Source organism: Lepus europaeus, chromosome 5 (assembly GCF_033115175.1).
Source record: "Lepus europaeus isolate LE1 chromosome 5, mLepTim1.pri, whole genome shotgun sequence".
Taxonomy (NCBI): domain Eukaryota; kingdom Metazoa; phylum Chordata; class Mammalia; order Lagomorpha; family Leporidae; genus Lepus; species Lepus europaeus.
Genome location: NC_084831.1, coordinates 133,676,064 through 133,747,884, shown reverse-complemented (window position 1 = coordinate 133,747,884; position 71,821 = coordinate 133,676,064). Strand labels below are relative to the sequence as shown.

The 71,821-nt window shown below is 46.5% G+C and overlaps 1 protein-coding gene across 1 annotated transcript; it reads right to left on the bottom strand.

Moving 5' to 3' along the window:
- Positions 1-21,470: 21,470 nt before the first annotated feature.
- On the bottom strand, positions 21,471-57,711 carry TBX19 (T-box transcription factor 19). Its single transcript, XM_062193769.1, has 8 exons — positions 57,515-57,711; positions 43,849-44,113; positions 41,600-41,734; positions 37,563-37,624; positions 35,437-35,498; positions 30,483-30,671; positions 25,420-25,555; positions 21,471-21,765 (listed from the first exon to the last, which is right to left on the bottom strand). The coding sequence occupies exons 1-8, from the start codon at positions 57,709-57,711 to the stop codon at positions 21,471-21,473; spliced, it is 1,341 nt and encodes a 446-aa protein (XP_062049753.1).
- Positions 57,712-71,821: the final 14,110 nt, after the last annotated feature.

The following is a 71,821-nucleotide window of genomic DNA, read 5'->3' as shown; positions in this document are numbered from 1 at the left end:
CAAGGATAGTCATTGCACCACTACTTTTATTAGAAAATAAGTGAAAATACCTGTTCTAGGAAGGGAAATGATAAACATAAGGTTTATTCATAAAATGGAAACTATTTGTTAAATTGTTCTAGGACAATTAAAATGAATTAACTATGTGATCTTTATGTGTAAATATCAATATAGTTTTTAAGCATTTGTTGAACTGACAAATAAATCTCAAGGTGGGTGTTTGGTTCAGTAGTTAGGATGCCACTTGAGATGTTCATATTGAAGTACCCAGTTTGAGTACTAGCTCCTCCACTTCTAATCCAGCTTCCTCCTAATGTGCACCCTGGGAGACATCAGGTGATGACTCAAGTACTTGGGTTCCTGACACACGTGGCAGACCTGGAGTGGATTCTGGGCTTTTGGCTTCTGCCTGACCCCGCTCTCATTATAGCAACCATTTTGGGAGTAAACCAACAGATGGAGGACACCTCTCTCCTTCCCTCTCTCTCTCTCTCACTCAAATAGAAAATGACAATAAATATTTCTAAACTTTTTAAAGGACAAAAATGTCTCAATATACCATGTAGAGGCTGATATCATTTACTATGATTTAAGACACATAAACCAATTATGTATATTTGTCATGAATTCATACACACTAGGATATTTATAAAAGGATGATATACATCATTGGATTAAGATGGCAGAGTAGGGAAGGAGCTTGCTGCTGGAATCTAGGAGAATTTAGTTTTTAAAAAAGTGGAAAGAGTGTAGTCTCAGGGAACAGTTACAAAGAAAACAGCAGAAGGAACTCTACACAAATTGACAAATTGGAGGAACACAGTGGACCTACATGAAGGGTGAGGACATGCACAATTTAGGACCCCAACAGCTGAGACTGTTCACCCCAGTGTTGGAGAACAAGATGAGACCAGACAGCAGCCGTCCAAGCCACTGGCAAAAAAGCTGCATGAAGAGTCAAGAGGAATCCAGCTTGGAGCCCCATGGGGGATAGTGTACCTGCCAGACTAGAGGAGAAAAAACAAAGCAGGGGGCACATTTTCTTTCTTCCTGATCATCCTGCAAAGGCACCCTTGTAACAAGCTGACAGAGAGCAGGTGCCATTTTGGACATACATAACAGCTGTACCAGCTCGAGTCAGCACCCAACAACGAGTCAAGTGGAGACTCCTGAGTCTGGTGGGGAGGCTGGGTGCTCATGACTGTGGGAGGCTTGTGTGCCAAGGCTGTGAAAACACTGAGGCTGTGTGGGAGGACTCCGTATGGATGGGACGTTGGGCAGTCACTGTGGGAGGCTCCACACAATCAGGGCACTCTGGTTACCTGGTGAGGACATTGCTGGGGAATCTGAACTTACACTGAGGACTGCACAGAACCTTTGTGTGATCCTTGCGTCAGAAAGGACAAATGAAATACTCACTGGAGCTTGCACCCATGACATGGTCTTCTTCGAGGTAAGGAGCTCAGCTGAGTCTATGCCAACAGACAAGAAGAAAGGTCCCCTCTGATAGAAAGAAGGAAAGAAGGAAGGAAGAAAGGAGAAAGGAGGGAGGGAGGAAGGGAGGGAGGGAGGGAGGGAGGAAGGAAAGAAGGAAGGAAGGAAGGAAGGAAGGAAGGAAGGAAGGAAGGAAGGAAGGGAGATTTACCATGACAAACCTGGGTATGTGACCTCAGACATGCCCTCCACCCTAGAGCACTGAACAGAGCTCCCTGGCCACACCCACCACATGCCTTTAGATATTCCCTGAAAACAGACACTCTACTAATCCACTCAGACATAGTTCAAAGGTAAAAACCACCACAGAGAAAAAACGAAGAAGAAACCAACGTGTATCTCCCCAAAAGCCAAATAACAAATGCATCAATTCAAGAAACAAAAATACGAAAGACAACATAACAACCCCAAAAGAACACAAAACTTCAATATTAGATTGTTTAGATGATGAGATTGAAGAAATGCCAGAAATGGATTCAAAATATTGATTATGGGATTAGTTAGAACTAATCAGAAGCAAATGCATGAATTAATAAAATTCATACATGACATGAAAGAAAATTTCTCCCACAAAATTGAGATCTTAAAGAGAAATCAAAATGAAATATTGGAAATGAAGAATTCAATAGAACAAATAAAATATATAGTGGAAAGCCTTAAACAACAGAATCAGTGAAGCAGAAGAAAGAATATCTGACTTAGAAGACAAAGCACAGGAAATTATATGTCAGAGCAAACACAAGAAGAAACTGGACACCTGAAATCTAAAACTAAAATGTTGGGAATCTACAGGGTACTATCAAACTACCCAACATATGGGTTCTAGAAGCTCCTGAAGGCATGGAAAAAGAGAAAGGATTAGAAGACCTTTTTAGTGAAATAATAATAGAAAATTTCCCCAATTTGGAAAAAGAAAGGAACATCCAAGTACAGGAAGCACATAGATCTCCCAATAGACATGACCAGAAAAGATCTTCACCACAACACATCATAGTCAAACTCTCCACAGTAAAACACAAAGAAGATTCTAAAATGTGCATGAGAAAAATGCCAGATTACTTTCAGAGGATCTGCAATTAGACTCGCAGCTGTCTTCTTATCAGAAACCTTACAGGCTAAGAGAGAAAGGCAAGATATAGTCCAAGTTTTAAGAGAAAAAAAAACTGTCAAACCAGAATACCATGCCCTGCAAAGCTCTCATTTACAAATGAAGGTGAAATAAAGACCTTCCATGACAAACAGAAAATGAAAGAATTTGTTACCAACCATCCAGCCCTGCAGAAGATGTTTAAGGATGTGCTGCACACAGAAACACAAAAACATGGTCATCATTATGGAAGAAGGTAAAGGAAGAAAATCAATCAATGTGATACATCACATTAACAAACTGAAGAACAAAAACCATATGATTATCTCAATAGATGCAGAGAAACCATTTGATAAAATAGAACACCCTTTCATGATGAAAACTCTAAGCAAGTTGAGTATAGAAGAAACATTCCTCAACACAGTCAAGGCAGTTTATGACAAACCCATGGCCAGCATCATATTGAATGGGGAAAAGTTGGAAGCATTCCCACTGAGATCCAGTACCAGACAGGGATGCACACTCTCACCATTGTTCTTCAATATACTCCTGTAAGTTTGAGCCAGAGCCATTAGGCAAGAAAAAGAAATCAAAGGGATTCAAATTGGGAAAGAGGAAGTCAAACTATCTCTATTTGCAGGTGATATGATTTTATTTATTGGGGATCCAAAAGACTCCACCAAGAGACTATTGGAACTCATAAAAGAGTTTGGTAAAGTAGCAGGATATAAAATCAATACACATAAATCAACAGCCTTTGTATACACAATGCCAAGGCTGAGATTGAGCTTCTAAGATCAATCCCATTTGCAATAGCTACAAAAACAATCAGATACCTTGGAATAAATTTAACCAAAGATATCGAAGATCTCTATGATGAGAATTACAAAACATTAAAGAAAGAAATAGAAAAAGATACAAAAAGATGGAAAAACTTCCATGTTCATGGATTGTAAGAATCAGTATCATCAAAATGTCCACTCTTCCAAAAACAATTTACAGATTCAATGTTATACCAATCAAAATACCAAAGACATTCTTCTCAGATCTAGAAAAATGATGCTGAAATTCATATGGAAAAACAAGAGACCTTGAATAGCTAAAGCAATCTTATACAACAAAAACAAAGCCAGAGGCATCACAATATCCAATTTCAAGACCTACTACAAAGCAGTTATAATCAGAACAGCCTGGTTATGGTACAAAAACAGATGGATAGACCAATGGAACAGAATAGAAACGCCAAATATCAATCCAAGTATCTACAACTAACCTGTATTTGACCAAGGAGCTAAAACTAAATCCTGGAGCAAGGACAGTCTCTTAAACAAATGGTGCTGGGAAAACTGTATTTCCACATGCAGAAGTATGAAGTAGGACCCCTACTTTATACCTTATACAAAAATCCAGTAAGCATGGACTAGAGATCTAAATCTATGACCTGACACCATCAAATCATTAGAGAACATTGGAGAAACCCTGCAAGACATTGGCATAGGCAGAGTTCTTGGAAAAGACCCCCAGAGGAACAGGCAATCAAAGCCAAAATTAACAACTCAGATTACATCAAATTGAGAGGTTTCTGTACTGCAAACGAAACATTCAGGAAAGTGGAGAGACAACTGACAGAATGGGAGAAATTATTTGCAAACAATGCAACTGATAAAGGATTAATAACCAGAATAGATAAAGAGATCAAGAAACTCCACAACAAATCAAACAACCCAATGAAGAAATGGGCAAAGGACTTTAAAAAGACATTTTTCAAAAGAGGAAAACCAAATGGGGGCCAATGCTATGGTGTAGCCAGTAAAGCCGCTGTCTGCAGTGCTGGCATCCCATATGGGTGCCAGTTCAAGTCCCAGCTGCTCCACTTCTGATCCAGTTCTCTGCTATGGCTTGGAAAAGCAGTAGAAGATGGCCCAAGTCCTTGGACCCCTGCACCCACGTGGGAGACTTGGAAGAATCTCCTGGCTCCTGGCTTCGGATTGGCACAACTCCAGCCAATGCAGCTAATTGGAGAGCAAACCAGTGGATAGAAGACACCTCTCTCTCTCTCTCTCTCTCTCTCCCTCCTCCTCTTCCTCTCCCCCTCTCCCTCTCCCTCTCCCTCTCCCTCTCCCTCTCCCTCTCCCTCTCCCTTTCCCTCTCTTTGTCCCTCTCCCTCTCCCTCTCCCTCTCCCTCCCTCCCTCTCTCTCTCTCTGCTTCTTCTCTCTCAGTGTAACTCTTTCAAATAAATAAATAAATCTTTTTTTAAGAAAAGAAATCCAAGTGGCCAACAGACACATGAAAAAAATGTTCAAGATCATTAGCTGTCAGGAAAATGCAAATCAAAACCACAATGAGGTTCCACCTCATCCCGGTTAGAATGGCTCACATTCAGAAATCAACAAACAACAAACGCTGGTGAAGATGTGGGGGAAAGGTACACTAATCTACTGTTGGTGGGAATGTAAACTTGTAAAACCACTATGGAAGTCAATTTGGAGATACCTCAGAAATCTGAATATAGACCTACCATATGACCCAGCCATCCCATTCCTGGGAATTTACCCAAGGGAAATGAAATCGGCAAATAAAAGAGTTATCTGTACCCCCATGTTCATTGCAGCTCAATTCACAATAGCTAAGACATGGAATCAACCTAAATGCCCATTAACTGAAGATTGGATAAAAAAATTATGGGAGGGCCTGGTGCTGTGGCGTAGCGGGTAAAGCCGCTGCCTGCAGTGCCAACATCCCAACTGAGCACTGGTTCGAGTCCCAGCTGCTCCAATTCCAATCCAGCTCTCTGCTATGGCCTGGAAAGGCAGTAGAAAATGGCCTAAGCCTTTGTGGCCTCTGCACCCGCATTGGAGACCCAGAAGAAGCTCTTGGCTCCTGGCTTTGGATCAGCCCAGCTCCAGCCATTGAGACCTTCTGGGGAGTGAATCAATGGATAAAAGACCTCTCTCTCTCTCTCTCTCTCTCTCTCTCTCTCTCTCTCTCTCTCTCCCTCTGCTCTCTGTAACTCTGCCTTTCAAATAAATAAATAAATCAAAGAACAAACAAACAAACGAATGAATAAGAGGAAAGGAAGGGAAGGGAAGGGGAGGGGAGGGGAGGGGAGGGAAGGGAAGGGAAGGGAAGGGAAGGGAAGGGAAGGGAAGGGAAGGGAAAGAAGGAGGAAACATACTGGAATGTGAAGCTTAAGCTGTATTTGGAATGTCGTGTGGGGGATGATGAGGGGTGAATCAATTTATATGAAATGCAGATAGGGAAAGAAAGAGAGAGACCATCTATATTGTTCACTCCCCTAATGCTCACAACAGCCTGATGGGCCAAGCTGGAGCCAGGAATCAAGAACTCTGTCTGGATCACCTACACAGGTTGCAGGGGCCCAAGCACCTGCAACATCTTCTGTTGCCTTCCCAGGAGTATGAGCAGGAAGCTGGATAAGAAGCAGAACAAACAGCACTTTCATATGGGATAGTATGGGATGCTGACATCACAAGCAGTGGCAACCCACTGTGCTGGTCCCAGAAAACATTTTTAAAAAGACTTAAATTAGGTATGGCAAAGCCTTACCATCTATTTCATATGTGTGGCAGGGATATATATGTCTGCTATGTTATTAACCAAACTCCTCTTGATGTGGGCAATGAATATATTAATTTCCAATCCAGGTCCTTGCTTCTCACAGAGCTAAACACACTAAGCAGAGTCTAGTATTGTGTGCAAATAGGAACAGATTTTATTTAACAGTGAAGAAATAAACATACATTCACACACAAGTGTGAACAGCCCCACACCAAAAAATACCCAAAATGAGTGAATCAAAGAGTTGCCTATAAAAAAGAGAGTGAGAAAAACTGAAAATGGTACCTCTCAAGTGTTAGTGAGATCCGTCAGAGACTGGTCCATGATAGAGAGAGAGAGAAAATAAGAGTGTTATGTCCCACTACCTTCCACAGTGCGAAAAGCTCTTTTCTGCCTTCTGCCTCTCTCCTTTTATAAGGAAGGGAATGGTACCCCAATCAGATAGACAACAAGGGTGGGGTCTGAACATGCGCCCTGGTCCCAGAAGCGACAGGTGCGTCTTGGGGAGGTGGATATATCAAGTCAACAGTTAAAGAGAGCATTACTTTGCAGCAATACAAGTGTTTCCAGCTCACCTAAACTTTAACTGCCCAGCTACACCACATCATTCTGAACACTTTAAATATTCAACAATTTTAAACATTCCTTAAAAGAAAATTGAAAACTTTTAAATATAAAATTAAGTGGAGCCAGCTGTTTTCTTAGTGCTATTGACTCTAATTTTGACCTCCTCTTTTTTTAAACTTTTATTTAATGAATATAAATTTCCAAAGTACAGCTTATGGATTATAGTGGCTTCCCCCCCAATAACTTCCCTCCCATCCACAACCCTCCCCTCTTCCGCTCCCTCTCCCCTTCCATTCACATCAAGATTCATTTTCAACTTTCTTTATAAACAGAAGATCAATTTAGTATATATTAAGTAAAGATTTCAACAGTTTGCACCCACACAGAAACACAAGGTGAAAAATACTGTTTGAGTACTAGTTATAGCATTAAATCACAATGTACAGCACATTAAGGACAGAGATTCTACATGAGGAGTAAGTGCACAGTGACTCCTGTTGTTGACTTAACAAATTGACACTCTTGTTTATGGCATCAGTAATCACCCTAGGCTCTTGTTATGAGTTGCCAAGGCTATGGAAGCCTTTTGAGTTCGCCGACTCTGATCATATTTAGACAAGGTCATAGTCAAAGTGGAAGTTCTCTCCTCCCTTCAGAGTAAGGTACCTCCTTATTTGATGACCTGTTCTTTCCACTGGGATCTCACTCACAGAGATCTTTCACTTAGGTTTTTTTTTTTTTTTTTTTTTTTTTTTTTTTGCCAGAGTGTCTTGGCTTTCCATGCCTGAAATACTCTCATGGGCTTTTCAGCCGGATCCAAATGCCTTAAGGGCTGTCGATCTCCTCTTACCCAGGTCCTTACACAGTGGCATTTCTAGAAACTTCTGTCCTTTTTCCAATGAATCCTCCATTCTAAGTGCCCCTTTTTTGGCCCCAAGACTCACAAAGGAGCCTACAGATGGCCTTTGGATACCCAAAAGATCTGCCTATATTTCAAAAGAAATTCTGATTCAGTTTTCCTTGGAAGAACAGGCAGCTGTGAGATATTTTCTCAGATGAGCATAAGGCTTATTGTTTTCATTTCAGGCTAAATGAGGATAATGGCAGTTGGGGTTGACAGAAGGAGGTGGTGGGGTTGAATCTGAAGTAGCATAGACCAGGGTTATTGGCTAACCAGATGTGGCAGATGAAGAAAGAAAATCTGTGAAAATTCTCAGGTTTCTGATGATGGTAACTGTGTAAATAGTGATGTCATTATCCACATGGGGAATACAGAAAGAGAAGCCAGAGGGATCAGGATGGCTGAACAGAGAGGCTCTGCACCCACCTCAGCCAGGAAGGTTTCAGAACAACAAGGGAAGAGCCATAGTTCCAGAAGATTCCATGCGGAAAGCCTGAGTAAGAAGTGACAGGAACTACAGGCAGCACGGAGACTGAAAAGAGTCAAGAGAGAGGAGGGAGGGGCGGGGGGCTGGGGAGGGAGAGAGAGAGCGAGAGAGAGCACGCACATACTGCTGCTGTCACTGCTCCCTCCATTCCCACTCCAGTGCCCTGGGCAGGGGAAGCCATCTTGCCAGGAGAAGTGTTCTATACATCGAATGTTAGAACTGAGAGGATGGCCTGAAGGAGCACCTCGGTGAAGAGGTGATGAGATCCACAAACAGCACACAGACTCTGCAGACCATCCGAGAGAAGGCACGGAGCAGCCACTGCTCCCTCCCCAGCTCCCCTGCTGGGTGGCACCAGCTTGCTGGGAAGACGTGAGCAGAAAGCACTGTGACCCCACCCACAGGAGAATCCCCCAGTCCTGGCTGACTTTTACTCAAGTCTAGAGGACTGACTGGGGTCTAAGCAATCATTATGGGAATATTTTCTGGCAATTTTATCCCAGGTTCTTACCCCCACATGAGATAAGCACTCAGAGCCAGGAAATAAGTACAATCATGGGAGAAAAGGGGCCAGCACTATGGCATAGTAGATTAAAGCCTCCACCTACAGCACCAGTTTCCCATATGGGTGCCAGTTCGAGTCCCAGCTGCTCCACTTCCAATCCAGCTCTCTGCTAATAGCCTGGGAAAGCAGTGGGAGATGGCCCAAGTGCTTAGGTTCTTGCACCCACGTGGGAGGACTGGAAGAAGCTCCTAGATCCTGGCTTTGGATTGGCCCAGCTCCAGCCATTGCAACCATTGAAGAATGAACCAGAAGATGCAAGAACTTCCTCTCTGTTTCTCCCTCTCTCTCTCTCTGTAACTCTACTTTCTCAAATAAATAAATACATTTTTTAAAAAATGGGAGCACGATTTATTTAGAGAATACACATTCAGAAGTAAGTTTGGGCAGCAATGCTAGCTATGAGAGGGCCAAAGAAAGAGAGAGAGGGAGAGCTGCATGGCACCTCTGAGGACAGGCAGCTGCCCAAGAGGAGAGAGAGTCCCTCAGTTTAGTGGACCCTTTATGGAGTACTAGGTGGTCCCTTAATTGAATATACAAACAGGGTGGAGTTTGGTTGGAGCTCAGTGTGCATGTTGTCATCTGGGAAAGTTCCATGGTGTCTCCACATGTAACTCAGTGTACCCATGTTCATGGTGTCTTCATTGCAAAAGAGACTCAGATGCACTATGGGACAGCAGGTGTGCTGGACTGGCATGCAATGGGCAAGAGTTAAGGTATAGGATTGGATGTGTGTGTGTGTGTGTGTAGAACAATGAAGTCATATCCCCATCTATCATCATAAATAAAAATCAACTCAAGATGGATCAAATACCTAAACGTCAGATCAGAAACTTTGAAATTGCTGGGAGAAAAATGTAGGGCAAGCACTGCAATACATTGATGCAGGTGATGACCTGGATAAGACCCAAAAAAGTAAAGGCATCCAAGGCAAAACCACACAAATCGGATTATACCAACTCAAAAGCTTCTACACAGCAAAGGCAATAATCAATTGCATAAAGAGACATCTGACAGAATGGGAGAAAATGTTTGCAAGCTATTTATGTGACAAAGGATTAGTATCTAGAATATATCAGCAACTCAAACAACATAAAAGACAACCAATGAAGTTAATAAATGGGCAAAGGACATGGATAGTTCTCAAAAGAGAGAATACAAATAGTCAACAGGTGTATGAAAAAGAGCTCAATATCACTAGCCATCAGTGAAACGCAAATCAAGACCACAATGTGGCATCATCTCATCCCTGTTAGAATGGCCATCATATATTGTTATACCTTTATACACTGTTATTGGCAATATAAAATTAGTGCAGGCACTGTAGATATTGCACACACACAATGAAGTTTCACAATTTTTTTAAGATCCATGCATATGTTTGAATGGCAGAGTTACCAAGATAGAGAGAGGCAGAGGCAGAGAGATCTTCCATCCACTAGTTCACTCCCCAAATGGCTGTGGCTGCAATGGCCAGGGTTGGGCCAGGCCAAACCAGGACCCAGGAGCCTCATCTGAATCTCCCACATGAGTGCAGGACCCAAACACTTGGCCCAACTTCCATTGCTTTTCCAGGAGCATCAGCAGGGAGCCAGATCAGAAGTGGAGCAACCTGAACTTGAACCAGCGCCCATATGGGATTCAGGTGCTACAAGTGGCAACTTAACACTGCATCACAGTGCCAGCCCTGAGTTTTACAATTTAAAAGAAGAAAAATTTTAAGATCATATTCATTCCCTGTGTGGTGCAAACAGCAGGCTATGAGACTCCCTCTGGTCACAGTATGAGTATGTGTCCCAGCGTGGCTGCGCAACACATCCTGGGAAAATCCAGGCTGCCCTGGATGTTTGTTTTGGTTTGTTTTTAATTATTTATTTATTAATTTTCACTTTACTTGAAAGGCAGAGACACCCAAGAGAATCTTCTATCTGCTGGTTCCTCCCCAAAGGCTCACAACAGCTGGAGTCGGGCCAAGTTAAAACCTGGTTAAAAACAAGAGCCTGGGGCTGGTGCTGTGGAGTAGGTTAAGCTGCCACCTGCAGTGCCGGCATCCTATATGGGCTCCAGTTCGTACCCCAGCTGCCCCACTTCCAATCCAGCTCTCTGATAATGGCCTGGGAAAGCAGTGGAAAATGGGTCCAAGTGCTTGGGTCCCTTGCCAGCCCTGGGATTTCTGAATACTTCGGCACACGTTTGTTCAAGTATCAACAAGCTCATTTTCTTAAATCAACCCTAAAATGAATCACCAAAGAAATTTGCCAGACTTCAGGGTGGCGCTGTGGAGTAGTGGGTAAAGCTGCTGCCTGCAGCGCCGTCATCCCACATGGGTGCTGGTTCGAGTCCTGGCTGCTCCACTCCCAATCCAGCTCTCTGCTATGGCCTGGGAAAGCAGTAGAAGATGGCCAAGTGTTTGGGCCCCTGCACCCGTGTGGGAGACCTGGAAGAAGCTCCTGGCTTCAGATTGGCGCAGCTCCGGCCATTTGGGGAGTGAACCGGCAGATGGAAGATCACTCTTTCTCTTTGCCTTTGCCTCTGCCTCTGGCTCTCTGGCTCTCTGTAACTCTTTCAAATAAATAAACAAATCCTTAAAAAAAATTGCCAGACTTCACTGGTCTTTAGATCACATTCCTATTAATAATCCAAATTATAATGGACTCCTGCACATTCTACTACTCCAGAGAATTCACTTTTTACCGGAATCTATACCGGGGATGTTTCTGAGAACCCCCTGGAGTGGCTTCCCTGCCACCCAGGCCTTCTTGGAAGCCCAGCCATCTGCCACCAGGCCCCTGGGAGTAGCTGGCCCCTGCGGCTCTGCTCGCACCACAGTCTCCCAGCCTCACACTCCCTTGCTCCCTCCTGCCAACCTCCTCTCAAGCACAGTCCCTGCCCTAATTACCACTGTGGTCCTGGAGAGCTGGAGTAAGTGTGACAATAAACCACGGGCGTGCACCAACGGACAAACCCTGCCACCCTGCCTGGGTCCTCTCTCAGTCCCGGAGCAGCACTGGGTTGTGGGTAGGGGCATGGTCTTTGCCAACAGGCACGTCTGAGTTCTGCCTCCTAGAAGCTGGGTGACACTTAAAAAAAAAAAAAATCCAGCTCCCCAAGCCTATTTCCTCATTTGTAAAATGGGGATAGTGTATCAGGGCAAGGGGAGGGGATAAAAGATGGGGGGGAGGTGTGGCATTATAGTGAGAGCCGGTTAAAGTCCTGGCTGCTCCACTTCCAATGCAGCTCCCTGCTAATGCACGTGAGAAAGCAGCAGAAGAGGACCCAAGTGCTAGGGCCAGCCATTTTGGGACTGAACCAGAGGATGGTAGCTCTCTCTCTCTGTAAGCCTACCTTTCAAATAAATTAATATTTTTTTAAAAAGTGGGGATAGTTTCTCACACAAAAAGTTGCATACAGATGGTCAAAGAATACAAACAATTCAAATGTCTGTCAACCAATGAACTGGTCAAAAAAAAAGCATATGCAAAGGAACATTCACTGGCAACAAAAAAGGAATGAAGTACTGATACAGGCTACATCAAAAACAATCCGCCGGGTGAAGAAGCCGTCATGGAAGATGATGCATTACACGATTCCATGTAAATGAAATGGCAAAAATGGCAGCCTATCCAGAAAGAGGGCAGATTAGCTGTTGCCTCAGGCTGGGGGTGGAGGAGAGCAGGAAAGAAATGGGGCTGGGGGTGTCCCTGCAATGCATGTAAAGTCTCTCTGCAGGATCATGAAGGGATGACAGTGATGGCTGCACGACTCTGTAGTATGATTGAACCACCAATGGATCGTGCACTTTACATCAATGAAGCCACTAGAGTAACGAATACCTACCTCCTCTGGGTATGGTAAGAATTAAATTAGTTGTTGTCAGACCCTCGCCAGCAAGGGTCCAATGCAATCACGACACGGTCACTGTTTCTCGGTTCTCAAGGAACTTTTACTTGTGGGGGCAGAAGGAAAGTGGGGGGGGGGGGGGGGGGAGAAAAGAGAAGGAGGAGCTCCAAGCCCAATTCCCAATGTCCCTTTATACCCCAAGTCCCGTGGAGCATCCGCTCCACAGCCAATAGCGGCTCTCTTCACGTGCAGTTCACGCTGCTATCGTCCAATCAGATGAAAGAGCGCGTATAGCCTCAGGTCGAAAGTTCATCTGTTTCACCTGGTTCTTCCTAGTTGTTTATGCAGAGTCCGTCCTGCCTCAACTTCATCTGTTTCACCTGTTCTTCCTAGTTGTTTATGCAGAGTCCATTCTGTTTCATCTGTTTCACCTGGCTGTTTTCGTGGGCCTTGTGGTCGACCGATTGCTGCAAGCTATGCAGATGAGGAGGTTCCCACAGGTGGCCAGCCTGCGGTTCCCCACAGTTGTTGCATGTAAAGTGCCTAGCACAGCATCCAGCACTTAACAGGTGCTCAATAAATTTCAGTGACTGTGTTTAGCACCTACAAGTCCAAACACAAGATACTCCAGTGTGTCATTATTTACTAGCACCAAGTGCAGACAAACATCATGTAGGCTGAATTGCAAATAGCTTATCTGGGTGGTTTGGTTTTGTTGTCACCATCCACCTCTCCCCCCAGGTAAGACAAAGGTACTAGCTTTACAAGGAACTGTCCTCATACTGCGTGAGGTGCTCTCTTCAGCACTTACAAATGACTCTAAAAAGAAAGAGAGAGGGAGAAAGGAAGGAATGGCAGAGAAGGAGAAAAGAAAGAGGTTAAGTTGGAAAGAAAGAAGGAAAGAAAAAGGATCTCTAGGGACACATGATGTAATTCCATGAGAGTAAGATCTAAGACTAGACAGGCAAAAAGAATTTCTCCCAAAGAAATGTGATCTTACAAGAACACAACCTTGACAAAAAAAAAAAATGCACACAAAACTTAATGAATCCACTATGCTGCTTCCATATGTAAAATTTCCATGCACTGCTAAGGATTATTTCTACCAAGTCTGGATTAATGGCTATGGAGCACCTACTGTGTACAGGCATAGGGCAAGGTGTTGGAAATACAGCAATGGGTAGGTAATCTTCCTCCTCAAATAGAACCAAGACATTCCTCCACCCTGCAACAGCAAAACAAGTCATTTCTCTAATGTGGATATCTAACCACAGTGGCTATTAACACCCCTTGCTCAAGTTGGTAGAATCCAGAGAGCTTCCTCCCTCCCCACTCCCACCCTTGGCCAACTGCTATTCTGGCCCTGCGTACTCCTTTATCAAGTCTCCCACTCAGCAGTTTCAGCACAGGCCCCAAGTAGCAAAGTTCTTTTTTTAAGATTGTATTTATTTATTTGAGAGGTAGAGTTATAGACAGAAAGAGGGAGAGAAATGGAGAGAGAGAGAGAGAGAGAGAGAGAGAGAGAGAGAGAGAGAGAAAGAGAGAAAGAGGTCTTCTATCTGCTAGGTTCACTCCCCAAATGGCCACAACGGCCAGAGCTGGGCCAGACTGAAGCCAGGAGCCAGGAGCTTCCTCCGGGTCTCCCATGTGGGTACAGGGGCCCAAGCAGTTGGCCCATCTTCCAGTGCTTTCCCAGACCATCAACAGACAGATAGATAAGAAAAGGAGCAGCCAGGACTCGAACTGGCACCCATATGGGATGCTGGCACCACAAGCGGAGGCTTAGCCTACTGCTCCACAGCACCGGCCCCAGTGGCAAAGCTCTTAAGCATCAAGTCTTTCAACTCATCTGGCATCCCCATGTCCTGGAGGTTGCAAATATTCACACTGGACCCCAGGGTGTCTCTGACCTCTGGTCACTCTTGTGTGGACCAGATGGTCCAAACTCCCCTTCCCATTTTGTTGAATTTCGTCTTAGAGGTAATATACTTTTCCCATTCTTCAACCTTGGCTATGTGATCTACTTTTCTAAAATGTGAGCCATAAAGTGAAAATGTCAAGATCTTAATCCCTTTTCTTCTAACAGATCACTAACTGAATTTGTCTAATCCCTCTTAGCCACCTTCAAGCCCCAAGCCCCCTCTCAGCTCATAGGTATGTGGGCAGAACACCATAGCTCCGCCCTCCAGAGCCAGGCCTGGTCACCCAAAGCTCCCCATCACCTCTTCCCCACAACCCACCCTCCAGAAAATGCTCTTGCACAATGAACTAGGTCTGCTCCAAAGTCACAGCTTCCCCAGGGACAGGAACGTCCTCAATAAATAATTACACTCATGCACACACATGCACATAAACACGCATGTGAGATCTCCTGCAAGGCACACCCAGAGTGATCAGGCCCAGAAAAAGTGAATTTCCAACTTTTCCATGCTGAAAATGAGAATTTGACTGACGCCTCACCCCCGTCCTGGTTTAACTCTATCGAACATGGGTCTGACGAAGTCCTGGGACACCCGGGGTCCCAGCCTCCCACGTCCTGTGGCTCCAGCACTGCTCTTCCTTTCCTCGAGGGCCTGGGAGGACAGTGGAGAGGCTGGGGCCTCTGGGACGGAGCTCCTTTCCCTCTCTGATGACTCTGGGGCTGACTCCTAACAGCGCTGGTGTGTTTGGCTGCAATGCTTGGTTGGTGCCACATAAATGGTGCCCCCAGCAATGTTGCCTACACTCTGCACTGTTGCCAGGGCAGGGAAAAACTAAGTTTGGGTACTGGTAATCGTTAGGTTCATGTGTCAGCTTGGCTAGGCTGAAGGCTTGGGTGGCTGTTTGACCTCTACTCTCAATTGCCTTTAAATAAAAGAGATTATCCTCAATCATGTGGGCGAGCCTCGTGCAGTCAGCTGCAGTCCTTAAAGCAAAGCTGAAGTTTCCCTGCAGAAGAAGAAACGGCACCTGCAGTCTGTCGTGTCAGCTCCTGTGAGCTGGTCCTGCAGATTTCCATGTCGCCTGGCCAACACCACAACTGCAAAGGCAGTTTCTTACAGTTGTCTTCTTGTTCTGTCTCTCCACAGCACCCTGGATCACATAGATGCCGTCCCATTCCTTATGAAAGCTGCCACTATAGAACTGTTCAAGAGATGAGGAAACTAGAGCCCAACAGGAGGAGCGAATGTGCTCTTTGCCGGTGGCGGAGCTGAAATGCAAGTGCGGATGTCTCACTCTGTACTCATTATTCTCAAGGCTCTTTCCTCTGCAGTATTTGGGTCACTATTCACAAAATATTGCTGACCTTCAAGATAGTCACCACAGAAGACCCTTACTTTTTATACAAGTGAACCTCAAAAAGTTTGTGGGGAAATGGAATGGTTTATTATCGGGGCCAGCACTGCGGTGCAGCGGCTTAAAGTCCCAGCCTGCAGTGCCAGCATCCCATGTGGTCACCAATTCAACTCCCGGCTGCTCCACTTCCGATCCAGCTCCCTACTAATGTGCCTGGGAAAGCAGTGGAGGATGGCCCAAGTGCTTGGGCCCCTGCACCTGTGTGGGAAACCCAGCGGAGGCTCCTGGCTCCTTTGCTCTTGGCTCAGCTTCAGCCACTGTGGCCATTTAGGGAGTGAACCAGCAGATGGAAGACCTCTCTCTCTCTGTCTCTATCTCTCTAATTCTGTTTTTCAAATAAATAAATCTTTTTTTAAGTTTATTTTGATTCAAAAAATGGAAAGCCAAGAATCATTTCTTCATAATAAACATTTTCCATGAAATTTTCTTTTAAGTTACTTGAAAGAGCTAGAAAGGGAAAGAGAAAGGGTAGAGAGAGAGAGAGAGAGAGATCTCCCATCCAGCCATTCACTACTCAAATGTTCATAATATCTGGGGCAGGGCCAGGCTGTAGCCAGGATCTGAGAACTCAATCCCAGTTCTCCCACATGAACCTCAGGAGCCATCACCTGTCTGCCACCCAGGGTGCATGGTAGCAGGAAGCTGGAAGCAGAGCAGAGTCAGAACTAGAACCCAAGCACTCTGAAATAGGATGCAGGCATCCCGAGTGGCATTTTAAATACTGGCCACACGTCCATTCCCTTCCACGAACTTTATGAAGCACCCTCATAGCAGTAAACTTAGCAACTGTGGGGACTGGCTGGGTGGATCCAAAACCTGTAGGACAAGCTCAAGCAAGAGCAGACATTGCAGCCCACAGGTGCAAACACTACCTGTTAATGGCAAAGCCCTACTGAGATTGAGCAACAAAATGGCAACTCTATGGCCCCAATCCATTTCCAGATTCCTAGCGGGTCCTCACACAGGGATTTAAACACCAGGTGCTGACTGCTGCTCGTTTACTTTTGTCCCTGCTCTTCTCTGCCACCAGCACCAGCTGCGGACAGGTGGGAACAAGTGATTGCTGTAAAATGTCGTCCACACCTGCTGATAGTTCTTCCTCTGCCCTGCACATTCACCCTAGGCTGTCTTCTTCCTGTTGGCTGCCAAACACCAGTAAAGTTTTATGCAATCGTTGATTCTTTCCTTACTTCAGCACAACTTATCTGTCCAACATCCCTCTCTGAGCAACTCCCTTCATTGCTAGTGAAATAATATGAAGACTTGTATCAGCTGTGGTGTGATGGATGATAATAAACTGACTAGATATTCTTCACAGGTAGCATTTACAAAAGCAAAGATGTTTTCTTGACTCACCCCAAAAGAAACACAAATGGAGAGCAAGAAAGAGAGTGAGAGACAGTTGGTCAGGAACCAGGAGCCTGAGACTCAGGCCATCCTTTGTCAAAGGCTTTCCCACCCTATCACAAGTGCTATGACCTTCTCCCTTCCTGGGCAAGGTTAGAACAATGTTTCCTCCTCCTCCGTGAGCTGAACACACTGCTGCAAGTGTTTGCCACAGTCTTTGTGAGGGAACATGCTTCAGCGATCAGCACTTACAGAGAATTGACAGGTGAACGTGCAGTGCCGTATTCTGGCCTGATTGTCATGTCAGGGCGTAGAGAGAGGGAGGATCTACAAAATGGAAGTGATGCTCCCTCTGCCAGGCACCAAGAGAGCAGACACGAGACCTCACAAGAGAAATCCAGCAGCAAGATTTTTGGCATAGTATTTAAGACTGGGGATAGTGATTAAGAGGCCATTGAGACGCCCACATCCCATATCTGAGTACCTGGATTTCAGTCCTAGCTCTGCTCCTCATTCCAGCTCCCTGTTAATGTACACCCTGTAGAGGGTGGGGGCAGGGGCAGTAGAGGAAACAGATAATTGCTCAAGTACTTGGGTCCCTGCCACTCACGGGGAGAACTGGATTAAGTCCCTGGCTCCTGGCTTTGGCCTGGCTCAGTCCTGGCCATTGTGGCACTGCGGGAGTCAATCAGCAGATAGACGATCTCTGCCAATTTCTCTCTCCCTTTCTCTGCCTCTCAAATAATTAAAAGTTAAAACTGTTTTAAACTATTTTTGTATATAATAAGTTTTAAGTTTCAGCTCCACGTCCTCCATTTTTGAGGCATTTTTAGTGGGAGGAGGTGGTAGGTGGGCTAACACTACCTGTGTCATAGTGAAACTTGGAATTCATGAGCTGAATGTGTTTGCCTGAGCATTTGCTCTTCCTGTAGTAGATGGGACTCTTTGGGACAAGTGACAAGAACCCTTAAATAAGCCAACTATGCTGAGAGGGGCAGGATCAAGTACAAGCTTTGTAGTCCCCAAACCAGACATATAGATACGCAAAAGAGGAGGCTGTTCTCCTAAGAGAATTTGGGGCTTGGGACAGCCTATTCTCAGAAGAAGTTTGCTTTGATAGATGGACAGTATCATAGATATCTCTACAAGGATGATGGTGATGGGAAAGTTCTGTTATCTCAGACCACAGGTGCTATTCCCTATGTCTTTTTTATGGCACCACAGAACCCTACCATAATCTCTGTTCCAAAATCTCCATCCTGTCTTTTTACCAGTTTTGCCAAGAGCCAACAAGAGGCTCAGTGAGATGGGAATGAGTAGAGAAAAGGGAGGGAGGGAGGGAGTTGAAAGAAACATCCTTGAATCCCAGTTGCCAATGTGGGCTGACCCATAGTTCCTTAACAGAATTCATGTTCTTCATGACTGTGATATTTGAACTTCTGTTAAATAAAGTTGTATGCTTAAGAATCATCATAGGGGCTGGCATGGTGGTACAGTGGGTTAAACCACCACTTGCAAATGCTAGCACCCCATATGGGTACCAATTCAAGTCCTGGCTGCTCCACTTCTGATCCAGCTCCCCACTGGTGGCCTGGGAAGGCAACAGAGGAAGGCCCAACTGCTTGGACCCTTTCACCTACATAGGAGACCCAGAAGAAGCTCCTGGCTCCTGGCTTCAGTCTGGCCCAGCCCTGGCCACTGTGGCAATTTGGAAAGTCAACCAGCTGATGAAAGATCTCTCTGTATCTCCCTCTCTCTCTGTGACTCTGCATTTCAAATAAAATAAAATAAATCTTTTTTTAAAAATCATCACAAATTCCAAGTGAGCATCTTATAAATGATGAGACACAATCACGCCAAACTCGGTCAGAACTCACTTACTGCTCTACAGAGGACGGAAGTCACCTCAGCAACGTAAGAGAAAAAGGAATGAAGGCTGTTGCCTTCTTTCTGTTCTGTGTCTCTGGGCCACGTCTTCTCTCTTCTCCAGGTTGGAGGGGGCGGGGGAGCAGGGCGAGGCTAAACATGGGTTTTCACAGAGCTACGTGCACTCGCTAAGCACCGCGTGTACAAGGAACTGCTGCAATGGCAGATGAAGGGGCCTCTGCCAAGGCGACTGGAGGCCACGATAGCTCAAAGTTGCAACAGAATGTGAAATGGACACGTTTTAAAACTTACCAAGATACCATCTTGCAGAGATGCTACGGTATTAATATCTTAATGGCTTGTAATGCTGCCATAGAGGGATTAGGGGATGCCTTGTGGGCGTGCTGATCAGGCAGCTTTTCAGAGAACAGTTATATGAGTACACTGTGTCTTGATCACTCACACACTAATCAGCCACCCAGCACTCAGACCAGGCAGCCACCCGCAGGGTAAGGTGGCTTCCCAGGACACGATATAGATGGAATGGCATTTTTCCAGAGATCTGAATCGGAAATATGGAACAGTACCTAACCACAGCTTGCTAAAGGACTCTCCATCGTCGAAAGAGCCAGCACTCAGCAGTGCGTGGTTGGATGAAGTCTTGGAGAGGGGTGGGTTTGTCCAGGCTCAGTGTGGAAGAGTGCTGGGAGCAGCTGAGCTACTTGCAGACTCCTGGGGGACACAGACTAGCTCGGTGATAACTCCTAGAAGAGCTGCTCAGTCAGCGCATCCTAATGGCCACACTTGGAAGACAGCTCACCACTCCACCTTGAAACTCCCATGTTCAGTAACACAAGTGGGTAGAAAAGGAAAAGGAAGACTAAAGAAACCGCGATTTTGCTCATTGCTCATAGAAATCACCTTGACTGGGGCAGAGGTAGAAATTCCTCTGAAATAAGGATCCTGGAGTAGTTACCATTCTTTTTCTCTGTTCTAGGCAGTGCTTTCCAACCTAGCTCTGTGAACACTGCCTGGAACCCTTTAACATGGAAATTCCAGATTGCAGCCCCAAAGATTCTGACACAATGGCTGTGAGGTGTGCAAAGTGTGCCTGGGAACTTGTGTTTCTCTCTCAATTTTTCCAGACAGTCCCAGTACAGGGGGATCCAAGGACCAGCATTTAGGAATTACCACCCTGGCTCACCCTCTCCATATACCGTCATCAATCACGGAGACTTGGTTGCGCCTCCTATGAGGAGCTGGCATAACGGCTGCATGTTCTTCAGCTCCCATGTCTTGCTGTCACGTCACAGGACACGGGCTGCTGAGCTCTGCCTCCCAGCCAGCTCCACGCTGCCCCGCGAGCACACACACACTTCACACCAATTCAATTCAGCAAATGTTTATTGGGCACCTACAAGAGGCAAGGCACGGTGTCAGGTGTTGTGAGGGTGTAAAGACAAGAATGGCGGGCCTCACCCCCCAGAGGCTGACCGTCTAGAGGGGGAGAGAGGGACACGCTCACAGGTAGCAGAAACACAAAGCAGGAGGGGGTGAGCTTGATGACAGAGGCCAAAACAGTGGGAAAGCAGGGAGCAGGGGAGAATAAGATATGCGCCTCAGAGTCAGCAAGCGTTTAGTGCAGGGAGTGGCATCTCAGCGGGCCCCTGGGAGGCGGGCTGGCTTTGCACAGGTGGAACAGAGAGAAACGCACTTGAGGCGCAAGGGGACACGCGGAGGAGGGCCAGGGTAGCGAACGTTCAGGGGGCAGAGCACTGCCTGCCTTGCTAACAGAGGCGCTGAAGCCAGAGGAGTGGCTTGGGGGCACAGGGTGAAGGACCCCCCCAGAGTAAGGAGATCTGATGTCACTTTTCCATGGGCAACAGTGAGCAAGGAAATGGCGTGACCTCATCTCCCCAGTGCCAGGCCCACTGCCGGGAGGGTGCAGGATTCGCTTGATCATTTGTATTTCCTCTGCTCTGGGCACTCACACCCTCCCGCGGTCTCAGAGCCAAAGCCAGCCTGGGCCCTGCGGCCATACCTTCTTTCTAGGCTGCACAAAGCTAGGAAGCAGCGGCCTTAGCAAAGTGAACTATGTGAGCTCACTTGACAGCTCTGCACCCCCTCCACAGAGAAGGAAGTGGGGCTTTCCAGAACACAAGGGAGGTGCTCAGTGACGTTCTGTAGCCCAAGCCCGGCAAGGATAAGCTGCAGAGAAAATGGGGACACTAAAGAAAATAGAGAGAGATACTAGGGAGTCATCGGCATCACCCAAACTAAAGCATCTCCCAGGAGAGCATTGGTAAAACCCACCCAGCCCTCCAGCCCCCTCGCTGGCTGACTCACTGCAATTAGCAGGTGGGTTTCTAAGCACTCTACACACAGAAGGCTCTGGCATCCTCTCTAACTGTCCAAGGAGGAGGGAGAATGGCGCCCACCCCCACCTGGGCTACCCCAGCCCGGGAAGGGATGCGAGGCCACGGCTGTCCAGGTGGACACTGCGATGCTGGTCAGCGAGGGCTCCCCCAGAACCTCCACGCCGGCTGATGTGGGTGCTTGCGTGGGGAGCACCGAGGGAGGTGAAGTCACGGCTGTGTTACTGAGAAGAAATGCCCCCGGAGCGCCGGCGTGCACCTCTGGGCCCGCCCCAGCAGGGCCCCCACCGCCATTGCTGATGGTCCACAGGCACGGATAGGGGCTGCAGAGACACAGGGAGAAAGGGGAGAGTGGATGACACACGGAGGAGTCTGTCAAAGTCAGTTCTCTTACCTGGGTGATGACATGTGGCCCCAAGTGGCTTCTGTATGTTTGAACTGCAGCCTAGCAGGCAGGGCAAACAGATTAGACCCAGGCCAAGAGTTCACCCTTGTAACCAAGCTACTGAGCCTCAGCCAATCAGAGCAGATGAGCCCTCAGACAGGCTGAAGACTGTCAAATTATAACCAAAGAAGGCGATTGGCTGAACAGGGCCAATCAGGTCATCCTTGTATGGTCATTTCCTGATATAAAAATAGCTCACTACAGTTGGGAGGCGGGGTTGGGAGGCGGGAGGGAGAGGTTGGTATTGTGAAGCATCTTTGGTCCAGGATGGTGCCTTGTTCTGGAAACTTTCTCTTGCTCAAGTAAACTTTAATTGTACTGGGCTCAGTTTTGCTATTAACATGCATAAGAAGCAAGTAGCCAGTGCTGAGACCAGCACCGATTGGGAGAGGGCTCCTGGCCGTGGCTATGTTTCTAGCTGTGATACGGGCTGACTCTGCTTCTGCGGAGAGACCCGGAGAAGCAGCAAGGTGTGGTCGGACGAGGATCAGGTGAGTCGTCCTGAGATCTGCACCCGGCGTTGGCTTGATTCTGAACACACCACTTCATTTCTCTGGGCCTCCCTTGCAGCCCATGGAAAACGGGCAGGGAGTGAGAAGAAGCTACAGGAAGTGTGAGGCCTGTGAGTGTGAACTATCCTGGGCCAAGAGAGGCAACGCGGCATGATAACCGGGACATACTGTTGTCAGGAGGCCGGGGATGGGTCCCGGCTCCCCCACCTACTAGCTCTGTGACCTTGGCCAAGCTGTTTACTATCTCTGACCCTCGGTTTCCTCATCTTCATTTTTCTCCTTCCTTTATCATCCTCAGTTTTAAAATGATAATTTCACAAGCCTCACAGAGACGGTTATGAGGACTACACAAAAAGAAGAGTGTCCAGTGCCTAGCGCATGGTGGATGTTGGGATCAGTCCATCCATTCCCGGCTTCCACCTTTCAGCTCCGGTCCCTGGCAAAAAGCCTTGGGGAACTGGACCACTTTCTTTGCCTTCTTTACTTCTAAGAGCCCAGCACTGATTCACAAACTTGGTTGCACATTGGAATCACAAAACAAGTATTACAAAAAAAAAAAAAAAAAAGCTGATTCCTGGGCCGACCCTAAAAGAGTCCTGCCTGCTGGCAGGCAGCCTGAGTGTCGGGGCTTTAGAAAGCGTCCTAGCTGGTTATAACTGCAACAAAATTTTATATTAGTGTAGCGCTCAGATGTGTCTGACTGCAGTTGGAACAGGTAGAATTGCTGCAATCTTTGGAGTCTTTAGTCAGCAATACATCCTGACATTTCGGAGTTTCTGCATTGACTGATCTTGCCTGGCTTGATAATTGGTTGGTTAGCCAGTGGTGGTAATGAATACATTCGTTTTTTTCTCTGACAAAATCGCTATGGAGGCAGGGATAAGTTAAACACAACAACAAGGAAACCAGAGGAAGAGGCGCCAACCTCCAGCTGGGCCATTTGTCAATTACTGTAAACATTCTTGGACCATACAGACCGCAGAAGCCCACCCTCTGAGCTCCCAGCCAGCTCAGCCCACTGGGGTTCTGACCGGACCTCCAGAAGAGGCTCTGACATCCCTTTGACACTTTCTGATGCCTCCTTGGGCTGGTGGGAAAACCAAGGGCTTTGAAGTACACAGCTGACTGTGGAACCAGAAGTTCCTTGTCCTCTACACTTCCACTTCTTCAGCAGTAAGACAGGAATCGTAAAACCGGCTTAGTACCTGTCTCAAGTCCTGCAGATGACTTATATAAATTCTCTAGTGCAAAACTTAGCACATGACTCCTTGAGAACTTCAGCTCCTCTTTGTTCTCTTTCTCACTTCTTATCATTGCCCAAATCAATATTTTCTTCACGGACCCTCCAGACCCACTGCCCAAAAGAAACAAAATGCAAGCCACAAATGCCAGCCACAAATGTAAGTTTAAATTTTCTAGTATTCACATTTAGAATAAGAAAAAATAAATAAACTTATTGTTAATATTTCATGTAAGTGAAAATATTCCAAATATCATTTCAACATGCATTTGATGTAAAAAAAATAGTACTGAGATTTTTATTTTTTGTTTTATACTAAATCTTTAAAACCCTGGGTGTATATTACACTTATAACACCTCTCAGTCTGAACCAGCTGCATTTCAAGTGTTCCATAGCCACTATACCGCAGACTGGGATTTGCTGTGAGAAGCAGCGGGCAGCTGTTGCATGGGACAGTACAGCTCTAGACACTAGTGAGCCACAGCCACAGCTGAGCAGGAGCTCAGGCCCCAGCCCAGACCTACTCATCAGATCCTGCATTTTACAACATCCCTGGGTGATTCTGAGGCACATAAAGGTGTGTTAGGGGGTCCAGCACTGTGGCATGGTGGGTGAAGCCGCCACCTGCAGTGCCAGCACCCCATGTGGGCGCCAGTCAGAGTCCTGGATGCTCCACTTCCAATCCAGCTCTCTGCTGTGACCTGGGAAGGCAGAGGAAGTCCTTGGGCCCCTGCACCCACATGGGAGACCCAGAGGAAGCTCCTGGCTCCTGGCTTCGAAGTGGTGCAGCTCCGGCCATTGAGACCATTTGGGGAGTGAACCAGCAGATGGAAGACCTCTCTCTCCCTCTGCCTCTCCTTACCTCTCTGTGTAACTCAAGTTTCAAATAAATAAATAAATCTTTTTTTAAAAAAGTGTGTTAGGTACTGCTCTAGACAACTGTCTCTGGACCTACAAATCACAAGTCATCTGACATCTCTCTGAGTCCCATCTTCTGGTTTTGAATCCCTATGGACTATCTCAAAATTGTGTATATCCACACTGAATGCGAAAGCTGACCTTTACAGACACTGTTACTTGCTTAGAAAGCATGTGAATGTATTTTCTCATTTTGCTCCTCAGCCATCTGTAATCTACACAGATTTATTTCCCCATGACAAATAAGAAAGCTAAAGCTCAATAAAGTGAAGAAAATTGTCCAAAGTCAAAAAGTCAATGAGGGGTAGAACTGAGACTCAAACCCACATCTGTCAAATGCTACAGGGCCTTCTCGCTCCACTCTACCACCCTGATTTCCAGAAGTCAGACTAAGTGGTCTCTGGTGTTATACTTACAGCAGGGGAGACCCAGCATGCTACTCTTAGCCATGTACCAGGGTCGTGAGCCAGGCACCCACTGCCTGTCCCTCTTTTAACCTGGGTGGACCATCAGAGGTCTTGCTATTCTCAGTGTGTATTTACTGTTTTCCCCATCAGTTCCTCCTCTAGTCTATACTCATTTGCTATCAGCACAGCCTAAAGTCTTCCTGATTAGTTCAAGACAAAGGATCCCAGTGTCTTTTTCCTTTAAAATGCTGAAAAAGGCAGCATGACCTATTGAGAGCTTTCCTACCACGCTTCCTCCAGGTACAGCAAGTCCATCTTATTGCCACCTTCATTTCCTAAGGGCTCAGCAGACAGACAATAGCTTAGACCAAAGAATGGAGAAAGGACGAACCTTAGTAACCATTGCTAAGACCCCCAAGACCGGTACTGAGCAGGTTGCTGGCGTCGCTCTTACCTAGGCCCTGGGTTGATTGGTCCGTTGGTGTGGGGTACAGAGAGGATGCTGGCATGGGGCGTGGAGGATAAAGAAGTCCAGCTGTCAGGTCCCGAGAAAACTTGCAGATTATTGCTTGAGCTTTCTATCAAATTCACTTTGGGGAAATAAAAACAGTTCAATCACTGGAACACATAGAACATAAAAGATGATGAGCAATGACACCCTCCTGGGGTAAAATAGTAACCATGGCTACAGGGACCAAGTCTGTTAGCACATAAAAGATGATGAGCAATGACACCCTCCTGGGGTAAAATAGTAACCATGGCTTGGCTGCAGGGACCAAGTCTGTTAGCACATAAAAGATGATGAGCAATGACACCCTCCTGGGGTAAAATAGTAACCATGGCCTGGCTGCAGGGACCAAGTCTGTTAGCACATAAAAGATGATGAGCAATGACACCCTCCGAGGGTAAAATAGTAACCATGGCTTGGCTGCAGGGACCAAGTCTGTTAGCACATAAAAGATGATGAGCAATGACACCCTCCTGGGGTAAAATAGTAACCATGGCCTGGCTGCAGGGACCAAGTCTGTTAGCACATAAAAGATGATGAGCAATGACACCCTCCGAGGGTAAAATAGTAACCATGGCCTGGCTGCAGGGACCAAGTCTGTTAGCACTTTCTGACGGAAACAAAAAAGCTGAAGGCACTGAAGTTGATTAAATATCAACCATATGCCACGTGCTGCTCATACCCGATTCTTCACAGCAACGATTTCCCATCTCCGTTTCATACACGAGGCTCAGAGAGGTGGGACTTGCTCTTTGTAACACATTTCACATTGATTCCCCTTTTTGGATAGGCCATAGAGTCATCCCCTCAAGCCATGTCTAAGGGCCACCAGAGCCCAGGTGAGATTTCTGAGGTCCAGGACCTTATTCTTCTCAACAGTGCCCAAGTAGATGTCAACATCTAAAGAGCAGTGTCTTCTCCCTGAAACAAAAGACTGGTCCCACATACTGACAGTGGACTCTTAGAAAGTCAAAGTCATAGAAGCATAGGGTAGAACACTGGTCTCCAGGGGTGGGGGGTGGGGGAAATGAGATACAAAGGATGCAAAGTTGCACTTATATAGGATGAAATGCCTACAGGTCTGATGCACAGCAGGAGCACCATGGCTAATAGTGGCTGTATTGCAGTACAAATATAGAAATGTGCTGTAAAAACAGACTTTAGGTGCTCTCACCACAACGAAAAAGAGGTAGCTACATGAGGACATGCATATGTTCATCTGCTTAACTGTCAGTTCCATACACACACATCAAGTTGAACACCTTAAATGTATACAATTTGATGGGGAGAAATAGTATCTTACATTTCTCTGAATCTCCGCTTGCATAAATAGTATCAATATAAGAGAGAAGAAGACAAGGAAGGGAGGAAGGAAGGGAAGAGTTCCAAAGTCCACCCTTGGTGCTGTGGTTTGATTGGGTCCCCCAAAGTTCATGGGTTGGAGACTTAATCCCGGTGCAGCAGTGCTGAGAGGTGAGGGCTCTGCTGTCATGATTGGATTCATCATGACAATGGGTTCATTATCTCAGAAGTGGACTCCTCATAAAACGGTGAGTTCAGCCGCCTTCCCTGTCTCTCACCTACGAGATGCCTTCCACCACTTTGGTGCTGCACGGAGGCCCTCACCAGAGGCTGACACCTTGATCTTAGACTTGCCAGCATCCAGAACAGGGAGAAAATAAATTTCTGTTCTTTATAAATTACCCAGTCTGAGGTCCTGTGTTATAGCAGCACAAAACGGAGAGACACCCAGCCGTGTTGCACCTGCACGTGACCTGGCATGTGCAGCCTCTTCAGCCTTAGCCCTGGTGTCTCCCACGGGTCCCGCTCCCTCTACACACTGCTGCACACAGGCTCCCCAGCCAGCCCAGGCACCTTCTCCCTCCTGGGTCTCGGCTCATATCATTCTCTCTACCTGGAATGCCCTGCACCCCTGCCTGAGTCACATGTCAGCCCTGCCCACCTCTGTGCTTTTCTATTCAAGGCTCAATTTAAACTTTTTAAAAGATGTATTTATTTATGTATTTTAAAGGCAAAGTGACAACGAGAGAAGGAAGGCCAGAGAGACAGAGAATCCTTCCATCTGCTGATTCACTCCCCAAAGGCCTACTACAGCCAGGTCTGGACCGGGCTAACGGCAGGAGCTAGGAACTCCATCCTGGTCTCCCACACGGGTGACAGGGGCCCAGGCAGCAGGGCCATCCCCTGCTGCTTTCCTAGGCACATTAGCAGGGAGCTGGTTCAGAAGCAGAGCTGCTGGGTCTCTGATATAGGGTGCTGATGTCTAAAGTGGCAGCTTAACCCACAGCACCACAACGCTGGCCCCTCAATTTAAATTTTAACCCCTCTGGGCAGCCTTCACTGCCTCACCAAACTGTTCTTTTCGTTTTTTTTCCTAGATTCCCATGGCACCTTGGCTTGTGTGTTTTATAGGCTGCCTCTCCAATAATGCACAAATGACTCATCAGGGGATCTTTTTAAGGTGTAGACTGTGGATCAGGAGGAGAGCCTGCGAGTCTATTTCTAACAAGTTCCCAGGAGATACTGCAGATCCAAGTACCACAAAAGAGAACTCACTACATTGTACTTTGATTACTTATGTATGAGTGTTTGTGTAGCCCAATGCTCCTCCAAGGGAACAAGCTGTGTCTAAATCAGCTCCCTATCCCCACTGCCTAGAAAACCCCTTGTGCACAGCAGGTGCTCAGCAGATGTGTTTTGTGTGTGACCACAGAAAAAGACCAGGAAGTAACCGAGGTGTCGCTCAGCTTCTGACATCAGTAAGCCACATAGTCTTCCACTATTGGTACCAGCTGTTGAGGTCATTGGGCGTAGCAGGCTGGGGGAGACAGAGGGACGGGGAGCTGATGACCAGGAAAACCATCTGCAAATGCAGAGCCCAGGGTGTCACAAAGGAAGGTGGGAAACTGAAACCTGCACATGCTCCTTCATGTCCTAGCCAAGGGCTTCACTTCTTTGTCTTGTTCAGTGTCCATCTTTCTACATTAGAAGAGAATCTCCATAGTAATAGGGTACTCGTCCACTTTGTTCACGTGGCCAAAACAAAGCCTGGCGCACAGTCAGTCCTCAATAAAAACGGTTGCAAGAATAATTGAATGAACAACTAACCTTTGTTTTGATTTCTCCCTTATTTTTACAAATGGAATGATCAGGCAAGATCTGGGCATACACAAGGCCAGGGCAGACAAGGCAGCATCAATGAAAAAAAAAAAAAAAAAAAAAAAAAGGTACATAGGGGAAGGCAGTTAGTTAGCCTAGTGGTTAAGACGATAGTTCCAGGATCACACCCCACAATGGAGTGCCTGGTTCAAATCCTGGCTCCTCTTCTTACAATCCAGCTTCCAGATAATTCCATCCTGAGAGACAGCAGTGAGGGCTCATATCCTTGGGTCCTTGCCACCCACATGGGAGAGCCAGATGGGATTCTGGGCTCCCGGCTTCAGTCTGAGCCAACCCTGGCTCCTGGGTGTGTGTGTGTGTGTGTGTCTGTCTGTCTGTCTTTCAAATAAAATGGAAGGTGTCTTTAAAAATGTGGGGAGGTGGCATTCTCACACAGTGAGTTAAGTCACCACCTGCAAAACCAACATCTCATATGAGCTACAGTTCGTGTCCCAGCTACTCCACTTCCTATGTAGCTCACTGCCAATGTGCCTGGGAAAGCAGCAGAAGGTGGCCCAAGTATTTGTGCCCCTGCCACCCACATAGAACACCCAGATAGAGTTCCAGGTTCCTTGATTTGGCCTGGCCCAGCCCTGGCCATTGCTGCCATTTGGAGAGTGAACCAGCAGATGAAAGATCCTCTTTCTCTCTCTCTCTCTCTCTCTCTGCCTTTCAAATAAATAAATAAATGTTCAGAAAGGAAAAAACAAAAAAGACACCTACACCCTGCATCAGAGTGCAGGATTCTGCTCCCAGATTTGGCTCCTGACTCCAACTTCCTGCTAAAGCAGACCGAGAGGCAGCAGTGATGGTTCAAGTTCCACCCACATGGGGAAACCTGGATTCAGTTCCTGGCTTTCAGCTTTGGCCCATTCCCAGCCATTGTAGGCATTTAGAGAGTGAACCAGCAGATGGGAGTGTGCTCTCTCTGCATCTTTTTTTAAAAAATTTTTAAAGGCATACAACCAGTAGCCCACTTTGCAAGCCTCCACCTGAATCAAACTAAGGCCTGAGCACGCAATGATACAGCTCCCCAGAGGCCTTCCTAATAGCCCTTCAACAAACACTTAACCCAGCAGTCTCTGGGCTGAGCCACAAATGCACCTGTAGAGAGAAACCAGGTGGAGGCAATGAGCCAAGCTTTCTGACCCGCACAACCTGACTGCACTCTTAGAGGCTAGTTTAAAACTGGTCAGCAAGGGCCAGCACTGTGGCATAGCAGGTATAAGCCACCACCTGCAGCATCCCATATGAGCACTGGTTCAAATCCCAGCTGCTCCACTTCTGATCCAGCTCTCTGCTATGGCCTGGAAAAGCAGTGGAAGACGGCCTGAATCCTTGGGCCCCTGCACCCACATAGGAGACCTGGAAGAAGCTCCTGGCTTCATATCAGCCCAGCTCCGACTGTTGAGGCCATCTGGGGAGTCGAACCAGCGGATGAAAGACCTCTCTCTATTTCTCTCTCTCTCTCTCCACCTCTGCCTCTCTGTAACTCTGCCTTTCAAATAAATAGATAAATCTTTTTTAAAAAAAAAAACTGCTCAGGACACCGCTGCCTTGGGAAGAGGACATTCCCACTTGTTAGAAACCAGGAGACTTAATTTTGTTATTCTTAGGAAATGATTACAAAACACCAACACAATTTAACCAGATCATCAAATATTAATGTTCAAACAATAAAGCAAAGTCACAATGCACGATAATAGTACACATACCTATTAGAGAAAAGGGGTTCCATCTGCAGGTACTTCTTGGCTGTGGGTTCTCCCCTCCCTGCTCCCCCTACCCCGAGCCCTTGCCCCAGAGGCTTAATTAGCAGAAGCACACACCTGAGGGAGAGTGGTTTCTATGCACGTAGGCAGGAGGGTAGGGAGCTTGCCGGTGTCCTCGGAGACCAGGGTAGTGCTCACAGCCAGGGTGGGTGTGGGGAGCAGGCAGAGGCAGAGGAGCAGCGTACTGGTAGCTGGTGTTTCCCGCTGTGCACATGCCCTCCGGGTTGGAAAAGATCCAGCCTCCCACTAGAACAGAAAATAGGGAGACACAGAGACTGAGTCTCCGAACCTCCACACCCACAGCCAGGGCACCAGCTACTTGGCATAGCTGAATTTGTTGTGAATGAAGGCCCGCCCCTGTAGAGATACCACCATTCCTGCTGCCACACCCCGTCCCCAAGAGCAGTTAACTTGCTGCTCGGGAGATGACGACAGCCTCTATCAAAATATGGAAACTCTCCTGGGGAATGCTGGAACATGGCTCTGCAAAGAACTATCTGAGTGCACAGGAATGCAGAAGTTAAGGTGCCTCTGACTCTCATTAAAATAAAACTCAGTCTAGGAGGCATGATGCATGAGGCTACTTAAAAAGTTTTGGGGCCGGCGCAGTGGCTCACTTGGCTAATCCTCCACCTGCGGCGCCAGCACCCCGGGGTTCAAGTCCTGGTTGGGGCACTGGGTTCTGTCCCTGTTGCTCCTCTTCCAATCCAGCTCTCTGCTGTGGCCCGGGAAGGCAGTGGAGGATGGCCCAAGTGCTTGGGCCCTGCACCCACATGGGAGACCAGGAGGAAGCACCTGGCTCCTGGCTTTGGATTGGCATAGCACCGGCCGAAGCGGCCACTAGGGAAGTGAACCAATGGAAGGAAGACCTTTCTCTCTCTCTCTCACTGTCTAACTCTACCTGTCAAATAAAAAAATAAAAATAAAAAAATTAAAAAATGTTTTTGGAAAATGGGATTGGGGTACATTTATTTTGGTGCAAAACAATTTTGAAAGTCATGCATATGAAGGGTCTTCCAAAGTTCATGGAAAATGCGGAACTGGTGCTGTGGCATAGCAGGTAAAGCCGCCACCTGAAGGGCCAGCATCCCACATGAGCACCAGTTCAAATCCCATCTGCTCCACTTCTGATCCAGCTCTCTGCTATGGCCTGGGAAAGCAGTGGAAGATGGCCCAAGTGCTTGGGCCCCTGCACCCGTGTGGGAGAACTGGAAGAAGCTCCTGGCTCTTGGTTTCAGATCAGCGCAGTTCCGGCATTGCAGCCAACTGGGGAGTCGAACCAGCCGACAGAAGACCTCTCTCTCTCTCTCTCTCTCTCTCTCTGCCTCTTCTTCTCTCTCTGTGTAACTCTTTCAAATAAATAAATAAATCTAAAAAAAATTCATGTAAAATGAATACTAATTAAAAAGTAGGCATAGGTTTCAGAAATTTTTTCCAACAAAATAAACTTTGCAGGCTGATGTTGTGGTGTAATAAGTTGAGCCACTGCCTGTGATGCCAACATCCCATATCAGAGTGCCAGTTTGAGTCCTGGCTCCTTGCTAATACATCTGGTAAAGCAGCAGCAGATGGCCCAAGTTCTTGGCCCCTGCACCCACGTGGGAGACTTGGATGACTTCCTGGCTCCTGGCCTCAGACTGGCCCAGACTTTTTATGTGCATTTGGGAATGAACCAGTGGATGCAAGATTCCTTCTCTCTCTCACCCTCTCCCTCTCCCTCTCTTTCACTTTCCTCTGTCTTTCAAATAAATAAATTTAAATAAAAAACTTGGCTTGTAATTTTCCATGAACTTTGAAGGAGCCTCACACGCATGTAACTCACTGAGCTAGAGCTGCTAGGGAATGTTCAATGTGGTGATGCAGCAACAGGGAAGGGCCCTCTGTTCCTGGGAAGGTGTCTTCATTTTTCACCCCCAGCAAGAGGAACCATGATGCTTCCCGTCAGCACCCCCACAGATAGGCTCCTGAGAGCACAGAGAAAGAGAGGGAGAGGGAGAATATTTTTTAAGGTTGCAAAATATTTCATAGAAATTAAGGAATGTTCCAAACAGAAGACTATACTGCAAGTGGGTTCATGGGCAAAGGCTGAGACTCGATAATACAGAGAAGACCTTAGTGGAGAGGCCGGTGCTGTGGCGAAGCAGGTAAAGCTGCCACCTGCGGTGCCAACATCCCATGTGGGCACTGATTCAAGACCCGGCTGCTCCACTTCTGATCCAGCTGTCTGCTATGGCCTGGGAAAGCACTAGAAGATGACCCAAGTCCTTGGGCCCCTGCACCCATGTGGAAGACCCGGAAGAATCTCCAGGCTCCTGGCTTCGGATTGGCACAGCTCTGGCCATTGCGGCCATCTGGGGAGTGAACCAGTGGATAGAAGACCTCTCTCTCTGCCTCTCCTCTCTCTGTGTAACTCTGACTTTCAAGTAAAATAAAGAAATCTTTTTTAGAAATCTTAGTAGAGGGCCAGGTGTTAGGCCTAACAGTTAAGATGCCAGTTGGAACGCTGTTTGGGATGCCTGCATTCCATAGTGGAATGCCTGCGTTTCAGTCCCATCTTCCCTGCTGATTCCAGCTTTCTGTTAAGGCACACTTTGGGAGGGAGCAGGTGATGGTTGAAGTGGTTGAGTCCCTCTCACCCATGTGGGAGACCTGAGTTGGATTCCTGCCTCCCAGCTTCAACCTGACCAAGCCCCAGCTGTTGCGGACTTTGGGGAGTGAACCAACAGATGGGAATTCTCGTTCCTCTCTCCAACCCCTGCCCCCCAGTACTCCACTCTCAAATAAATAAAATAGCTGAGAGATCCACAGATGAGGATTCAGCAGGACTGGGGTTTTTTCTAAGAATTGGCCAAGGACTGTCACCTGGACTTCAGCAAAGAGGCAATGGGAGCTTGGTGTTAGAATCCACTGTCTTTGCTTAGTCTTTTCTAAGTAAACAAATTGTGCAGAATTTTTATTACTAAATATGTCTTCCATCATTGCCAACAACCTGTTTTGCTGTCTCCTTTTTTTCCGTTGTTGTATAAACACGTGACCAAAGGAGTCACCACCACATGAGGAAGATCACAGTGGGCTTCCCCAAAACACCCATCTTTAGCTCTTTTTCCCTGGCATCTTGCTAGGAAGGGGCTTGCTGTAGCCCCACGCCTCCAGGGCGCGCGGCCTTCGGGCCTAGAGGCTTCCTGGCCTAGATGCTCATCCACGTGGCTGGTTCCTGGTGCTCGGTATGAACCCCCATTCACCTCTCTCCCCTAAATAAAGCTCTCACTCTCCTATGCATCTTTCTCACTAAATAAAAGCTTAAAATGTAAAAAAAAAAAACTTTAGCACATTTTGAAATCGCTGTTTAGAAGGGCTGCAGACACAGGACTGGCTCTGGACAGCTGTCCTTTGTTGGGGAGATTTGCAAGTGTAGAAGTAAACAGCAGGTGCAAGGCATCTGCCTCATTGGAACGTTCCAGAGATCTCTACTCCACCATGTAGAGATCTCTACTCTACCATGTCACGTTCTTTTAAAGGCTATTACCTGTGAGACTTCATTTACATAATTAGATAATCTTTCCTTAGTGCATCTTCCTTCCATAATCTGTGGTCACTACCTCCCACCCCAGGAGCTCCAGCCCCCTCTTTGTTTCTGTAGCTCAAAATGCTATTTTAGCTTCAACTATCTGGCTTTTTCTTTGAGTCTCATTTTTTGCGTATGGCTTTCACATTTCTGCCTGCTTATACATGTGTATGCTTTTTTTTCTGCTAGCTGAATATTGTCAGTTTATTTCAGAATGAAATTATTGAACTGTTCAAAGGAAAAAAAAAAGTTGAACACTCCTACACTGATGAGTAGAATTGATAGTCAAGTGCCCAGGGAGTAAAATCAGACAGTGGCCTCTCAGGAGCATTGAGGTGGGCACATGTAACGCACACACCTCAAGAAGTTAATTGACTGCCACACATGAGCCAACTACCACAGGAAGATTTGCTTTTCCAGGTCGCTTTTGGAAAGTGCTTTCCTGAGAGCTGCTTCTCTTTATGTGGGCAACGTGTAGCTTCTGGCATAGAAAATGCAGTCTGATTTAGGAGCAGGATGGAACAAAGCTGAAAACACTGAAGAAGGGATCCTAGCAAGTCACTATAACCTGAAGAGTGTGTCAGACACCAGGGCTGAATTTTCTGCCTGGGGCTTCTGCTGCAGCTGCAGGGCCTTACCTCTGCCATGAGACCACCTCTTAGCACTCTGGGTCATGGAGCCTCAGCCCTACCTTTGAAACCCCAGGTGCATCGTCCATCTCTCCCACCAGCCTTCCAAAAGGCAGACTCTGCCTCATAGGCCAGGCCGCAGTCTGTCTTTGGCATCGCAATAGTGACCAGCTCCCAAGTCAGCAAATACCAATAAAAAGAGAAATCCAGAACTAAGGAAGAATAGTGGAGAGTATCAAGGTAGAAGACAGCACAGAGGGAGCTGGCACTGTGGCGTAATGGGTAAAGCTGCCACCTGTAGTGTCGGCATCCCATATGGCTGCCTGTTCCACTTCCAATCCTGCTCTCTGCTGTGGCCTGGGAGAGCAGTGGAAGATGGTCCAAGTACTTGGGCCCCTGCATCCATGTGGGAAACCTGGAAGAAGCTTCTGGCTCCTGGCTTCAGATCAGCGCAGCTCCAGCTGTTGCGGCCATCTGGGGAGTGAACCAGCAGATGCAAGACCTTTCTCTCTGTCTCTACCTCTCTCTGTAACTCTTTCAAATAAATAAAAATAAATCTTAAAAAAAGAAAAGGAATTCACCAGTTCCAGTCTCATCTCCTGTCTAAGATTTGTTGATGCCCCATAAGCTGAAGAACGCTGGCTCTCTGGGCCTTCTGGAATGGGCACTGACTTGTCTGGAGTAGAAGAAATACCACGTTGGGTCTGGATTTGGAACAGAGCTTGCACAGTTGCTGTCACGACAGGTAGTTGGAGTGTGCAGGGAGATGACCACACAGAGCCCCACACACCTCCCACCCAGCCTTCACCCAACTCACAGTGAGAGTACGTCACGTGTTGGCTCTCAGAGATCGCCTCCGGGACATCTTTTAGGTGATTTCTGGAAAAGTAACGAAAAGGCACCATGGCTGTCCAGCTTTTACACAAGTCCAGCGTAAGCACACCCAAAATTCTCTTTGGAGAGCACTAAATGTCTCGAGATAAGAAAGCCACACACCTTTTGTCTCAGAGCGGCCCTCCTTCACCTAAGTCACTGTTTCTACTAAGGACAATTGCTCTGCGAGTTGCACTTAATACTGTTCCCCTCTTATCACATCCACAGCTGTTTCTATTAGATTTGGCCTTCAATAATCCTGCCTGTAGGTTTCAAGGATCTCAGGACACAATTACATATGTGGTGTCATTATGATTACCAATCACCACGTGAGAGAAATATGACTATATTCACTTGTAGATTAGAAAAGTTGGCCTGGGGGCCGGTGCTGTGGCATAGCAGGTAAAGCCATCGCCTGCAGTGCTGGCATCCCATATGGGCACCCACTCAAGTACTGGCTGCTCTGCTTCTGATCCAGCTCTCTGCTAATGCACCTGGGAAAGCAGCAGAGAATGGTCCAGGTGCTTAGGTCCCCACACCCATGTGAGAGACAAAAGAAGTTTCTGGCTCCTGGCCCAGCCCCAGCTGTTGTGGCCATTTGGGGAGTGAACCAGTGGATGAAAGATCTCTCTCTCTCTCTCTCTCTCTCTCTCTCTCTCTCTCTCTCTCTCTCTCTCTCTGTCTCTAACTCTCCCTTTCAAATAAATAAGTCTTAGGAAGAAAAGGAAGGAGGGAAGGAAGGAAGGAAGGAAGGAAGGAAGGAAGGAAGGAAGGAAGGAAAGAAGGAAGGAGGAAAGGAGGGAGGGAGGGAGGGGTAGGGGAGGGAGGGAGGGAGGGAGAAAAAGGCATAGCAGGTAAAGCCACTGCCTTCGATACTGTATCCCGTATGGGCACTGGTTCAAGTTCTGGCTGCTCCACTTCTGATCCAGCTCTCTGCTAATGGCCTGGAAAAGACAGCAGCAGATGGCCCAAGTTTTTAGGCCCCTGCTACCCATGTAGGAGTCCTGGATGAAGCTCCTGGCTCCTGGCTTTGGCTTGGCTCAACCCAGGCCGTTGCAGCCATCTGAAGAATGAACCAGTGGATAGAAGATCTCTCTCTCACTCTCTCTCCTCTCCTCTCCTCTCCCTTTCTGTCTGTAACTCTGCCTTTCAAATAAAATAAATAAATCTTTTTAAAAAAAAAAAAGAAATAAAAAGAAAAGTTGGCCTGACTCTTCCCACTACCATTCTGTTCCCATGGTGTATAAACATCCTAGCTAAGGCTCTCAAGAGCATCCACAAGGCCAAAAAGAAGGACAAATGCCGGATTCTTATTAGGTCATTGTCCAGCTCCTAACTGTGGGGGGAAGCATGGTTACATGGGCAAATCTGAAATCATTGATCTGGAGAAACTGTTGTGAACCTCACAGGCAGCTTAAACAAGTGTGGAGTGATCACTATCATTATGAACCATTATGAACCATTTGGGGAATGAACCAGTAGATGGAGACCTTTCTGTGTGTCTCCCTCTCTATATATAACTCTGCCTTTCAAATAAGTAAATAAATAAATCTTTTTTAAAAATCTAAATCACTCTTGAAAAACATGATTGCACTACTTTCAGGAATCTACAGTAAAATGGGCTGAAAATACATTTGCAATTAGACCCTATTATAAGCTGAAATTTCTTGAGTTTGTTGGCTACTTAAGGATATTGAAACACATTTATGGGGTCAGTGCTGTGACATAGCGGGTAAAGCTGCCTCCTGCAGTGCCGGCATCCCATATGGGTGCCAGTTCGAGTCCCGGCTGCCCCACTTCTTATCCAGCTCTCTGCTATGGCCTGGGAAAGCAGTAGAGGATGGCTCAAGTCCTTGAGCCCCTGCACCCACATGGGAGACCCAGAAGAAGTTCCTTTCTCTCTCTCTGCCTCTGCCTCTCTATAACTCTGACTTTCAAGTAAACAATAAAATCTTTAAAAAAAAAAAAAAGAAAACATTTATATCAAGATAATGCAAAAATTATTAGTCTAATTCATTTTACATTTTCAGGATCCAATTTATATGATTTCATTGACATTTCTCTACTCACCTTTCCTTGGCATCCAAGAAGGCTTTAGCAAATGGGTTGTATTTGATTTTGAGAGCTGTTATCTTGCATTTGCAAAGAAAAGAAGTGTTAGTAAAAAAGGAGTACACACAGATAGACAGAATTCTTTGTCGTCACTTGTGAATTTTGATAGAAACCAGGATACTTTACCTCTCCATATTTCTTTGGTTACTCCTGCACTAAATTTCACTGTCTCTGGCAAAGAACACTTTTTCATGACATATGGTGAAAATGATCAATGAATTTAAAGTGACCACAGAAAGGGAAAAGCATCGGAAATGAATAAAGCCCTGATGTGCTAAGTCTATAATACATTTTTCAATAATTATTAAGCAACTACCCCATGTCAGTTCCTTTTCAAGACACTTGCAATACAGTGAAGAATAGCACAGGTGATATCCCGCCTTGGAACAGATAGCATCAATTTCTTCAAGATTCTTAAATAATCACTAATGTGCTGGGCCAGGCTAATGAAAAAAATAAACTATTGCTCTCCTGCACTGTAATTATCTTTAGCTCACTTAGCCTTATCCTGTTGCATTCCTCCTTGGAGCTGTGTGACATGATAGAGACGGAGATAGAGACAGGGGAGAAAGAGACAGAAACAGGAAAGAGGATAGAGACAGATAGATACCAAGATAGAGATAAGGAGAGAGATGTTGCCAGAGCTGGAGCTGGAGCTGGAGATGATGGAGAGGGGGAGGGAGAGGGAAACAGACAGAAAACAGAGCTAGAAACTAAACTATAGGTAAGGATGGAGATTTTTATAGAGATAGGGAGGTAGAGATAGAGATGGAAATGGAGAGAGGGAGAGAGAGAGAGAGGCAGGGCTAGAAACTAAGATGAGATAAGGATGGAGATGTTGATAGAGAAGGAGATGGAGAGATGGAGATGAAGACAGAGACAGAACTGGAAACTGAGAGATAAGAATGGAGATTTTGATGGAAATAAAGAGGGAGATGGAGAAGGAGGAGAAGAGATGGGAATGGACTAGAAACAGAGATAGACACCGAGATAGAGACATTGTTGGAGATGTTGACAGAGCTAGAGTTGGAGCTGGAGACAGATACAGAGCTAGAAACTGAACTACAGAGAGCAGGCTGAAGATGTTGCTAGAGAGGGAGATGAAGACAGAGATAGAGATAGAGAAAAAGCTAGAGTCTGCTAGAAACTGAGACAGAAATAAGGATGGAGATATGGATAGAGATAGGAAGGAAGATAGAGAGGGAGATGGAGACAGAGACAGAGCTAGCAACTGAGAAAAAGATAGAGATTTTGATAGAGATGGAAGTAGAGACAAAGACAGAGATATAAACAGAGATTAAAAATAAGGGTGGAGGGGCCAGCACGGTGGCTTAGTAGGTTAAGCCTCCACCTGAGCACCAAAATCCCATATGAGCACTGGTTCAAGTCTCAGCTGGATCACTTCTGATCCAGCTCCCTGTTAATGGCCTGGGAAAGCAGTGCACCCACATGAGAGGCCCAGAAAAAGCTCCTGGCTCCTGGCTTCGGATCAGCCCAGCTCTGGTTGCTGCAGCCATTTGGGGAGTGAACCAGCAGATGGAATACCTCTCTCTCTCTCTCCCTCTGTCTGTAACTCTGCCTCTCAATTACATAAATCTTAATCTGGTCTTGGCAAAACCTGGAGTGATCAAGCTGAGAAATGAAGCTAACAGGAGAAGTGTTGACCTCCCACGTATCCCCACCTAGCTAGCATCTCAGGAAACACTGCAGAGGATCTCTGGGTTAGATGGTGTCAACTTGGTTGCCATGGGAACATGCTTAAGACCCCCCCCCCCCCAGGTAGACACAGCATGCAGGGGAGCTTACTGGCTGGGTCACCAGGGTTGGGCAAGTGGGTCAGAGAGAACTGTCTAGCACCTGATGCCAGGAAACCCTTCTGAGAAAGTGCTGGAGACCCAGCTGCAGGCCACCAACTAAGAGAGCAAGGAGCACAGGAGTGGGACAGGGCACTGCCCGGAGGATGAGGCAGCTGGGCAAAAGCCACTCTCTGCTCTCAGAATCTCTCCTGAGACAAGAAACAGAGTTGGAAGGCTGCTGGGCACCCACTGAGCAACTGCTGGTTCACCTTTGCTCCCACAACCTACTGCAGGGGCCCTGCCAGGAGGCCAGAGTAGTCTTCGAAAAGAGGACCTCAGTGCTGGGGGTTAAATCTGCAACCTAATTTCACGCAGAAGCACTCAGAGAATTGTTTCCAAGTGAGACTGATCATCAGACTCCTGAAAACAACATTTTCTAGGCACCATTCTTGGTGATTCGAGCTCATGTGGTTGGGAAGGAGCCCAAACTCTTTGAAAGCTGCCAAATCAAGAAATGCAGAAGAAAGCAATGAGCTATCATGCTTTAACCAATCAGATTGTTACAGAAGGTTGACTACAGCCATTGTTGATAAAGGGGTGAGGGCTCTAAACAGAGACGGCCTGACAGCCTTTTGAAGGAGGCAATGTGGTGATGTCGACCAAAACCCCAAATACCCCTGCCCTGACAGAACAACCCCATGTCTAGCAAACAGGGATAGAAGCACCAGGACATCCATGGCAGCAGTATTTGCAATAAAAAATAAACAACTCGAAACAATTCAATGTCCATTAGCAGGGGGCTGATTGCATGAAATATAGTACGATCTGTGCAGTTGAATACTGCATAGGCATTACAGGAAAGGAGATATGCCTGAATATAATCATATAGAAAATATCCACAATATACTGCCAAGTTGAGAGAAGAATAGAAGTTTTCAGGTTAATATATAGAATAAAAGCCAATGTATGGGGGGAAATCCACATTTGTATATATGAGGGTACTTTTAAAAGTTTGTGGGAAATAGAATTAAAAGATGATTCAAATTTTCCATGAACATTTTGAAGACCCCCCTCATATGTTTATATATGCATGGGAAATTAGTAGAAAAAATATATGTTGGGATATTATGTGTACATGGGAAATGGGATTCAAAGGAAAATAGTACATTTGGGGGGGGGGGTCACTGTTGTGGCACAGAAGGTTTGCTGCCATCTGCAGTGCCAGCATCCCATAGGATCACATGTTTGAATCCTGGCTGCTCCACTTCCACTCCAACTCCCTGTTAGTGCACCTGGGAAAGCAGCAAAAGATGGCCCAAGTACTTGTGCCTCTGCCATCCATGTGGCAGTTCTAGATGGAACTCCTGACTCCTGGCTTCAGCCTGGCCCAGCACTGGCCAGTTCGGTCATTTGAGAGTGAATCAGCAGATGGAAGAGCCTCTCTCTCTCTCTCTCTCTCTCTCTCTCTCTCCCTCTCTCTCTCTCATTCTGCTTTTCAAATAAATAAGTAAATATTTCAAAAAATAGTGCATCTTCGCCTTTTATTTTTTCATTTTTACATTACAAACTTCAGAAGTACTATCAGTTTATTATGTGCTTTTCAAACACATATTACTTTTAAATGTCTTTAGACTTTAGTCAAAAAGAACCCAACCCTCCCCAGGTGCTGCTGATGGTCAGCAGGCCTAAGAACCACTCAAGGACAGGGATGGACCCCAGATCAGCTCGCAGAGAGACCAGATTCTGTATACTGACCACTCAGCCAGAGTTACTGGGCAGGAAAAGACCCAGCCATACTCGAATGCTAAGAATTAACAACTGAGATAGATCACATAATAAGACCCCAAGGAGCGTGCCCATTTGGATCAATACAAGGGTAGTCCCGGGCTACCCTTGCCCATCGTACCCATCCCAGATGCATCCAGCTCTGCACAGGCCAAGGGCACCCAGGACCCAAGAACAAAGACTCCTGAGTCTCAACAGAACTGAGTTTTATAGAAATGCACAGTTGTGTCTTCTTGGCACCAGGAGAAGGCCTATGGTGCACCGTTAGCAAACAGGCAAGAGGGACTGGAGAAAAGCTACCTGGTAGCCCAACTGCTCTGCTATCATCCAGGCTTGGTCATGGCAATCAAAGGGACCCCCTGCCCTGGCCCTGCCACACTCTCCCAAGTGACATTCACACCCACACACACCTACCTCTTCATTCTGGTAGGCAGTCACAGCTATGAACTGGGTTTCAGGGAAGGAGCAGTTCATCACCATGCGATGGGCACCTCCAACCCGCACTATGTGAACCTGGGGCTCATATTTATGCAGAGAATTCAGCATTATCTGTTGAGATGGGAGAAAAAAAGAGAGAAACCAAACCAAGCCTTGGGCATTGCAGTTAATAGATGAGCCAAAACCTTTGGCCACTCCCAAGCTCAACACCCACCCTGGTTAGAAACACACAAAGTCAAATCCTCAGTGACCTGAGCCACCACCATGGCTCTGAGCAATGAATGGGGGATGGGAACAAGAAAACTTTCTCAGAAAACACAGGAGCACTGATCGCATTGATGCTTATGCAGGAGTGCGAGGAGGGATGCCCAGTGTTGTTCTTAAGCTCATTGTGCTTTCTGCCAAAACCCTGGCTTCCTTTTTTTCCTTCCCTTATGTTTATTGCAACAACGTGGATTTCAACTCATTGAAACGTATTGGGTTTTTCCTAGTAACTCAAGATACTGACAATGGCTGCCTTTTACAAGTGACTGTAGGAAAGGAAATCTGCTGGCTGCATATAATCCACCCTTCATAATTCAAATGAAGGTCATGGCCAGCGCCTGGCTCAATAGGCTAATCCTCCGCCTGCGGCGCCGGCACACCAGGTTCTAGTCCTGGTTGGGGCGCTGGATTCTATCCCGGTTGCCCCTCTTCCAGGCCAGCTCTCTGCTATGGCCTGGGAGTGCAGTGGAGGATGGCCCAAGTCCTTGGGCCCTGCACCCCATGGGAGATCAGGAGAAGCACCTGGCTCCTGGCTTCGGATCAGCACAATGCACTGGCCGCAGCGGCCATTGGAGGGTGAACCAACGGCAAAAAGGAAGACCTTTCTCTCTGTCTCTCTCTCTCACTGTCCACTCTGCCTGTCAAAAAAAAAAAAAAAGAAAGAAAAGAAAGTCTCCGGTTGTGAAGTCTGGTAGGCAACAACAATGTGCTTTTCAATTTCTTGTTTTAATAAAGAAGTGGAGAAACCGCGTGGTGGTGTAGCGGGTAAAGCCACTGCCTACAATGTCGGCATCCCATATGGGCGCCAGTTTGAGTCCCAGCTGCTCCACTTCCAATAAAGCTCTCTACTATGGTCTAGGAAAGCAGTAGAAGATGGCCCATGTCCTTGGGCCCCTGCACCCACATGGGAGACCTGAAGGAAGCTCCTGGTTCCTGGTTTCAGATTGGCACAGCTCCAGCCATTGCAGCCAACTGGGGAGTGAACCAGTGGAAGGAAGACTTTCTCTCTCTTTCTCTCTCTCTCTCTCTCTCCCTCTGTCTCAGCCTCTCTGTAACTGCATTTCCAACAAAATAAATAAATCTTAAAAAAAAAAAAAAAAGTGGAACTTTCCGAATATCATAGGGCATAGGTGGCACTGACTCCACTTCCTAATACATGAATGTCATGCGTCCCTGCCAGCTGAGCACAGAGAAATTAGAGCAGACCACAAAACTGAGGGCAAGAGGCTGAGCAAAGCCAAGTCCATGGCCTGGGGAAGAGCATCAGGGCCTTCTCTTCCCAACTGCATCTCCAATCCCCCACATCAGTCCACATTTTGTACAGTAACGAACCAGCCTTACCCCAGGGATGAATATCCACGATTACTCACAGAAAATGAGAGGAAAAAGCCCCAAAATCTTGTTTACTCTAATTGGAGACCTTAAATAAAACCTTCCGTACTTAAGATTTGTTTGGATTATTTTTTTCCTAACAAACTAAAGCTGATTCAATATTCTATTGATAATTATCATAATGCCCAAGTGGAGGTAGTAATTATTTCATTTAGGAGCAGCTTTTTATTAAGGTATTTGTCTATTGCCAACATGCCACTTACACCAAAAAAAAGAGAGAGAGAGAGGAGAGAGAGAGAGAGGGAATAACAAAACCCTGGTACTGCAAACATCTCCCTCCCGGGCCTGGGTAAAAAGCAGGGCACACAAGACAAAACTATGAAAAGAGCCCCCGATGATTAAGTAAACTACTGCACTCTCACTCTCTTAACATCAGGAAGTCCATTAAAAACTGAAAGCACCAATTAAGAGCTGTTTATTCCTGTTTACATTTGGGCTCCAGGGAATAATTGGTTTCTGTGGGAGAAGAGGCTAGTGAGGACCCCTCTAATTGCCTAAATGCACCCTTGATATTTCTTGATTGGTGTTATGGGGAGGCCAGGGCCAGTGGCCGGGTGACCTGCACATACCTGCCCACCTCCGTTGAGCTTGTTGGTCAGCTTCACTTTGCTGAAGGAGATAGGAGCTTTCATCCAGTGGGCCCCAAAGTTGGGGGAGTCGGGGTGGATGTAGACACAGCTCTGGCTGGAGACCTCTGGTTTGCCTGCAGGCACCCACTCGCCATTGACGTACTTCCAGCGGTGGCTGTCCGTGGGGACAAAGTCCAGTAGGAGGGAGTACATGGCATTAGGGTCCAACCCTGTGACACTGATCTTTAGGACAGGGAACATCCGTCTACAAGAAAAGGCAGAAACTTGGTGCTGTGGTTTGGATAGACTTTGGGTGTCCCTACAGTGACCCGTGGGTTAAAGCCTTGGAGCCCAGGATGGTGCTATTAGGAGGTAGTGGAACCTTTAGCAGGTGGGCCTGGTGGGAGACCATTGTGTCACTGGGGGCATGGCTTTGATGCTAATTCTCATGAGGGGATTGTTAAGAAAACCCTTCCACCATTTTCATCAGATGCCAAACCAATGGGAACCACCCAATCTTGGATTTTAACTTTCCCAAACTGTGAGTTAAATCACCTTTTCTTCTTTATTGAGTTAATGGCCTCAGGTATTATAGGGGCAAAATGCTGCCCACTACATTGAGGTGCAGAAGGGATATTAGCAGACATCATGATCTTGTCTAGAAGTCTGCCCGTTTTGGCCGGCGCTGTGGCTTAACAGGCTAATCCTCCACCTTGCGGCGCCGGCACACCGGGTTCTAGTCCCGGTTGGGGCGCCAGATTCTATCCCGGTTGCCCCTCTTCCAGGACAGCTCTCTGCTGTGGCCCGGGAAGGCAGTGGAGGATGGCCCAAGTCCTTGGGCCCTGCACCCGCATGGGAGACCAGGAGAAGCACCTGGCTCCTGGCTTCGGATCAGCGAGATGTGCCGGCCGCAGTGGCCATTGGAGGGTGAACCAATGACAAAAAGGAAGACCTTTCTCTCTGTCTCTCTCTCTCTCACTATCCACTCTGCCTGTCAAAAAGAAAAAAAAAGAAGAAGTCTGCCCGTTGTAAGAAGACCTTCCATGGCGCGCCCTGGGAGGGAGCCTGAAAAAACAGGGGCCAAGTCTGAAGACTCAGTTCCCCTAGAGCCTCTTTTCATTTGTACACCTGCTGTCGGGATTTCAGTTGGAAAGTTGTGCTCCATTGTATAGTCGGGAGGAGCCTCTAGACAAGGTGTTCCCATAGAGACCTTTCTCAAAGCTTTCCTCCTGGCATGCTAATGTCACCTGCCAGCCCTTCCCAGTCTCACAAAGAACGCCACTCCTGAGCAACAGTTACAGTCTCTGTAGCAAAAACCTGGCTTTACAGTAAAACTAGTGACAGGAACTCTTCTTGGTTATGCAAAGTTAGACCAGTTGCTCTCCTTCCGAACTTCTCAGTGTCTTTAATACACAATGCACACCATGACCCTTGAAGAAGAAGGTGTAGGATTGTGCATACCCTAAACTGACACAACAGAGGTGTTTTGTGGGAATTTGTGTCCAAGGAATACACTTTGAGACCTGGCTTCATTGATCCCTTTTCCAGCCTCTATACCAATACCAGAAAGTTTACTCTCACATACTTTTGGAGAAGGTATCCAAATAGCCAACTTCCAATTCTAGAACATTTTCACCATCCCCAAAAGAAAATTTATAGCCATGAATACTCTCTCTCACACATTCTGCCTGGATTCCTTATCTCTAGAAAGAAAAGCAGAGAGATGTGGTTCCTGCCAACCAGGCAGGAGAGAGCAGAGCTGATGTCCTTTGTGCTTCCAACTTCCAAAGTCAGTGTTCAAGGTAAGACTGAGAACAGAAGCCCAGTGGGCCAGCTCAGGGTCTGGCTATGGTGGAGATACAGCCAACACTTTCAGAGCCCTTATTAGGACGCCAGGCATGGGAACTAGCACCTTGCGTGAATTAATTCGCAGAGTTCTTGCAAGAACTTCTTGAAGCTTTCTTGGTGTGTTCAAGGCGTGTGTAAATAGGAGGCTAGGACAAGTATATAAATTAAGTAAAATTCCTAGGAAGAAATACATCAGCTGCTGCATCCCAAATCCAGATCTCGGCTAAGAGTTGCACTCCCCTCCCGAAGAAAAGAGAGGATTGTCCTTGCATGTCAACTAAGGTGATGACCCTCGCATGGAGACGCTGCCCACGACATACAGAATCTTCCCACTGCACTTCCTTCTCTCTTCAGTAGATGAATTTTTCTCTATCATTTCCTCTTGGTTTCAGATTAAGCCATTTCGTTTACATTTTAGTATTTTCAATTATTTTAATAGCTTGAGGAAGTTTCAAAAGCTCATGAAAATATGCATTACCTTTCAATTTCAATTTTCCACAAATTTTTGAAGCCCCATGATATTGGCCAAGTGTGGACACCAGAAGACCCCTCAAAGCACAAATACCATTTACAAAGAATCCAGAAAGAACATCAGAAATGATCACAGGACTCACACAGGGTCATCTGACCAGCAGTCTGGCTTGTTTATATGAGGTATTCAAGATACGTTCCCTGCCTTCTGGTCCGGTGCTTTCTCTAAAATGCTAAAGTTCATTTTACTTTTTATTTTGTTATCTTTTAGAGAGTATCACGTGTGTAACGGTCATTGCAGACACTACAGTTTAAAACTACCCAAGTTTTCTCAGTAAGGATTTGTAGGATGCATAAAGGTTAAAAAAAATGAAAGGAAAAGAAAAAGGAAACTAATAAACAATATGTACCCACGTGCCCTGAGCTGCCAAGGTCAGGATGCAAATGAACAAACGTGACGGCACAGCTGGTGTCTTCATGACACAAAATGTTCCAAGTCTCATGTTGTTCTGACTTGTGACTAAGGACCTGATTCAATGCAAAACAGCTTTTCCAACATTAATAGTCACCACATACTGAGTCTTACCCTACACGGAGGACTTTGAGTTACATTGTGCCTCCTTTAAGTCTGATTTCACCCCAAGGAGGTAAATGTTACTATGTCCATCTTACAGATGAGGAGATTGGAGCTCGGGAAGCAAAAGCACTGTTCTGTTTAGTCCTCACCCACTGCTTCTTTTAAAATGACAATTAAACCCTTTTTCCTTCTTGAGACGTATGGAACATTAATATGATTCAGCCACAGTGAAAAACGCCTTCCATATTTTCCCAAATAATATTTAACTAAAAACTTATTTACTCATTTGACAAATGATTTTTGAGCGCCTGCTGTATGCCAGGAACTGTTGTAGGTCAACATGCAATGATTAACAAATCACAGCTCAGGGTCGGCGCCGTGGCTCAACAGGCTAATCCTCCACCTTGTGGCGCTGGCACACCCGGTTCTAGTCCCGGTCGGGGCATCGGATTCTATCCCGGTTGCCCCTCTTCCAGGCCAGCTCTCTGCTATGGCCCGGGAAGGCAGTGGAGGATGGCCCAAGTGCTTGGGCCCTGCACCCACATGGGAGACCCAGGAGAAGCACCTGGCGCCAGGCTTCGGATCAGCATGATGCGCCGGCCACAGCGGCCATTGGAGGGTGAACCAAAGGCAAAAAGGAAGACTTTTCTCTCTGTCTCTCTCTCTCACTATCCACTCTGCCTGTCAAAAAAAAAAAAAAAAAAATCACAGCTCAGTTTACAAAGCTTACACTCTAATGAAGAAGTCAGGCAGCAAACATGGATTTTTTTAAGGTGTGAGGTAATTTTAGATTTGCAAGAGCATCATGCAGTGAGGTCACAGAGGCAGAAAAAGGGTAGAGGAGCTCCTTTAGCCAGATCTGAACAGACCTTATAGGTAGGTGAGGGAACTGACATCTGAGCTAACACCTAAAAAATGAGAAGAAGCGAGTCGTGCTAAATGCCAGGCAAAAGGAAAGCTAAGAGCTAAGAGATTATGGTAGTCTCTCTCTCTCTCTCTCTCTCTGTCTCTCTCTCTCTCTCTCTCTCTGCCATTTGAGAGTCTCTCAGAGAACGTAGCCTGACTTTTCATTCCAGATAAGAAAAGATGTAAGAGGTTTTCTTCTTTAATGCTACATTCAGACTATACTCGATGTTTTAGAGACGCCATGATCGCATGAAAAGATGCTAAACATCACTAGCACTAGAGAAAGACAAGTCAAAACTGTAGTGAGACGCCACGCCACACTTCTCAGGATGGCTGTAGCAGAAAAGGCAGGTGATAACAAGTATTGGTGAGGCTATAGAAAAACCTTCATCCAACACTGTGGGAATGTGAAATGGTGCAGTCACTTGGGAAAACAGCCTGGCAGTTCCTTACCTGGTTAAATGACCCAGCAATTCCACTCCCAGGAATATGTAAGAGAAATGAAAGTATAGTTTCACTTAAAAATAAATACATAAACGTTCGTAGCAGCATTATTCATAAGTCAAAAGTGGAAGACACAAATGTGCATCACCTGATGAGTGAATAAACAATGGAATGCTATGATTCAGCAATGAAAAAGAATAAAGTACTGACACATGCTATAACATCGATAAATCATGAAAACATCGCACTAAGTGAAAAGAGGCATTCACATAGGACCACAGAGTGTATGAATCCATTTGATGTGAAGCATCCAGAATAGATAAATCTATAGTGACAGAAAGTAGATTCACAGTTGCTAAGAGCTGGGAAATAATGGCCCAGGGTATAAGACTTCTTTTTGGGGGCCAGCACTGTGGTGTAGCAGGTTAAGCCACCGCCTGCAGTGCCGCCATCCCATATGGACACCGGTTCGAGACCCGGCTGCTCCACTTCTGATCCAGCTCTGCTATGGCCTGGGAAAGCAGTAGAAGATGGCCCAAGTCCTTGGACCCCTGCACCCATGTGGGAGACCAGGAAGAAGCCCCTGGCTCCTGGCTTCAGATCAGCGCAGCTCCGGCCGTTGCAGCCAACTGGTAAGTGAACCAGCAGATGGAAGACCTCTCTCTCTCTCTCTCTCTCCCCTTCTCTCTCTCTGCCTCTCTGCCTTTCAAATAAATAAAAAATAAATATTTTTTACAAATAAAGCAAGCAGGGGCCAGCACCATGGCACACTAGGTTAATCCTCTGCCTATAGTGCCGGCATCCCATATGAGCGCCAGTTCATGTCCTGGCTGCTCCTCTTCCAGTCCAGCACTCTGCTGCGGCCTGGAAAAGCAGTAGAGGATGACCCAAATGCTTGGGCCCCTGCACCGGCATGGGAGACCAGGAAGAACCACCTGGCTCTTGGCTTTGGATCGGCACAGCTCCGGCCATTGCAGCCATTTGGGGAGTAAACCAATGGAAGGAAGACCTCTCTCTCTCTCTCTCTCTCTCTCACTCACTATCTATATCTATACCTATCAAATTAAAAAAAAAAAAAAAAGGATGAACTGCACTTCTGATCAAGCTGATTTTTCCCAAGATGAGACTTAATCACAGAGAAACCCAAGTCTTTGAGGAGCTAAAGAATATGTACATCAGTCCCTAACTCAAAACATAACTCGGATCAGTGCTGTGGTATAGTAGGTTAGGCCACCACCTGTAGCACTGGCATCCCACATGGGCACCACTTTGAGTCCCTGCTGCTCTGCTTCCAATCCATCTCCCTGCTAATGCACCTGGAAAAGCAGTGGAAGATGGCCCCTGCACCCACATGGGAGACCCGGAAGAAGCTCTTGGCTCCTGGTTTCAGGCTGGCCCAGCCCAAGTTTTGTGGCCATTTGGGGAATGAACCAGCAGATAGAAGACTTCTCTCTCTCTCTCTCTCTCTCTCTCTCTCTCTCTCTCTCTCTAATGTGTGTGTGTCACCCCTCCCTGTAACTCTGCCTTTCAAATAAATAAAATACTCTTTTTTAAAAATAATTATACTTAATCCTCCAAGGCAAAGAAGCTGGCTAGGGGTGGGGGCAAGGGAGCAGGGTAAAAACTCCCCCAAGAACTCATGCTTGGAGAACCCCTGGAGGTCAGGATGTTCCTGCACTCTTTTAGGCTTTTGTGAGCCAGTGCTGCTGGAGGAGGCCATGAGGAATGAGGTTTTCAGGAAGGAAGGGGGCAGAGATTAGGCAGATTTTGTAGGTGAGGGACTAGCAAAGATGATTAACAGCAAAATCCAGAAAGGTTCACTCATACACCCATCTATCTCCCCACAGAATGACAGATTACACAAATGCCCCTGATCCTCTTGAGTTGTAAACTTCAGAGAAAGAAAGCCACAAGTTATAGGAGCATGAAAATATATGTTCCCAATGTGCAACTGATATGGAACTACAGGGAGATAGGATTAGGTTCATGAACAGGAGGTCACACACCCAACTTGTCCCCTACCTGATCTCACCCATATCCACCCACCTGTCAATCAGATTATGTAACCACTCCCCTTTTGGAAGTGAATAGGATGACGTAGAGCGCTGGGCATGCCTTTCTCTTGCCTGCCCTCCTACCTGCACTCTCTCGGCTCTCCAGCCCATGCACCCTCTCACCTGCAGCCTCTGGCCTGCTCCCTGGACACGACTGGTATGGAACTCCCCATTTACCCCTCTTGACCCACTCTCCTTTAATAAAGCCCTCATGTTCTTATGTACTTCTCTCACTCTCTAAATAAATCCTAAACCTTACCATGTTGCATGTCTTGTTTGAACTGGTGCTTAGAATTCTTATCTAAGTAAACAGCAAGATCCTGAAATATTAAATTTTGGCTTAAGTTAGCCCAAAACACAACCTTAATTGTTTCTTTCCTTACAGTGCCATCCCTGGAAACTATAGACCTCAGCTCTGGTCCTTAACCAACACCCCTTAATCTTCAGCAAATTCAAAGTCACCCCCAACACTCATAATAACAAACAGATACACCAGTTATACCAGAAACTTAATATCATGAAAAACACACATGAAATAGAGCAGTTTCGGCTGATGCCACAGCTCAGTAGGCTAATCCTCCGCCTTGCGGCGCTGGCACACCGGGTTCTAGTCCCGGTCGGGGCACCGATCCTGTCCCGGTTGCCCCTCTTCCAGGCCAGCTCTCTGCTGTGGCCAGGGAGTGCAGTGGAGGATGGCCCAAGTGCTTGGGCCCTGCACCCCATGGGAGACCAGGAGAAGCACCTGGCTCCTGCCATCGGAACAGCGCGGTGCGCTGGCTGCAGCGCGTCTACCGCGGTGGCCATTGGAGGGTGAACCAACGGCAAAAATGAAGACCTTTCTCTCTGTCTCCCTCTACTGTCCACTCTGCCTGTCAAAAAAAAAAAAAAATTTAAAAAAAAAAAAAAAAGAAATAGAGCAGTTTCCCTTATATAAAGATCTTACAGGCTAGGAGAACAAGTGCAAGAGATTTAACTTTTAACTGTAACTGTCTCTGAAGTCAGAAGTGAATTTCTTCTGCAACCTAAAGTCTAAAATCCTGGCTTAAAGGATGGAAGTGAAAGGAAATACAGGCTGGATACACTGGAGCTGGCAGAAGTGAGCTCTAGGGAGGTCTTGTAACTGTGGGAGCTGAAAGACTAGTGACTATACATAACTAAAAGCTTTCAATCGGAAAAAGGGAAAGAGGAAGAAGAGGATCAAAGTGAAGGAAGGCGTAGTAAAGGGGAAGGGGGAGGGGAGAGGAAACCTAGGGATGGGGGCAGAACAGAGAGGTGACAGAATACGAACTCACAGCCAAAACAAATTTGGTTCAAGGGACAATAAATTTGCAGAGGTGGCTGACGGCCAGCATGCACACAGACCAAACAGCCCTCCAGCAGGCTGGGTCCTGGCAGAGGGTGGGCTAAAAGTCCAGAGGGGAGGCAGTGGGTGGAACTGAGCTACTTATATAGGGTTTTTCCGTGGGCTTTTGACCTTGGAAAAGAATGCAGAGTGTGGGGTGGGGAACAACACAGGGCATGGGACTGAGCTGGTTTCTTGCAGGAATGCAGGGGTAAAGGAGTCCCTCCGGGAATTTTGTCTGCCTTCAGGCAAGGAGCTAAAATGGCTGAGGCTTACATCCTTGTTCCAACAACCCTGACTCTCTAAGTATAGATAGGGAGATAGGGCACCAGTTTCTTTCCGGCTACTTCCTGCTGCTACAGGTCACTGACATGGGGCACGGTATTGATACTCTGGATCAGATTGATTGAAGAAGAGCAGTCTTGTGTTGTTCCTACATGATGACTTGAGATATGGCGGTCATTTGTTCCTGTAAGAACTTTTGAAATATGCTAATTATACACCATAGAAATAGAAGCACTATGATTATAAGGATAAAAGGTGATAGTAGACATTGCCCATGGCAGGAAAAAAAAAAATGGCCAAAATAAGGTAGGGTTATTTTGGTAATACATTTTGTTAGTGTGTTTTTTTAATGCATTCGATCCCTTCTCTTACCACACCTGACTTACTGGTGTCAAAGTATTCCTCACCCAAGAAGCAAAGTCCCCCTTTGTCAGCGGTGAGGAGGTCTCGTCCCCAGAGTTTTGAAGAACTGCTGCCACCAAGGAATCCACCTGATCCTGGAGATGAGACAGCTGCTGCACTAGGTCATTATGTTTTCTTTGAGAGTGAGGGATAAGTCTTTAATTTTATTTACTTTGTCTACTGAAATGGCTAGTCCGGCCATTCCTCTTCCAATTCCTGCCAAGACACCCAATGAGATTAGCAAGGGGGTGAGTCCAAAGTCCATTAACACAGTGGGTTAGAGGGATGGAAAGTAGAGATTGGTCTAGAGTGTAAGACAAAAGGGGAAAGAGGAAGGCAAGAGTTCAAGTCCCTGTCCAGTTGGTGGGGAGGCAGATGTATGCCTGGTTGCCACAGAGAAAGAATGCCCCTGCTTCTGGTCCTATACAAGCAGCCATATGGTAAGTGGCAAACTTTAGGAAGTCCTAGTGGCAGAGGAACATGATGAGTCACTGCTATGGCAGTCACTTCCATTGGGTGCAAGGAGTGGTGATGGTTAGTAGAGGGTGGGACTGGAATAGTGATAATTATGTAACAGGTGGTACAGGGCAATGAACCCACATCATGGAAAGAGGGGAAGAAAGCATGTATGATGCATAAAGGGGCTTGACCAATCAGCAAGGCCATAGCAAAAATGCCCTGGACAGGCATAATGGATGGAACCATCAGGGTTTTCCCCCTTGCCAAGTTGACCTTATTTCCTGGGAACTCCAGAAGACGTAGCTCTCCTGGGCTTCTCTCAGGAAGGCTCTGGTCCATGTGATGTAAACAAGTCCATGGGCCTTTTCCCAGAGTTGGAAATACATGCCAGCCCTCAGGGGAGGAGTATGTACAGATCCAACATGAAGAGACATTGGATTATATTTAAAGAATAAGCTAGAAGACATGTTGATGAAAGCTATGTAAGAATTTTGGGAGGAGTATGGGTGAGAGGTGGGTGGGGACTTGGACCACAAAAGGGAACCAGGTTAGAAGCACCAAATGGTAGTAAAGCATCTTTCTCAAAAAAAGGAATAGGGAGCTGGGTTGAGGGGGAGGTGGGGGCAGCGCTGTGGTATAGTAGGCTAAGCCTCCACCTGCGGCATCGGCATCCCATATGGATGCCAGTTTGAGTCCCAGCTGCTCCACTTCCAATCCAACTCCCTGCTGATGGCCTGGGAAAGCAGTAGAAGATGGCCAAGTGCTTGGGTTCCTGTACACACATGGGAGACCTGGAAAAAGCTCCTAGCTCCTGGCTTCAAATTGGCCCAGCTCCAGCCATTGCAGCCATCTGGGGAGTGAACCAGTGGATGGAAGATTTTTCTCTTTCTCTGTCTCTCCCACTTTCTGTCTGTAACTCTGCCTCTCAAAAAGCAAATCTTAAAAAAAAGAGAGAGAGAGAGAACAAATTTTCAAGGGTTGCTGAAAGGTGAGTTTCCGAGCCTCAGGTATGAGAAGGGCCACCGTGACCAGGATTCGCTGGGGCCAGTCCTGATAAACCTCACCTAGTTGTTTAGAGAACTAGGCCACAGCAATGCTAGAGTCCCTGGCTTTGGGGGGGGAGTGCTGTCCCTTAGAGCTGTGGATACAGAGAAGGGTCAGTTTATGTGGACTAGGAAGGCAAAAAGCCAGGGCATGAACAAACAGCTGCTGGCTTCCAAGGAAGCCCCACCCACTCTGCCAAAAACCTGGGCCCTGGAAGTGAGAGTCAAGGGATCCCTGGATCAGAATCACAAAGCCTGTTGTCCCTTGGCTGAAGCAGCTCTCCATTCAGCCAGGCATTGCTATGCAGGGGAGGTTCCAGGGTCCTTGTTGGCATTACGAGTAGGATCATAAATTTCTGTGCTCTCCTATTGCTAGCTAGGTCGATATTAACCTATGTGTGCAAGAGTGACTGAAGGAGAATTCTGTGTAGGCCGTCCTATACATCAACAAGAGCAACCCAAGTGAGCCACAGCAAGCCCTTGCAACCACGTGCCGCACCTGCAGGCACAACCAACATCTGGGAGAATGACCCAAAACAAGAATGCTGCTTTTCTGTGCATCAACCCAGTCTTGGTCGGATGCTGATGGAGCACCCAGAATTCAACATCGGATGTCTGACTCTTCAAACAGCTGGTTCCAAGAGCCCTCCTGGCTGCCTTGGCTTGTGTTCCTTTTCATCCTTCATAACGATTATCTTTTCCTGTTCATCTAGGGCCATGCGCCCTTCAGCTATGGAAACGGTTCATTCACTCGGGGGTCCAACACGTCATTCAGCCCCTTGTCCACAATATCCGGCTAAAAGGCACTCAATTCCCGACACCGCTCCACTGATGCCTGCACGGGGAGAGGGGAGAAACCACTCCCTAACCACGCCCCCCGTCAGCGGACGTAGCCATGGAGACGGTTGGCGTCCCTGGTCCCTGTTTCTCCCTCCCCCAGAGCTCGACTACGGAACGCAAAAGTTTTTTTTTTTTTTTTTTTTTTTTTTTTCCTTTTTCTTTCTACATATGTTTTAAAGTGCTGGGTTTGTGAGAACACTGGGCCTGAACCCCCATGCCTTTTGAAACTGGGCTCAGATAGCTCATCCAAAAGCTACTGAAATGTTTTCTGATCTGGAAAGCCCTGTGCTGGGGTTTGCCGCACACTGTAGGAGCCTTTCCACCCACCGTACCAGGGTCCCCGTGGTGCTCTGCACCTCCCCCAACAAGCAGCTTAAACAGGGATGCAGCCGGCTGCTCGAACGGAGTGAAGCTTTCTCCCAGGCAGGTTCAACCCTTTTTACTCCCCTTCCGTCCCCGCTAAAATAAAGTCCTCTCTAACCAGCCGTCTCTGCTCCTTCCTCGAGCCCTAAGACCTAACAGGAAGGAAGGGAGAGAAGGGGGGAGAGGGGCTGGTTCCAGATGCCGGCTTCAGGGAATAATTCAGTATTTTTCAAGGAAAATCCTCTCACTTCCATGCTTCTGGTTAAGGCCAGAGGCAACCCTCTGATTTAAACTTAGGAAAGTAGGCCTCCCTTGGACAATGAGTCCTTTCACTCCTTCATCAGCTCATCCCACACCATTTCAAAACTTGCAAAACAATGAGACCTTAAGAGATGTACAGAGCTACACAGTTATCCCAATCAAAGCCTCTTCCAAAAAAAATCAAAAAGTCAACCCCCCAAAGGACCAGGCAACAACCCAAAGGGGCTAGGAGCAGGGGAACGCTCTCCACGGAGAGGGGCCACGGACCCCTGGGTCAGCCTCAGGACTGGGTGTGGAGGGCAGAGATTTGGAGGAGACATGGGAGGTCTAGACAGAGGAGATGCGGGGAAAGGAGAGAGGGCAACAGACAGTTAGGGGGAGAAGACAGGCACAGGAGCAGAGATGGCAAAACAGCGAGGTGAAGGCACGCCTACACGGAGAACAGTAAGATGGGCTGCTGCCTGCACTGAGAAACTCCACAGACTGAGAGCAGTTCCAGACCGGCTCATTCATTAGTAACCGAATTTTTATCTCGTGGCAAAGTCTTGACTGACCCTAAGCGGTTCAATGAGCTTCCAAGAACTGAAGAAAAAGACTCTAACCACAGTAAGAGGGAGACGGTAACAGGACATCCAGAGTGAACCAATCTGACTGCAATGAGACTTTTTCCACGTGGAGTATTTTCACAGAGTTACTTTTAAGTGACTTTGAACATGAAGAATTTTACATGTTAAATAGGGAGGAAGTTTTAAACAGGTGACAAAAAAAGGCAAGAGAAAATTCTTAAATGGTAAAAGTACATTCCAATATAACTTTTTTAAATTAGATTTTACGATGGTTTCAGAAACTTTTATTGAAAGAGAGGAGCTATATTTTTCTTGATGGCTGTATTTACTTTTTACTTTAATACATGACCATTTTGACCATCCAATAGATAGCATGAAGGTTTTTGGCAGCCCAACTACATGAACAAAGAATAACAAAAAAGTTTTACCCAGTGCCAAGCATAAAGGCATTTTTATAATTGCATTGAAAGTAAAGACTAAATCCAATTGAAAATTCGGGATGGTTCTTTGAAATTAAAAATATGTCTTACGTTTCTTTCTAACAGAGGCTAAAAATAATGATAAGTACAGATAAAGAGAAGAAACCGTGTAATTACAATTACAAATATTAAAAAGCAATGAACTTTGTATATGAAGTAAATAGGGGACTTATGGAGGGAAAGAACATACTGATTATTAAGCAAGGTTGATATTCCTGCTACTAGTATAATCACAATTTATTGAAATGGGCTTATTTCTGGTTCAACTTTCACTGTAATGTGATGGAAGAACTCTCAAGTTCATATTTCTCCCAGATGCTCAGGAATAGTTCATTTTTCTATACTGTGTATTTTATTCAAAAGCAGAAAATCAAGGCATCGGGACTGGAAGCATTTTGCACAAGGACAAAAGCCTATCTCGACTTCTCTCTGCTAGCCGAATTTCTTTTGAGGGTGTCATGATTAGAGTCCTGGCAAAACTAAGCCCACTGCAAATGCCTCTCAGAGTTTTATCCCTCTGGGATCCTGCATACCCTAAAGGTCTGTGCACGGCAACTGGACACTGAGAGCCAGCATTCAAAATGTTTGCATCCCTGCTACTAAGCGAAACTTTCTAATAGGACCTCGACAGTCCCTTCGCGCACTGCAGTTAATAGAATCCAAGAAACTCAGCAGAGATCAGTGCCGGTTAATTCCTAATTTGTTGTATAGAGAAGAAGAAGGCATCTTCTGGCTCTAAGGCAGAATACTAGGGGGCACTGACTTTTCCTGAGAGAGCTCTCACATCACACAAACACACAGCACCTCAAATGAATGCTGTCCACAAACACACCAGGGGAAACAGATGGAGTGACAGGCAATGAGTTTCAGGCTTCCCTTTGGCTTCCGGTCTCCAGCCAGTCAAAAAACATCTGGCAAGTTTATTAGGCTTATACCGAAACGATCCAGCTTCCAAATAAAATTGGCTTTTGTTTTATCTAAACCGGATTGGAACTCAGGTCTGCTAAGGCATGCAACTAGTCCAGAGCGCATTTCTCCAGCCCATGGGGCATCCCTGCCGCAGCCTCCCCATCACCCCCGCCATTAGAGTAACTTCTCGGAATTTCTCCAATGAAAATGCATGTGAGACAGGTGGCTTCATCCTGCACCTCTCTGATGCTCTCAAAGAAATGAATCAAGTTGGCTAGCGGGGGACAGTGAGATTTGACCCTGCCTGCGAATGTGCTTAAATCAGACCTCACTGCCTCTGCAGGCACAACATATTCAAGGGGTGCCACCTCCCTAGCCAAGCCATGCCAGCACCCCCTGGGCGGGCGACAGACTCACCGGCCACTCTTGGTCACGATCATCTCGTTAGTGACTTCCTTGAACCTCTGCCAGAGCGGAGCATCCTCCAGGGTGATCTGCAGCTGCTTCTCTGTAGGGTCGCCTTTTTCCCTCCCTGCCTGAAGCTCACTCTCCACCACATTGAGCAGGCGAGAAACGGTGCCCTCGCTGGTCTTCTGTGAGCCCGGCTCACTCATGGCCTTAGGCTCCTCTCCAACTTTGCTAAGCGCCCTCACCTACCTTGCCTGCCTCTCACCCTTTCCGTCCCTCTCTTGCCTGCTTTTTCACACCCAGCTGGACAGCGCCCAGGGAGCTGGAAGAAGACACCTCGGCTCTTGCCTAAGCTCCTAGTACAACACCTTTGAAAATCTCCAAATTATACCACCAACCTGTTAAGCTTTCATTGCGGAGCAGGGTGGAGGGAGGGGAGAGGTGGGGAAGAAAAAGCCCTCTCTTAATTACTCATTGGATCAGGTGGAAGAGAGCCTGGCTTCCCCATTGGCTGCCGTGCCTAGAGTAGACGTTAAGAAGAGTACTCCATCCAAATTATCAGGCTTTTATCTTGTTGTACCTGAAGAGGTCTAATCAGTGTATTGAGGACCACTTTTCTGTTAATTAAAATTATTCCAGGCCCAGACTGCAACAATCAGGCAAATCATGTTTGTATATAAATCAAGCCATAAGGCACCTATAGTGATGGGGCCCTGGGATGGATCGGCAAACCTGAGGCCAACCCAGGCTGTCCTGATGCAGTGGAGAGCCCAGGTCCCTGAGCTGTTCTCCAGCACCAGACAGACCATGGGGCCCTGGAGAACAGAACAGTGCACCTGGAAGGGCTAAGGCATGGTGCCAAGTGTTTCTCGACTGTTGTAGTAGCAGAGTAAAGGAAGATGTTCTGGAGACCACCACGAAAGGGGCAGAACTCAGGAGAAAAGAGCTAAGGACGCCTTTCTCCCCGGGTATCCCCTACTGGTCACCTCTGGCCTGAGGGGTCCCACACATACTCACTCCCTCTTCATCCCAAGGGCCCTGCTTGCCTCCAACAAGCAGAAGAGCTCTGAACCCTGAATCCAGAGCCGCAATTTTCCTTATCTTCAGCCCTGGTCAGAGGGAGAGGAAGAAAGCAGTTGGCATCATATTATTCTTTCTAAGAGCCCTGGTCTCTCTATATATATTGTTGAGGAACAGTGATTTTTTTTCTTCAAATTATTTGTTGAACTTTTTACTTAGTGTAGGGTTAATCTTATGAGTGCAAAGTAAACCGAAAATAGATCTTTGTACAAATTAAGAGTTGGACTAGGAGAGGGAGGAGGAAGAAGGGTGGGAGCATGGGTGGGAGGGAAGGTAGGGTGGAAAGTATCACTATGCTCCTAAGTTCGTAGCTATGAAATACATGAGATTTATATACCTTAAATAAAATTATTTTATAAAAGGAAACACTCTGGTCTCAGTGAGTAAAAATAAACTTGGGAAATTAGTATGTAGAGGGGCCAGTGTTGTGGTGTAGTGGGTAAAGCCACCGCCTGCAATGCCAGCATCCTATATGGGCACCGGTTCAAGTCCTGGCTACTCCACTTCTCATCCAGCTCTCTGCTATGGCCTGGGAAAGCAATGGAAGATGGCTCAAATGCTTAGGCCCCTGCACCAGCATGGGAAGACTCAGAGGAAGCTCCTGGCCCCTGGCTTCGGATTGGCACAGCTCCAGCCATTGAAGCCAATTGGAGAGTGAACCAGTGGTTGGAAGGCCTCTCTCTCTGCCTTTTCTTCTCTCTCTGTGTAACTCTTTAGAATGAATATATAAATCTTATATATACACTATATGTATACTATAGAGTATATATATACTATAGAATACTACTCAGCTATAAAAAAATGAAATCCTGTCTTTTGCAACAAAATGGATGCAACTGTAAACCATTATAATTAGTGAAATAAGCCAGTCCCCAAAAGATAGATACTATATGTTGTCCTTGATCTGGAGTAACTAATAGAGTATCTAAAACATAATGTATAGGTGCAAAAGTGACATTTGAGATGGGATGATTGTTTACAGCCATTGTCTCTACTGCTGAGGAATGGTGTTTTTTTTTTCCTTCATACTATTTGTTGACCTCTTAGTGTGGGGTTAACCTTATGAGTATAAAGCAAACTGAGGGGCCGGCGCTGTGGCATGGCAGTGGGGCCACCACCTACAATGCCGGCATCCCATGTGGGTACTGGTTCAAGTCCCGGCTGCTCCACTTCCTATCCAGCTCTCTGATGTGGCCTGGGAGGGTAATGGAGGATGGTCCAATCCTTAGGCCCCTGCCCCCATGTGGGAGATGTGGAGGAAGCTCCTGGCTCCTGGCTTCAGATCGGTGCAGCTGCAGCCATTGTGACCATCTGGGGAGTGAACCAGCAGATGAAGGATCTCTCTCTCTGCCTCTGCTTCTCTGTGGCTCTGCCTTTCAAATAAATAAATTTTAAAAATCTTTTTTTAAAAAAGTAGACTGAAAGTAGATCTTTGTACAAATTAAGAGTGGGAACAGGAGGAGGAGGAGGAAGAATGGTTGGAGCGTGGATGGGAGGCGGCAGGGCCATGCGTCGGGTCCTATCCACTTCTGACACAGGAAACTACTGGAGAGTGTGAAGCAGGAGAAATGCATGATCCACTCTGTACTTTTTTTAAAACGCCAGCTGATTTGTAGAGCATAGACTGGAAAAGGCAAGAGTCGAAGTTAAGAGGGACAGGCATTTTGCACTGCAGTTAAGATGCTCACATCCCCTGTTGGAGTGTCTGGGTTCAAGTTTCACCTCCACTTCTGAGCCAGCTTCCTAAAGCACATTTTAGGAGGCAGCAGGGGCAGCTCAAGTCTGCGGGTCCTTGACACTCGTGTTAGACACCTGGATTGAGTTCCAGGCTCCTGGCTGGCCTGGCTGAGCCCCAGATACTGCAGTATTGGAGAAGGGAATCTCAGATAGACGATCTCTCTCCTCTGTCTCTCTGCCTTTCAAATAAAAATACACAGATAAATTAAAAGAAGGAAGAGGAGGAGAAGAGGAGGAGGAGAGAGATCAGGAGGACCTTATAATGGTCAGGCAAGAGATGGTGGTGGCTTAGCCTAAAGAGGTTGCAGTGGCCCCAGAGTGAGAGAAATAGATTCTCAATACATTCAGCAGCATACACAACAGAACAGTACAGAGCACTCGGTGTGAGGGCAAGGGAAAGAGAGACACTGATTGTCAGCTGTGACCAATTACTAGATGGTGAGAGAGCCAGGGCTATGGCATAGAAGGTAAAGCTACTACTTGCAGTGCCAGCATCCCATATGGGCCTTAGTTCAAGTCCCAGCTGCTCCACTTCCAATCCAACTCCCTGCTAATTCACTTGGGAAAGCAGTGAGAGATGGCCCATTTCCTTGGGCCCTTGCACCCACATGGGTGACCCAGAAGAAGCTCCTGGCTACTGGCTTTGGATCAGCACAGCTCCAGTTATTGCAGCCATTTAGGAAGTAAACAAGCAAATTGACAGCTCAGGGATTGGACATATAATATAGTTCTGAAAAGGAGGAGGGTAGGCCTAGCTAGGACCAAAAAGCAGATATCTTGAAATCTTGTACTTTGTATGAGAATCAGTTAACCTTTGAGATCGCTGCCCTTCAGCCAGGCAACTATCCCCTGCTGGTTGCAGAAGAAAATAAGACATTGGCTTTCTGAAGACAGTGGTCTTCAGTGAGTTTGTACTCAGACACCCCCAACACTGATTGGACATACTGGAAATAGAGGATAATGAACACTTCGCAGTTAAGAGACAGGATTCCTTAACAAACTGATCCATCCCCAATCACTAACTATCCCAATCCCATGGGTAAAGTCAACCTTTGTAAAGCCCTGTGCATGCACATGGTAATTTCAGTGTTGGCTATATGTGGGATCTTCAAAACGTTCATGAAAATGCTCATTATAAACCAAACAGGCATGGATTTCAAAAATGTTTGCACTGGGGCCACTATCATATTATGTCGGGGCCAGTGGCCCTGGCCCAACATGAGATGCAGCAGGCTGAGGCTGTCCCTTATCTAATCCTGTTTCCAAGACTTTTCGTCCCATATTCCTGCAGGCAGGATGTGACTTCTGATGAAGGTTTATGATGTTCTTTGCTCTATCTGCAGAGCTTGTACCCTGACCATTGCTACTTTGTAAACTTGCTCTGTTCCTGTGCTATGCATGATTGCACACAATGAATGTTATCTGTATGGGGTCTGGGGTATATAACCTTGTCTTTCTGTGTGCTCGGGGCTGGAGGCTGAAGAGTTTCTTCAGGGAGACTGCCTTCAGTCCCTCTCGCCGGGCCCCCTACTTTGGCCTGGAACGCGATGAGGCAATAAACGTGATGATAAATTGACTGAGTGCTGCGTGTCTCCGTGTGGTTTGTCGGGTGGCCTCCAACAATATTACATCTGGTTAAGCTGCTGGCTACATCCCATATGGGAGCATCAGTTCAAGTCTCCGCTTCTCATCCAGCTCTCTGGTAATGTGCCTGGGAAAGTAGCAAACATGGCCCAACTACTTGGGTCCCTACCAGCCATGTGGGAGACCCAGGTAGAGTTCCTTAGTCTGGACTAGTCCCAGCCATGGTCATTTAGGGAGTAAAACATGGATGGAAGATAGCTCTCTCTGTCTCTCCCTCTTTCTCTGTCACTCTGCCTTTCAAATAAATAAACAAATCATTTTTTTAAATGTTTGCACCAAAATAAACTTTTTTAATGCCATTTTCCCATGAACTTGTTGAAGTTCTCTCATATGTCTTTCCTTAAATATGATCACGCAGTAAAGGAGCAAAATAAACAAATTTTCGAAAAGAAGGCCAGGCCCTTGACGTAGCGGTTAAGATGTGGTGAGGACTCCAGCTCTATCAGAGCGCCTGAGTCGATATCCAGTTCCACTCCTGGTTCCAACTTCCTGCAAATGCAAACCCTAAGGAGCAGCAATGATGGTTCAAGTGATTGCCACACATGTGGGAGACCTGGATGGAATTGTTGGCTCCCCACTTTATTGTGGGCATTTGGGAAGTGAAACAGAAGACGGGATGGGAGTGCGTTTCTCTCTCTCTCTCTCTCTCTCCCTTTCAAATAAATGAATAAATCCTTTTAAAAAACAATAAAAACTTGGAGGATAAAGTTGAAAAAGTCTCTAGAAAGTAAAATGAATGAAAAAGAGTTCCAAATAGAATGAATACAGAAAATAAAGGGGCAGAAAGTCTCCAAGATATAAAGCAGGAGAAGTCCTCAGAACTGAAGGTTTAAGTTCCCAAATTGAAAAGTCCCTTAAGGGAGAGGGAGCGGGAAAGAGGAGGGTTGTGGGTAGGAGGGAAATTTTGGAAGGGGGAAGCCATTGTAACCCATAAACTGTACTTTGGAAATTTATATTCATTAAATAAAATTTTAATTAAAAAAAAAAAGGAAAAGAAAAGTCCCTTAAGGGCACAGCACAATGAATGCAAGCAGATCTACTTCAAGTCACATACGTGTCATCATGAAATTTTAAACACTGGCAATAAAGAGAAAAAAATAATAAAAGTATCTAAAGGAGAAATAGGTCATATGCAAAAATATCATAAATTACAATGCCATCAGCCTTCTCAACAACCTGAAAGCTATAAGAAAATTGAGTTTTGGCTTTATATTTATGATGGAAAATTACTTTTATGTATTTTTTTAACTTACTTATTTGAGAGGCAGAGAGAACTCCCATCTGCTGATGGCCTGCAATTGCCAGGAGACTGAAACGAAGAGCCAGAAACTCAACCCAGGTCTTCACATGAGTGGCAGGGACCCAACTAGTTGAATCATCACCGCTGCCTTAAGTCCACATTAGCAAGAAGCTGGAGTCAGAAGCAGGGCAAGACACTCTGATGTGGAGTGTGGATATCTTTTTTTTGTTAAGATTTTTTTATTTATTTGAAAGGCAGAGCTACAAAGAGGCAGAGGCAGAAAGAGAGAGAGGTCTTCCATCCTTTGGTTCACTCCCCAAACGGCCACAATGGCCAGAGCTGAGACAATCTGAAGCCAGGAGCCAAGAACTTTTTCCAGGTTTCCCTTGTGGGTGCAGGGGCCCAAGGACTTGGATCATCTATGCTGTTTTCCCAGGCCATAGCAGAGAGCTGAGTTGGAAGTGGAGGGGCCAGGACTTGAACTGGCACCCATATGGTATGCCAGCACTATAGGTGGTGGCTTTACCCTCTATGCCACAGCACCAGCCCCAGAGTGTGGGTATCTTAACTTCTAGGCTAAATGTCCATATTACAAAACTATTATTAATCAAGAATTACATAACATCCAAACAATTAAGTATGAAACTAAAATGAAGACACTTTCAACCCTGGAAGCTATCAAAAATTTTATCTCCCATGCACTCTTTCTCATAAGTCTCTACAGAATACTCTTTTTTTTATATAGAAAACTTTTATTAGATAAACATAAATTTCAAAAGTACAACTTTTTGATTGTGGCGGTTCTTCCCCCCTATAACCACCCTCCCACCTGCAAACTATGCCATCTCCTACTCCCTTTCCCATAACATTCTTCATTTTTAATTTAATTATCTTTTAGATTATCTTTATATACAGAATTATTAATTATTTTTAATTATCTTTATATACAGAAGATCAACTCTATACTAAGTAAAGATTTCAACAGTTTGCACCCACACAGAAACACAAAGTATAAAGTACTGTTTGAAGACTAGTTTTATCGTTAATTCTCATAGTATAACACATTAAGGACAGAGATCCTACATGGGGAGTAAGTGCACAGTGACTCCTGTTGTTGATTTAACAATTGACACTCTTATTTATGACATCAGTAATCACCTGAGGCTCTTGTCATGAGCTGCCAAGGCTATGGAAGCCTCTTGAGTTCACCAACTCCGATCTTATTTAGACAAGGCCAGTCAAAGTGAAAGTTCTCTCCTCCCTTCAGAGAAAGGTACCTCCTTCTTTGATGGCCCGTTCTTCCACTGGGATCTCACTCACAGAGATCTTTCATTTAGGTTATTTTTTGCCAGAGTGTCTTGGCTTTCCATACCTGAGATACTCTCATGGGCTTTTTAGCCAGATCCGAATGCCTTAAGGGCTGATTCTGAGGCCAGAGTGCTGCTTAGGGCATTTGTCATTCTATGTGTGTGCAGAATACTCTTAAGCAAAACACAAGAGTAAACCAAGAAAAGAAAGCAAAACATGAAACCCAGGAAACAGGAGACCCAATACAGGAGAAAAGTTAAAGAAAGCCCTTGGAATGGCAACTACTGAACAGACAAATGTCAACAGTAGGATAAGAATTACAAAGAAACCAGGAATTGAGACCATTTAGGTAAAGCAAATAAGGTTGATTTATTTAAGGGCTACAGGAATCAGTTCGTAAAGCAGACAGAACACCAACATTCCCAAGTACACACACGTGTGAATTTCTGTGTTTTTTTTTGTTTGTTTTTAAGACAAATTTATTTATTTTGAGTCAGAATTACAGAGATAAAGATCTTTTTTAAGATTTATTTATTTATTTATTTGAAAGGCAGAATTACAGAGAAGCAGAGGCTGAGAGAGAGTTCTCTTAACTATCAAACCTAGTAACTGGCATATAGGCCTTCTGTTAATTAATATTGCCTGATTTGTTGTTTAATATATCAAGATGGAATGAGGTAAAAACTGATATTAAGAAATATATAGCCGGCACTGCGGCTCAATAGGCTAATCCTCCGCCTGCGGCACCAGCACCCCGGGTTCTAGTCCTGGTTGGGGCGCTGGTTCTGTCCCAGTTGCTCCTCTTCCAGTCCAGCTCTCTGCTATGGCCCGGGAGTGCACTGGAGGATGGCCCAAGTTCTTGGGCCCTGCACCCGCATGAGAGACCAGGAGGAAGTGCCTGACTCCTGGCTTCGTATCAGCGCGGTGCGCCAGCCACAGCAGCCATTGGAGGGTGAACCAATGGAAAAGGAAGACCTTTCTCTCTCTCTCTCTCTCTCTCTCTCTCTCACTGTCCACTCTGTCAAAAAAAAAAAAGAAAAAAGAAACATAAAGGGGGTGGGCGTTTGGCATAGTGGTTAAGACACTGATTAAGATGTCTGCATCTGGCCGGTGCCGTGGCTTAACCGGCTAATCCTCCACCTTGCGGCGCCAGCACACCGGGTTCTAGTCCCAGTCGGGGTGCCGGATTCTATCCTGGTTGCCCCTCTTCCAGGCCAGCTCTCTGCTATGGCCCGGGAAGGCAGTGGAGGATGGCCCAAGTCCTTGGGCCCTGCACCCGCATGGGAGACCAGGAGAAGCACCTGGCTCCTGGCTTCAGATCAGCGCGATGAGCCGGCCACAGCGGCCATTGGAGGGTGAACCAACAGCAAAAAGGAAGACCTTTTTCTCTGTGTCTCTCTCTCACTATCCACTCTGCCTGTCAAAAAAAATAAAAAAGATGTCTGCATCCTACACTGGAGGGCTACTGTTGGAGTCCCTGCTCCGCTCCTGATTCTAGCTTCTTGCCAACACATACCCCAGGAGGCAGCAGGTGGTGGCTCAAATAGTCAGGTCCCTGCCACCCACATCAGAGATGGAGTTCCCAGCTCCTGGCTTTCACTGCCATTTGAGAAGTGAACCAGTGGATAGGCACTCTCCTGTCTCTCAAATAAATACATCAGTTAAAATTACATTTTAAAACTCCCCATCATCACCACTGTGGTGATGTCCTATTAAAGGAACACTTTTTTAAAAATAAAAATAAATTTATTTACTCATGTACCTTTAAGGCATTCTAATATTTAAGAAAAAATTCATATTTTTTCAATAACACTTTGTAATTTCTTTTAGATTTATTTATTTGGAAGGCAGACAGAGAGAGAGAGAGAGAGAGAGAGAGAGATCTTCCATCCTCTGCTTCACTCCCCAAATGCCTGTAATAGCGGGGGTGGGCCAGGCTGAAGCCAGGAGCCTGAACTCCATCTGGGTTTCCCTCAGGGGCCACAGGAACCCAAGTGCTGGGGTCACCGTCTCTGCCCCCAGATTCATGAGCAGAAAGCAGGACTGGAAGAACAGAGGAGCCAGGACTTGAACCAGGTACTTCAGTATGAGATGCAGGCGTCCCAAGCAGTGGGCTACAATACCCACCCCAAGGACATTTTGTTTTTAAACATTTGCTCCTAAAATATCTTTGAGACGGTCCAAAGAAATTTTGATGAAAAACATTAAAAGATAACTTTCCATCCAAAGATCTTAAAGTATAAAACATAAAAACAAAAAATAATAAATAACAAAAGTATTATTTTAAGTCAGATTTTTTAGAAAGCTTTTATTTAATAAATATAGATTTCATAGGTGCAGCTTTTGGAATGTAGCAGTTCTTCCCCCCATATCCGCCCTCCCACCCCCACTCCTGTCCTATCTCCTACTCCCTCTCCCATCCCATTCTTCATTAAGATTCTTTTTTTTTTTTTTTTTGACAGGCAGAGTTAGACAGTGAGAGAGAAAAAGAGAGACACAGAGAAAGGTCTTCCTTTTCCATTGGTTCACCCCCAAATGGTTGCCACAGCCGGCGCACTGCGCCAATCCGAAACCAGGAGCCAGGTGCTTCCTCCTGGTCTCCCATGTGGGTGCACTTGGGCCATCCTCCACTGCCTTCCCGGGCCATAGCAGAGTGCTGGACTGGAAGAGGAGCAACAGGGACAGAATCCGGGGTCCCAACCAGGACTAGAACCCGGGGTGCTGGCGCCGCAGGAGGAGGATTAGCAAAGTGAGACGTGCGCCGGTCTAAGATTCATTTTTAGTTATCTTTAGATACAGAAGATCAACTCTATATTAAGTAAAGATTTCAACAGTTTGCACCCATACAGACACACAAAGTATAAAGTACCATTTGTTTGCTTTTTGTTTTCTTGAAGATTTATTTTTATTTATTTGAAAGTCAGAGTTAAACAGAGAGAGAAGGAGATGCAGAGAGAGAGGTCCTCTATCCACTGGTTCACTCACCAATTGGCCGCAAAAGCCAGAGCTGCATTGATCCGAAGTCAGGAGCCAGGAGCTTCCTCCAGGTCTCCCACGTGGGTGCAGGGGTGCAAGGACTTGGGTTATCTTCTGCTGCTTTCCTAGGCCACAGCAGAGAGCTGGATTGTAAGTGGAGCAGCCGGGACTTGTACCAGCGCCCATATGGGAAGTCAGCACTGCAGGTGGCGGTTTGCCTGTCCTGAAACAGCGCCGGCCCCCAAAGTACTGTTTGAAGACAAGTTTGACCATTAATTCTCATAGTACGACTCATTAAGGACAGAGGTCCTACATGGGGAGCAAGTGCACAGTGACTCCTGATGTTGATTTAACAGTTGACACTCCTATTTCTGACGTCAGTGACCCCCCAAGGCTCTTAACTTGAGCTGCCTAGGCTATGAAGCCTTTTGAGTCCACAAACTCCATCAGTATTTAGACAGGGCCATAAGCAATGTGGAAATTCTCTCCTCCCTTCAGAGAAAGGTACCTCCTTCTTTACCTGCTGCTTCCTAGATTCTGAGAATACTAACTTTCAACAATGCTGAGTCAGGTAAAATAAGGACAGATGCGCGCACGCACACACACACATCCTCAAAAGTCAGTGCAATGAAGAAACGAAAATCCTGACAATTCCTGGCCTAGGAAGACCATAAAGCTGCTACGCCCCAGCAATTTCATGCTAACTTGGAGATGGGAGTACTCAGAAGTCATACAAATCCCTGGGCACCTTACAATCCTAGCATGGGTAAGCATTCCAGGAAAAGGGGGATTTGAGGAAAGCTTCGCTTGGGATAGCCCGAGAGTAATTCCTAATTGTCCAATGGCTGTGCACAAGGATCTAGAACTGCTCCTCTCCCTGCACTGGTGAGGCTGATGGTCGAATTAAGTGGCCGAGTGTCATGCCTATAAAGATCCAGAGGTCCAAACATCTGAACTGCTTTTCCAGTTGCTTTGCACCAAGAGCTCCAGCTAGCAGGTGGCAAGGCCCAGGCGGGAACCTGGGCCACTCGGGACTTTGCTCCTCAGGCTGGGGCCTGTGTGTGTTCATCGTCCCCAGGTGGGACACCTTGTCAGGAGACATTGGAAATGTTGAAGTCTACAGGAAAGAGTAAAAGAATGATGGTTCTTGGGGCCAGTGCTGTGTGTAATAGGCTAAGCCTCTGCTAGTGGTGCCAGCATCTTATATTGGTGCCGGTTCAAGTCCCAGCTGCTCCTCTTCCAATCCAGCTCTCAGCTTATAGCCTGGAAAAGCAGTAGAAGATAGCTCAAGTGCTTGGACCCCTGCACCCACATGGGAGACCGGGAAGAAGCTCCTGGCTCCTGGCTTCGAATCAGCCCAGCTCCAGCCGTTGCAGCCATTTGGGGAGTAAACTAGCAGATGGAAGACATTTGTCTCTGTCTTTCCCTCTCTCTACCTATAACTTGACCTCTAAAAGAAATAATTTTTTTTTTTTATTTGACAGGTAGAGTTACAGACAGTGAGAGAGAGAGACAGTCTTCCTTCCATTGGTTCACTCCCCTAGTGGCCGCTACGGCCGGTGCTGCAGCAATCCAAAGCCAGGAGCCAGGTGCTCTTCCTGGTCTCCCATACGGGTGCAGGGGCCATGCACCTGGGCCACCCTCCACTGCTTTCCCAGGCCACAGCAGAGAGCTGGACTAGAACCCGGTGCCCAAATGGGCTGCCGGCACCGCAGGTGGAGTATTAACCTAGTGCACCACAGCCCTGAAATAAATATTTTTTTATTATTATTTCTCTGACAGATAGAGTTAGACAGTGAGAGAGACAGAGAAAGGTCTTCCTTCCGCTGGTTCACCCCCTAAATGGCCGCTATGGCTGGAGCTACGCTGATCCGAAGCCAGGAGCCAGGTGCCTCTTCCTGGTCTTCCAGGCGGGTGCAGGGCCCAAGCACCTGGGCCATTCTCCACTGCCTTCTCAGGCCACAGCAGAGAGCCAGACTGGAAGAGGAGCAACCAGGACCAGAACCCAGCGCCCATATGGGATGCCAGCGCTGCAGGCGGAGGATTAACCTAGTGCACCACAGCACCAGCCCCGAAATAAATATTTAAAAAAAAAAAATGAACGAAGGTTCTAGACTCTTCCATGAATAACCATGGGTCTATGGGCAGGTAACTTCGCTCCACCTCTTTCTTCACATGCTAGAAGGAGTTGAAACCTTTGCAATCTCCCAAATGCCCTCCAAGTTTATAAGTGCAGTTCATACTTCAGGCATGGAAGGCCAAGACACTGTGGGAAAAAAATCTCCTACACGAAGGACCTCTGTGGGTGAGACCCCATTGGGAAGAAGTGGTCATCAAAGGAGGTACTTTTCTCTGAAGGGAGGAGAGAACTTCCACTTTGCTTATGGCTTTGTCTGAATATTGATGGAGTCTGTGGATTCAGAAGGCTTCCATAGCCTAGGCAGCTCATGGCAAGAGCCTTGGGTGATCACGGACATCATACATAAAAGTGTTGTCAAATTAACAACAGGAGTCACTGTGTACTAACTTCCCATGCAGGACCTCTGTCCTCAAAGAGTTGTATTATAATTATGTCTAAGTGCTTGCAAAAGATGTATCATTCTTGGGTGCTTCTTTAAAGTTAAGTAAGTTTCTTTTAAAAAAAAAAGTGAAATTAACTTCAAGATGCAATGACTTTGAGGAACAGTTCGTGTGTGTCTGAGTGTGTGCAGATCGTTGAACTCTTTACTTAGTATAGAGTTGGTCTTCCGTGTATAAAGTTAATGGAAAATGGATCTTAGTGGAGAATGGGACTGGGAATGGGAGAGGGAGGAGGAGGAGGGGTGGGAGTGTGGGTGGGAGGGCAGGTACAGTGGGAAGAATCACTATATTCCTAAAGCTGTACTTATGAAATGCATGAAGTTTGTGTTCCTTAAATAAAAGGTTTCTTTGGAAAAAAAAAAAAAAAGCGCAGCTCACGATAACAGAGATAGGCTGACTACCCTGGCGTCTTTTCCTCCGTTCACTCAGCTGACGTTGCCAAGTGCATGCTTGGTGAGTGGCATCACATCCACCTCGGGCAGCTCACAGCTGAGGGAAAACCAACAAGTTTCCTGCAGAGGAAATTAGGAAGGAAAGGTGTCTAAGGAGACACAGAAAACAGGCAGCCTGCAACTCCCCCCACCCCAGGGACACCTCACACAGCAGGGGACACTGAAGCTGAGATCTGAAGAAGCAGACGTTTGGCTTGGACACAGGGAGGAGAACTACATTCCAGAAGACAGAATAGCCCACAGAGGGCACAAAGACTTTGACCATTCAAATAACAGAAAGCTCGGCCGATGGGCCATTAAATTGCAAAGTAATGATCATGGGCTTTAGATACCAGCACTTCCCATAAGGAAACTATTTCAGGTGGCCCATAGGCTACCAGCTGTTACAATCATTACAGCAGAGAAATGCAGCTAGCACGTGGGACCAATGCCTTAAGAAGAGTATTGTTTCAGACAAGTGGGAGGCAAGCTCTGGCCTCATGAATGCGTGAATCCATTCATGCACTAATGGGTTCTTTAAAGAGTGGCTCTCTTGCAAAAGCCAGTTTGGCTCAGTCTCTCATATGTGACCTTCTTCCCATGTGAGGCCCTGGACCACACCGGGACGCCACAGAGTCCCCACCAGCAAGTTCCTCCCCCGATGCTGCCCCTCAACCTTGGACTTCCCAGTCTCCCAACAATGAGTTGGAGTAAACTCCTTTCCCGTATGGCATTCAGTGACAACCACAGAAAACAGACTGAGACACCTATGAAAGGAGAAGCACCCAGGAAGTGCGTGGGTGCAGGACGGAGGGCAGCTCCATTCTCCAGGAGGGAGAACGCAGGGAGAGGAAAGGTAGGCAGAGTGACCAGCCACGCTCATCACTGTCAGGATGGTCCATTTTGATGAAGTGGATGGGCACCGACTGGCACACTCTGAACTGAGCAGCTGCCCTGTATCTGGTATTGCAGGGCAGGGGGAGGCGGAGGTGATGAGCTACTAATTACAGGTGTGCAGTCTAGCTGACACCTGATAGTACTGCTGTGTCCTCTGGCACATAGCGGCCCAGGTCTCTGACTTAAAGGACAGACATTAGAAGCCACGCAACCTGAGCTCACAAGCTTGAGCTCCTCTGACAGCACCTGGGTCCCTGGGCACACGCTGGGTCCAGTCCCCGACCGAACATCCAGTCCTGAAGAAACCTAACACCTTCCTCCACCCGCCACCGCTGGTGCCACCAGGAAATTAACACTCATCCAGGTCCTTGGTCCTAATTAAATTGAACAAAAGAGACAGCTGCTCCCCCTTTCTTTGCTAAT

Excerpts from the sequence above, each read along its gene's own strand:
- TBX19 (XM_062193769.1), bottom strand. The coding sequence starts at position 57,711 with ATGAGTGAGCCGGGCTCACAGAAGACCAGCGAGGGCACCGTTTCTCGC. Across the intron at positions 44,114-57,514 it reads ATCGTGACCAAGAGTGGCCG|ACGGATGTTCCCTGTCCTAA; the intron begins GTGAGTCTGTCG and ends CTTTTCTTGTAG. Across the intron at positions 41,735-43,848 it reads AGCTCAACGGAGGTGGGCAG|ATAATGCTGAATTCTCTGCA; the intron begins GTATGTGCAGGT and ends CCATCTCAACAG.